Genomic DNA, 72089 nt, shown 5'->3' on the forward strand with positions numbered 1-72089 from the left:
GTATCGATTTCATTTTTAAGCAAGAATTCATCAAAAAAATGAAAAAAACATTTTGAAAAGATGGAGGAGACCTGCCCAATGTTTACGCCGCCATCTTGTTTCCTATTGTTCTTCCCCAACATTTCATATAATAAAACACAAAAGTAATAGTGAGTGAGTGATGTCATCAGTCCCAGGATGTGCATATAACTGTTTTGTGAAAGTAAGCGAAACTTGAAAATGTCATAACATTTTGATGAAATTTTCAGCATTATGCTAGATGGATTTTTCTCTTTTTACTAAATATAACTTTTTGTTAGACATGGACATCTTGGGATATCATTTGTTGAGATGAACTTCCCACTGAGTACATAGAAAATATGTGTAAAGGTGTGGCATGGATGCATAGGTTATGCACAAGTTTGTGCTTTGCTTTTCATTGGTACTCAAAGAAAAATAGCAATTCTGTTAAAGAAGCAGATTTAACAAAATCTGACAAACAATATCATACCTTATGTATTAATATACTTGTATTTAGGTCAAGGTCACTCCACCATATTTCTATGTTACATCAGAAATGGGAATATAAAACAAAAAGGTACAATAATTTCTCCAGGGTTAATGAGATGGGCAGTAAATGCGATTGCTGTAAGCAGCTGTTGGCATCCACAGCCTGGACTTCCACCATTACATGTAGGTAGACTTGAATATAGACTTGTAGTTCTTGTTTGAAAAATTGGCCCCCATTCTAGATTGAAATCAACAAGTAGAATTAATGTGTCATTTAATTACATATGCTTTTATTGAAATTTTAACATTTCTGATTTCTCTACCTATTTTATGATTTTTTAAAAATCTGTTCACATTACAGCTCTTTTACCAGGTGCTTAACTTTGGTATGATAGTGTCATCTGCACTTATGATATGGAAAGGCCTTATGGTTGTCACAGGGAGTGAAAGTCCAATTGTAGTTGTACTCAGGTAAGTACAAGATTTTATGTAGAATAGACATTATGTGCAAATGGATCATCAGAAGTTCATTGAAAGTACCACAGATTTTTATAGTAAAGATGTCCTGTAATTGACAATATTACACTTACATTGATTTTATTTTTGAATTGAGGAAGTAGTACAGCATGGAATTAATTACCTTTTAACAATATTCAAAACCTATACTTAACACTGCAAGTAGGGTAAATAATATACAATAGTTGAAAAAGAATGTCAGTATTGCTGACATACTCTCTTACCATGACATTAGATATCACAGGTGTGTTGAAAAGGAACGAGAGATGTAATACGACGTTGCTTGTATAGCGCATATCACTACCCATGGGCATCTCTATGTGCTTAATAGGAAAATAGACAAAGAAGAGAGAGGATTAAAGCTATTATGTAGACTGTCTCAATCATAAAACCGCTTAAACAAATAAGTTTTGAGACGACTTTTGAATGCAGAGCATGTGGATGCCTCCTTAATGGAAGAAGGGATCGTATTCCGAAGTTTAGGGGCAGCATGACAAAAAGATCTCTCTCCATAGAACTTGGTCTGAACAACAGAACACTTAAGCAAATATCTCTGTGAAGATCTTAGATTACGTGAAGGGACATATCTTATTAATTTCTCACTGAGATATTCAGGGGCCAAGGAATTAAGACATTGATAGGTAAGTAACAGTAGCTTAAAGTTTATGCGTGATTTGATCGGAAGCCAGTGTAACTGCTTCAGGACAGGTGTTATGTGAGAATACTTATGTATATTTATCTCAAAGTTGAACTATGTGCATACTGCAATTACTTTTTTTTATTTCTCGAGCCAGAAAAAAAACTTTAATTTGAAAAAATAATGATTACCCTTGAACCATGAACACTTTATTTTCAGTTCATTGCCATTTCTTTGTTGCTTTTATTACCTTTGCAGTGGGAGCATGGAGCCAGCTTTTCACAGAGGAGATCTTTTGTTTTTAACAAATTATCAAGAAGATCCAATTCGGGTTGGAGAGATAGTTGTTTTCAAGATTGAAGGCAGAGACATTCCAATAGTTCACAGAGTCCTGAGACTACATGAAAAGTATGTGTTCTTTCATCATATTTACATCTTTTTTATTACCCATTCAAATATATCTCACTTCCCTTTTTATCAAAGTTTTAGTCATCTTTGATTTCTTAAAAAAAGAAAATAATTTATAGTTGTTTTCTTTTCACATATACGTTGCAAATCAAACAGACTCTTCTTAAAATTATTTTATTATCCAATGAAATTTATGTTTTTGCTATGGATTATTATTCAATATCTTAGCTGTGTGGATGCATACTGTATGCATACATCTTTGAAGTAAAAAAAAAATGGAACAAAAGTCACTTAATTGGTTCATGATGATTTGGCTATACTTGTATCATTATCTTCCAAGAATACTTCATCTAGGAATATAGCGTAACAGTGTAGATAAAATGTCCAGCTGTGAATTATACAATTGTAATAAGTGATTGTGATGATAGTTGATGTTTGTGTTTGTGATTATTTTTTTTCCACATGGAAGATTGAAGTGAATGTGATGTAAGTTTGTCATAATTATTTTTTCCACAGGGAAGATGGAACGGTGAAGTTTTTAACCAAAGGAGACAATAACATGGTTGATGATAGGGGACTATATGCCAAAGGTCAACTATGGCTTGAAAGAAAAGATGTTGTTGGTAGAGCAAGAGGTTTTGTACCCTACATAGGCAACGTCACAATAATGATGAATGATTATCCAAAATTAAAGGTAACGTTATTTCATAGATACATAAGTTGGATTTAAAAGATATTCTCCTGTAATTTTATTTTTAACATGAAATACTGTTTTTCTGTAGTGAATTTGTTTTTGTGTACAAGTGTACATACAATTATTTATTTTCTCATCACAAGAGTACTTATATTTCATTTTCTGTTTTCATCAAGTTTAATGCCATGAATATAAATCCAGGCTGCGATATATTAGGCATTTAATATACCAAGCTTAATGTGATCCGCAATCTCATTTTAGTTGCATATCTAAAGATTTAGATGAAAGACCTTTCTATTCATAGACATTTTCTAACAGAAAGCAGTGTGTATTCTTCCATAATGTATCAGAAATTTATGTTGTCAGACAGAAACTTTGGACATCCCATTAGGCAATCATATTGAAGTTCTTCCTAATGACATGCAGTTTGAGTGTTATAAAACACCCCTTGTTCAGGGAAGTGGGAGTTCATTCATCACTTTGATGTACCATTTTACCATCCTGTTGGAAGAAAATATGGATTTGTAAGGTGAAAACTCTGCTTCTGACTAAGATGCCATGATATTAATTGGGTTTATAGTTATATTCTTCTTTCTCTCTTTGCAGTATATAATTCTAGCTGGCCTTGGCATATTTGTGTTGATACATCGAGAATGACATCATTCCCAGGAACTCTTGCCAATCATAGCTTATCCTCATCTTTGAGACAACTTTCTTCATGGATTTCATCATTTGTAGAGTACTGTCTGGATTGTAGTACACCTCCTTAGTATTTTCCATCTAGCTTTTATTTATGTGCATCATCTTCATGTCTTCTGATTGTAACAGTTTTACTGCTTGCTTGGTGCTTGAAACACTTGTAACTAGTCTTCAACTGTACCAATATCCTGAAAGACTACTTTGTATAGTGCTAAAGTTCAAAGCCTGTCTGGTCCGTTATATTTTAGTATATATCTAAAGATAAGTTATTTTCAAAGATTGAATTCATTGTCAGAGAAAATGAAAGTAAAACAAATGTTTGAAAGACACAATCTAAGATCTAACATTTGTTGCTAAAATTTGCAATCCAAATATCAGAAGTTGAAAGTCCAGTCCTCAATTACATGGCATTGATTGTCACCAAGGTTTAGTTTTTGAAATGTCATTACAACCTTAAAAGTTAAGGAAAAATATAATGAAACATGGAGATAGGGATAATCAAGTATCAGTGATTATGTAGCATGGGTTTTACGTCATATAATCAAGGTCAAAGGTCATTTAGGGTCAATGATTGTTGACCATTTTGTGGTTAAAAAATCTAAACTTAACCAAGGTTAGGATTTTCAAGGTAATTCTGAAAATATAAGTCAATATTCCATGGAACTTATATGATGATTATCAAGATTTAAAATAGATCAACATAGTTTTAGGTCACTAGGCCAAAGTCAAAGGTCATTTATGGTCAATATACCTGTATCAACTTCAAAAAAAGAAGTAACCAAATTTTAATGTTATCAAAATAATTTTGAAATCACATGTCTTTATTTTGTTTGACTTTGATGTTCCCACAACTACATCAGTTTATTTTACGTCACTTAAAGTCAAAGGTCAGTTTGAGCTCAATATCTTTGATGATATATATTCATAAAACAGAAGTTTGAAATGGGCCAACGTTAAGTCTATGCAAATTTCTTGCAGGAATTTACGTAGGAGATTTTAATTAGAATAAGCCATTTGGTATTAATAACATTAATTTCTATTTCATAAAGTTCTTTCTCCTTAATTGTACTACTGAAAATATGTTAAGAATTTATTCTTTGTGTGAATAAAGCCTTGGGTGAAAAAATGAATTCAATGTTGTCTCGCCATTAAATAAAGTGGCAATCTATCCAACCAATTTTGATTTGCCTATTTTGATTATTTCAATTTTTAACTTTTCCACTTTTTGAGTCAGATATTTCAATATTTGCTTTTCTTTGATTTCAAAGATTGGTTTCCTGTAAATGGTATTAGACCGAGTAAGTTTTGAAATATTCGTAGTATTATGGGCTTGTTTTAATTTTTATCATGGGAAAAGATTCATCACTAATGCTTTACCTTTTTATCATCTTGTTCAAGTTTGGGTAAATGTACATTTGTTTCATTATCTGTTGTAAATATTATGTACACACATAATTGAGCATTATTTCTTGCTGTCACTATCACAATATTGAACATGTAATGTTTTTTTTCTTGTACTACATAATTAGCAGGTTTAGATGTTATGTATCTGTTACCTGCTATTTTACTCGTTATGGAATGCATACTCTATCCCCACGTTCGAAGTGGCTAGAACTCAGAAAATACAACTTTTAATCCTTTGTGACATCACATTTCAAGCAAAGCATCAACATATGTGTATGGACCGTAAATTGACCCTGAAGTGATGTGAATAATTAAAGCAAGCTAAGAGTGGGAGTTCTGTAAAGGCCACCGCACACCTTACGACTGTTCGCGATCCGATTTTGGAACAAATCGCATTTTGCACATTTCCTAAAAATGTGAATGGAACATATTATTTTCTTTGAGGTTTAAATTAATTGAAATAATACTAATATAACCATTTTGAAAGATTGCAAGCCTTTATTTCGGAGTAAAGGCCAAATTAGTTTCAAATCGTGGCCAATCGTACGACTGCTATGACGTCATTACGACTAGATATTAAATTCGCTTTTATTCTAAGAAGGATGATAGCATAGTCACAAATTTGAACATAGGTATTCGTACGATGATTTAGAACATTACACAGTAAGATATTCCAAGTCTGAATGTTAGCATCAAAGTCTACTACATTTTATTCTGAAATCGGGTCGCAGACCAATCGTAAGGTGTGCGGTCGCCTTAAGAGTACTGTGAGCAGTTCCCTCCATCATGTGCATAGCAACAATATTTTGCCAAATAAGTGTTTCGCAAATTTATAATTGTCTAATACCACTTTGCCTGAATAGGGTAATTACTCATATACAAGTAATGTTTAAACCAGGAGTTTCAGTGTTTGATGCATCTTATTTCACATTGATAAGTTTTCATGCTGTTTGTCTGTTGATATTTTGTTGGTAGATACATGTACAAAATAAATCAAATACTGACAAAACAAATATTTAATTTGATAATCAGGTCATGAGTGGTGAAGTATACCATCAAAGTTCTCTTATTGATATTAAGTTTTGCATACGGCTATAGTCAGTTTGAAATGTGATATTCAGATACCTTTTGTACAAAGAGATGTGGGAATAATTATGACATACTGTTTAACTCAATGAATAGTATAGACTGCCCAGTGTACGCATATACACATTCACACAGAATAGGATATCCTTTATAATAGAATTTCTTACTTCCCCCCCCCCCCTTGACATGAGGTCCCGAAATACAGTGTCTTACTCTATTCTTTATTTTCTTTAGAATATTTCTTAACTTTTCACCTGTATTACTATTTGGGGTTACACATTTGCTACTGAAAAGGCACTTTTAATTTAAACTAAAATATTGATAAACATGTTAAATACATATTTAAATTTCTTATGAAGTTTGGGTATTTCATTTCATCAGGTTATATGAATTAATTGTAAAAAAAGACTAGTTTGTATAAAAGCAAGATTGACCTGTAAATAACAAGATGAGATCATTATACATTTAGCTATTGTTTTTAATTTAATAATTACAAAATATGTCTGTTCCGTCTATTTATTTGTTTTCTTCTTCAAACATTATTATTGTTACAAAACTAATTTGTAGAAATTGTCTTAAACAATATCTGCCTTTCTAGACACCTTGCAGAAATGTTTGAAATAATGCAAGAAAGTTTAGATATGTGTATTAAAACTAACCACAAGTTCTTTATGAAAGAAAGACTTTGCTCTTGGTAGATTCCGTGGGCTGGAGCATGTCTTAATGCATATACCTCTTGATATAACAATTAAGAGTGCATTTTGCAATGGCCTTCTAATCTGATTTATTTGAAAACACAATATTTCAAAAGTAAGATTTATCATGCTATTGTGGTCTGAATGTTGCAAATAGATTTTATTTATTTGATGGACCTTTAATATTAAGATCAAAATGGGGAATATTGTCTTCAATGGATGATATCTGCTGTAGCCAATACACAAAGTCAGATTATGAAAGTGAATTTGAAAATCGTTTTTTTTTTTTTTTGCGTTTATATGCCAATTGCTGTTTTAAGTCATGTGGATTTTAATCCAATCTCTTTGTTTCCTGTTTTGTTTGGAAAGTGTATGTAATTTTGTCACTCGGTATTAAAGACCTTTTCTCTATACATTTTCTAACTCCATTCTCTGTTTTATTATATTTTTGTCAACAAACATGGGAAGATGTAAAAGCGATGCTCTAGATAGAGTCAGTCGGCAAACCCTCAAAAAGTGGCTTCTTTTATCCAAGTGATATTCATGACTAGAGTGTTTTTGCAATGTTAATGAGCTTATTAACCAAATTTCATGTTTTTGGTATCTTTATAAAGAAGAAAAATCATTCTTTCAGGTCATGTGTTTGGATTATAAAAAAGATGTTGTAATATAGGGGAAACTTTTGATCTAAAACATGAAACAAAATCATTATTTTCATGCAACAAAAGTTGTTGTTTTTACCCTTAATTTCTGTTTGAGCACAAATGATTTTTAGATTATGATAAAGCTGAAGATCTAAGCTTTAATATGATATAATCTTCATAAGAAGAGGTATTTTAGATGGATCAGCAGCCAGCTTTTCATAGGCCAAGTACATTAAGCAGCTCAAAAAACAAGAATACTGCGCTCTGATTGGTCATAGAGACCACACGCCCACGCAAATTCCAATGTCCCCCACACTGGGCCTCTGAAGGTCACACTCATCATGTGGTAATCTCTTCAAATTACCCGCGCCTGTTGTTTTGAAAACCTTATTCAGCCAATCAGAACTCACTCAGAAATTTTGTCTTGCATCTTGCTGGAAAAGGCTAGCTGCTGACCCATCTAAAAGGTGTCATATCAAGAGTGACATTGTATGAAAGTAGAGTTTGAGCTTTCTGATGATATAAATGTTTGTGCCTAAAACACAAAATTTTGCACAATTTGCAAGAGAAAACAGAGGAAGAAAACTCTGTTTAAGGCCTCTTTTCAGGCCTGGAAATTCACCTATTTATCAAAATATTTTATTCAGAAAAAATAACCAATATAAAAGAGTAACGTTTACCCTTTCGTATGGTAAAAAAATAATCAATTTTACTCATGGAGAAAATGGTTAAATTCTTTGAGAAAAAAGTCTCACAATTCACGAGATTTTGTAGGGATATGAATTCAGCCACGAGAGGACTTGAATAAATCTTGCTCATTAACATAGGGGCTTGCAGACTGACTGGATAGAGCAAAGTAAAACTTTTGCAATGACAATTTATTGAATAGTTCATTAATCTACACAGTTTTTAATATGCAGTGGGTGGTTATTCATTATACTTCAACCTTAAACATTGCTGTTATTTTTACAGTTTAAAGTAGGAATTAATTTTAAATGAAATAATATCATAATAAAGTCAAGGATCTCCGCAGAAGACTGCTTTAGAATGTTAAATTAAAAATGGATAGAAACAGAATGTAACATTTGACAAAATACACTAAACACATGGTATTAACAAACACCAGCCAATTTAATTTTCAGCAATCTTCCAAAAGTATAATTGATGTAAACTTAGCAGTTGAAATTATATCATTCATAAATTTGACCAGAGTGTTTGTATTAATTATAAACACAACATTTATCATGTGCCATCTATCTAGTAGACTATTCCGAGACGCAATGTTTTATTTGTTACAAGTCGTTTGCTAACTATGGTAAGATGAGAACATACAACCTTCACAAGAATTTTTTTTTTTCAAATATGACTCTGTATTATCTTAGAGTATTATAGATTCATAAATTCATAACATATACTTTTTGCATATATTTTGATTGTGGTTTTAGATGAAGTAAGAGGAAAAAACATCTAGTACATTTAATCTCATTCATCACTCACAATACATCTACTTGATTACATATTTGCATATAATACTTGAAAGCACTTGGGTAATAATCAATGGGTATTTGGTTTCTAAGGACGGTATGTTTCTATGGTTGAATATATAACCACATTGAGGCACTGTAATAACATGCAGAATAGAATAGAACAGTCATGGAATATGATATAGAATGTATCTCATATAATATTTAGAAAAATGTTTTCACACACTTTACAGTCAATGTTGAGAATGGAATTCACATTGATAAAAAATCAAGGTATTACAGTACTTCAAATACTAAGAAATGATTGGTGTGCATTTTCTTGAAGAGTCTATGACACAGTCTTAACACTTTCATTTTATCAATAATTATCACAACTTTTTACAGAGAAAACAACAAAATTATATAGAAAATAAAAATGATGAGAAAAGTGGGATAGAGGAAGGTAAGAATGAAGAAAATGATGGGGGAAATATTAACTAACAAGTGGAACGCCTCTGGCAGTCTCGCCTGCATTACGCAATTTAATATAGCAGCAGTGCTAACTTTTAAAAACTACTATAAAATAATCATTCACAAAAACATTCATATAATGACATAATACCATGTTCATTGACCATAAATGACATTTGAACGGAGACTTAAGACTGTCAACTACACCCATGTCCACATTTCATTCACTCTATCCATTAACTTTCAAAGTTATGATGGCACTTCGACAATTACCCCAACATGGCCTAAGTTTATTGACCTTAACTGACCTTTGACTTGGTTTTGTGACCTGAAACTCACAGGGGATGTTCAGTGATGCTTGATTACTCTTATATCCCAAGTTTTATGAACTAGATCCATAAACTTTCAGAGTTAGGATGGTAATTCAACAAATGCCCCCAACACGGCCAAAGATCATTGACCTTTAATGACCTTTGACCATGGTCATGTGACCTGAAACTCGTACAGGATGTTCAGTGATACTTGATTACTCTTATGTCCAAGTTTTATGAACTAGATCCATAAACTTTCAGAGTTAGGATGGTAATTTAACAAATACCCCCAACACGGCCAAAGTTCATTGACCTTAAATGACCATTGACCATGGTCATGTGACCTGAAACTCACACAGGATATTCAGTGGTACTTGATTAACCTAATGTCCAAGTTTCATAAACTAGATCCATAAATTTTCAAAGTTATGATGGTAATTCAACAAATACCCCCAACTTGGCCAAAGTTCATTGACCCTAAATGACCTTTGACCTTAGTCATGTGACCTGAAACTCAAGCAGGATGTTCACTAATACTTGATTAACCTTATGTCCAAGTTTCATGGACTAGATCCATATATTTTCAAAGTTATGATAGTAATTCAACAAATACCCCCAACTTGACCAAAGTTCATTGACCCTAAATGACCTTTGACCTTGGTCACGTGACCTGAAACTCGAGCAGAATGTTCACTAATACTTGATTAACCTTATGCCCAAGTTTCATGAACTAGGTCCATATACTTTCTAAGTTATGATGTCATTTCAAAAACTTAACCTTAGGTTAAGATTTGATGTTGACGCCGCCGTCGGAAAAGCGGCGCCTATAGTCTCGCTCTGCTATGCAGGCGAGACAAAAATGAAACAATGACAATAACTAATGGCAAAAATTGGTTGATCAATTGCCAGTGCAATACACAGCTACCATGTCAAACAAGATAACAAGATTTCTATCAACACTGAAAATATCGGATTGAAATATGATATCGATATTAAAAATACTGATAAATGTACTGTACAAATGAAATGTTCTTAACCAATTCATATGGAAAACAATAGTTCAGTCCAGCCATGCAGTAGTCCTGTTCTGTATGAATTCATAAATCATTTACTTTGCAAGCTTTCAGAGGTCATAAAAATGTCATACTACCAGGCCCGGGGGGGGGGGCACTTCCATTGACGAGTGGATACCATTCGTGACATTGGGGTTTCGAAAAGCACTCTAATACTAAAAGTATTTTCCATGTTCTAAAAATGCACCAATTAACCAAGTATTGGCATGTGAAACCCTACCCTTAACAAGTATTAAAAACAAAACGGTACTCTTGACAAGCATTCCCTTAATTTGACCCCTTTAACAAGTACAGCGATGGTTAAACAGCCCAGCAATCCTTCAACATTTGAGTTACAATTACATCAGACAAGCAAATTAACAAATTAATGGAGTGATGAGTAAGTTTGCAATAAACTTTGTATTTGATTTTATTCCATGAAGATGGTATGAAATATTAAGTTGATCACTTCCAGAGATTTCATGACTAATTTACTTGCAGGTAAAAAATCAAATCATGGACGTTGCGTCGCAGGCAGACGCGACCGGACATACGTCGGCTTAATTACCTTTTTACATTGGGTTTTAGTAAGGTCTATGGCCGACCTCCCAAACCTCGTTCAAATCAGACCCTAACACGTTGTTTTAGAGCACATAGTACATCCTTTATATACCATTTCAGTGTTTTCATACCCTTGCAAATTGGACCGTAATCCCGTAGCTTTCCTATATATAAACTCTTTTTTTCAGTATTATAGTGTTTTTGACACCCTATATTATTACGTAACGTGCCCTATCTTGGAAAAAGATACCCCTTTTACGTGTTTCTTTGGTCGCAAATAGTATCCACTTGTCAATGGAAGTGCCCCCCCCGGGCTACCAAGGCAACCATCAAATCTGTAAACATCCGATGGCTTTATCGTTAAATTAGACACATACTTACTATGTACGGAAGGGTATTCCAAAATTGAACAATTACACAAACAATTCAAAGTATTATAGCTGTATAGCCTAATATACATATTAAAGATGTACATGGTTTTAAATGTCACCTGAGATTAAATGAATATATCTGAAAATAGAATATAACGCAAAATATGCATCTACATGTAATTAAATTAGATATGGTTCTTAACAGCAAGTCAAAAACCTGTTTTGAATGCAATAGTGTTCACCAGTAAATGCTATAATGATAATATAAATGATGTATGAAGCAGTAGAAAGTCTTGGTAACATTCCTTAGTATTCAGACACAGTGAACCACTTGACAAATTTCTTTCATATAGATCTTCTATATTTACAAATCAGAAAGAAAGGGGAGGAAAAATGAGGAATATATAATAATTTGTTATCAAGTCAACAATGAACAGCCAATGAGCAAACCCCATTTTGATAAACAAACTCAATACATCACACAAAGCTGAAACTAGTGGTCATATTGACATTGGAAACATTTGATTTCAACTTTCACACTTGCATAGAATAAAGAAATTATAACCTTTCTGGTAAAACACAAATTCAAGTAACGATATAATATTGCACTTTTCTTATTTTGAGCTTCTTTTATGACTTGACATGATAACTTTGCTTCAAAGTCATCATTTCAGAGTATTTGTGATGAACTTATCATACCTATCGCATCTCAGGATATTGGATCTTAAAAGAGTATACTAGAGACCAAGAATAGACTTATACTATTTTTGTTTTAAACCAATAATGCACTTACAGCTTTATGAGAGAGACAAAAATATAAGTGAACTCACATTTGTACAAACTCATTTATAACCATGAATATTATAACACACAATTGACAATGACAAACAGACGGCACAAAATCTCCACTGATCATCAAACTAACAAAAATATTCTTATACCATCAAATTAACAAATGTTCTTATAAATACTCCTTGTTTTCAATATTTTTCTACAGTGAACACTTTGCATTCATAATGTTGATAATATTGCACTTCTCTTTAAACTAACAACATTGTTAATCATGTTGCAAGAACATCAGTCTGTTTCAAAATATGCATTTGCTTCTACTATTCACAATATTCTAAGCCTGAAATCACACCTAGAACTTTCAGGTTTGATTTGAATTAGGCTGGCAAAGAACTTCAAATATTTAATGATAGTGGAAGGCATTCACATGGATACTATTAATATTTATAAATTGATTATTTCAAAATATTTTACAATAGAAAGTATTAAAAAGTATGACACAAAGAACATGATCATTCAATAAGTCTACAAGAAGATGCAGGTGGGGATTACTGCAGAAAAACTCACCATCTCCTGTATTGATTCAAACTACACATAAACATCTTGATAGCCTAGCTAATACAACAAGCTGTAGCATGTATTACAGTGTACTAAGGCTATTTGTGATATCAAAAGTAGTTAAGATTCATTTACCATATCACTGTTGGAAGGATATTAAAGAAGTACAATATCTAGTGCAAGCTTGGAATACGCAGGCACCCTTGCTGACTGAGCTACAATGCCTCCTATGGACCAATGACTGCAATGGACTTACAAAATTATTGTAACCTCTAAAATCCTACACCTAAACAATAACAAACTGTATTACCAACATATGTCATGTATTGTAATGAGTTATGTTATATTCTAAGCATTATATATTATATCTGTTTAATTTCATTTTAAATATTGATTGTTCCATGCAACTATAAAATAAACGTATACAATTAATTTGTTGTCACATCAGCCAAGAAAAAAAATTGATCATGTCTGTTAGGTCTACATACGTTATTACTCACCCAATGACTCACAATGTGATGTCATGTCTACATACGTTATTACTCACCCAATGACTCACAATGTGATGTCAGGTCTACATACGTTATTACTCACCCAATGACTCACAATGTGATGTCAGGTCTACATACGTCATTACTCACCCAATGACTCACAATGTGATGTCAGGTCTACATACGTTATTACTCACCCAATGACTCACAATGTGATGTCATGTCTACATACGTTATTACTCACCCAATGACTCACAATGTGATGTCATGTCTACATACGTTATTACTCACCCAATGACTCACAATGTGATGTCAGGTCTACATACGTTATTACTCACCCAATGACTCACAATGTGATGTCAGGTCTACATACGTTATTACTCACCCAATGACTCACAATGTGATGTCATGTCTACATATGTTATTACTCACCCAATGACTCACAATGTGATGTCAGGTCTACATACGTTATTACTCACCCAATGACTCACAATGTGATGTCAGGTCTACATACGTTATTACTCACCCAATGACTCACAATGTGATAAAAACAACATACGTCCTGTAATTCATACATATTTTCCTAATGTAAGCAACTGAAAAAGAGAATTGCCAAAGCTCTTAGCCCCCTGGAACATCATCTTCTGATTCTGAGCAGAGAAGACTGGAATAAATTGGTGAGCAAATTGAAGAGTCACTGCTTGGTAAATGAAATTTTCCATTGGCAGACAGTATAGTCTTTGGATCCAGCTGATAAGAGATATTGTTGAGAAGACCTTGTGAACCTTACACACACTGCACAATGAGGGTGGGCAGCAAACTGCTTGAACTGAGCCTATATTAATAATATGAAGAAAAAAAAATCTACCAGTTAAGAATACATATATTAACACGAATATTTCAGGTAAAGCAATGTAAATGTTAATATTTTCAACATCTGTTTACATATCATGCTCTTAAAGGGGTACTCTGGGCTGAAAATATCTATACATGTATATAAATTGAGTAAAATTCAGAGAGCAAAATGCAGAAAATTTCATCAAAATCTAATAATGAAGTTATTGAATTTTTAAATTGACCACTATTTTGTAAAACCAGTCATATTTGCATCATCATGAATATTCATTAGGCGGGCAGATGATGTCACATCCCCACTTTCCTTTTTATGTTATTACATAAAATATTAATTGTGTCATTTTTTCATACATGTGTGAATGATATGTCTTCCTTACAATGAAATAAGTTGCAGCAATGAATATCTAATGCACTAAATAAGTTGCTAATCCAATTTTTTAGTTTTTGGAGGAAAAAAATTGAATGAACCTGATTTCATATAATAAAATATAAAAGAACAAGTGGGGATGTAACATCAGTTTGCTCATTGAATATTCATGAAGACATGCCATGCCTAGAACTGTTTACAGTAATAATGCTAATCTTGGAAATGCCAGAACTTTGTTACTCCTTGTCTGATTTTGATCAAATTTTCAGTATTTTCCTTGTCCGATATGATCTGTTCAAATCATATTATTTTCAGCCTGGAGTACCCCTTTAATAAGATGTAATGTTTCCTGAATATTATAAATGAAAAGAAAATACCATATCCATTTTTTTAATACAAATATGAGCAGAATACATGCTATAATACTATTTCATTATCATGGCAATATTTATATGACTCATCTCAACATTTTCATGAAGCATTGACAAATTGAGGGCTTTAAAGTATTCTTGTTTATGCAGAGCATTGACTCACCTCAGAATGAGTAGAAGGATACATGTAAAGACGAATATAACCATCATAGCCCCCTGCAACAACCAATGGACAATCATCATGACAGACATCTACTGAGGCTTGTTCAAGTCCTTCTTCTTTTCCAAAAATACCTTTCAAAGGAAACCATTAACATCACCAAAATAATAAACACTTTATATTTTACAGAGAGGACTGCATTAAAAAAAAAAAAAATATGAGGACTGCATTTAAAAAAAAAAAAATACTTTAAAAAAAAAATCATATATTAAAGAATGGTCCAAATTTATCAGAATCGATTAGCTGATGCATTTATTATTAGGTCAAAGATCATTTGGGGTAAATGAACTTATGATTTTGTTAACAAATTAATGGGTTTTTACTCTTGTTTAAAAAAAAAAACTTCATCTTTACTGTATGTAGTTGTTTTCAAAGTCACTACTGCTGCTATATTGAATTACGAATTGTGAGAGTGCCAGAGTATGTAAATTCATCAGTTCAAAACTGAATATTAAACTTTGCTGACCTACCTGCTACTGGATACCCCATGAGACATTGCTGTGATGACCAGTCAACACTATGGACTTCATCCAGGTTCTCAACAGTTTCATACGTCTTACTATTCCCTGTAAAACATTGAAACAATATCAAACTTTGCTCACATTACCATGTAGGAAAATGAAATTGAATGTAATCCCATTTTGCAAGAAAAGTTGGTCTTGCACACAATAATTTAATTTCATAATTCCTACAGTAATTGGAGCAGTAATTTTACCATGCACTTTATCCACAAATTATCTAAATTTTACAATTGAAAAATCTTTTCTATCTATTTATTCTACACACACACAAATACAAAAGTTGTAATACTCACATATCAGATATTCTATCTGGTCTGAACTACTTTGAACCAGATAGCTAGGCTCCACCTCTCCAGTCTTGTCTTTTGACCAGTCTAGCCCTGTGATTGGTCCACTGTGACCTGTGAATTTGCCAATCATTTCCAGAGTGCTGCCTTTGTTGTGAGCTTGGAGTATAAGGATTTGATTGTCTTGGCAACCAACAGCAATCATTTTACCATCTGAACAAAAGAAATAATTCTGAAGTAAGCATCCACTGTGACAGTCCAACTGATTCTTTATTAATTACCAGCAATAGAATTCAATTGACGGTTAGTCATTTCTACAGAAGCATTAAAGTGCCATCGACTTGTCAAGATGGCAAGATAAATCATTGTGCCAAGTCGACATAAACGTAAATGGTATCTCGTCAAGTCAACATACAAAAAGTTGGAATGTCAAAATGGCGAGTTACGTTATCTCGCCAAGTTGACTGACTTGAGATTAAACCCTAAATAGACTGGGCTATTTCGACGCCTAAGAAGACTGGGTCGATCGTTAGGAAAAATGGCACGCGCGTTACCCATTGCATAATATACAAAACCATAATATCAAATTCTGCAAAAAATCTCATTGCTAATTAATTATGCTAATTTATGCATAAAATCAAAAGTTTGCTCTAATTAATTAAATAATGCCCCTAAAATGCTAATTTTGGTTCACAGACTCTTTATAGGAATGTGATCAAATGTACTTGAAAAAATTTAAACATTACATTTATTTTCTTATGTACTTAATGTTTTCTAAATTTCTTATATATTTCTTTATTTTTTTATTTTTTTGTTTTTTCAATGGAAATTGTCGGGGACTTTATTTTGACCATAATCAAGATGAAATTAAAAAGGAAAAATAATGATACCTTTATGAATTTTGGCTAAAAACACTACTTGTATTGGATCTGTACACAAATTCACATTTTTGATCAATTTTGGGTCTGCATGCACTTACGAAATGTTGTGTAATTTTGGAACCCTTACCCGGGGGTCGCGATTTTTGCCTCAAAAGTTGTGCGAGACTTGAAAGTAAAAAGTCAGCGAGCGACGCAGTAAAAAAAAATTTGCACAGCGGATTTATCACAAAAAATATTGAGGGGGGCTGAATCAGCCCCCCCCCTCCCTGTCTTATTAGGGTTAATTTTATATCCATAACTTGCACGCACCACATCCAGTTCGAAATGAATCCAGGTTGCGGCTTGGCTGGCTGAGTACAGAACAACATCTACGTGAATAAACTTTAATCTCTCTACTTACTTTTTATTTGCCAACATGGCTAGATAAGGTATCTCGCCATGTTGACATACAATGTTATGTATGTCCAATTGACAAGATAACGTTTCTTGCCATCTAATGTATCTTGCCATCTTTACACGTCGATGGCACTTGAACACTCTCATATATTTCTTTCTTATTATACAAAACAGTACACAATCAATTTAAATTACCTGGTGATATTTTGAGGCAACATGCTGCTCCTTTACCTAGCTTAAAACGATTCACCTCAGCATCTTCTGTTGTTTGACCAAGCATCAAAATGACGACACTGGAAATAAAGAGAGTTATATAGTATAATTGTATCATATTGACTGAGGGGAATATATGATAGAGTATGTGACCAGCCACCCCAAAAATAAGTCACCCAAAATGAATTTTGAGATTTTTATTGAGCTCGAGAGAAGGAACATCCTAAGCTTTTCAATAATCTATAACTTGTCATAATTGATCATCACTTGATTGAATGCAGAAAAAATTCATTGAGAGCTTAAAAAAATAAGGAGAAAACAAGGTTTGAAGCTAAAAGTCCACTGGAGCATTCGGTTGGACACTCTGCAATCCTGCAAAACTTCCATGCAGTCTGCAAAAAAATTGTAAAAAATCTCTATCTTGTCTTTTATTTGACTTTACAACTTCAAATTTTAGTAGTATGGAGAAGTACTCTTTCAGATAAGCTAATTTTCTAATATTTATTGTTTGAACACCGAATTGCTATTTATTATTTACAGAAAACCCTCTCTAGCCGCTTTCTGTTGGTTTTGGGGTGGTTGGTCACATTAGTTCACTTCAATACAATTATATTGTCCTAGAGTCTTTAGATAAGGATAATATGGCCCTTTTATGCCAAAATTTGTCAATGTTCCCTGATGTGGAGCCAGTCATAGTTTTAATAATATATTCTGCTGCATATAATAATGATTCAAACTTATAGCTTGTAGGAATTGTTTTGACTGCATGTAAACCTGTCATTTCCTCTGATTTCAGATTATCCACAGAGCTATCAATTAATCTTGGTCAGGCTATTGTTATGTATTGTTAAATGTGCATGTATTTTTCACATCTACTCTGGAACTGTTTCTTTGCACTGTTATAAAAGCACATAGTGGAATATGGACAATGCTCTCATTTTTAAAGTGAAAGCTGGAAAGAGGGCAATATTGCAGATATTGCTCGTTTGAATTCGGGATAGGTGCAAAATTTGAGATTTTATTATAGAAGCTACTTCTTGAAAGGCATAGGTTAATATTGATTGACTTTAACAAGGCATAAGCAATGATGTGTCTCGCCCACTTGTGAAAGTAACCAGAAATATCCTGATTTGCAAGGACTGTATAAAAAAATATAAATAACTGGGATGGAATAACATTTGTCACAAGAGTCTTGTAGGTAAACTTTAATGTTGACCTTAAAATTACCTTTGACCTTACCATGTGATCTCTGAACACAAAAACATGCAGGTCTCCTAAGTACAGCTACAACCTAAGTAGTGACCTAAAAAGTGACTTACAGTTGAGGAGTTATGTCTTAACAATTACCTCAAAATTACCTTTGACCTTACCATGTGACCTCTGACTGCGCCAAGATACGCAGGTCTCCTAAAAACATCTACAACCCAAGTTTGGTTGAAAAGTGACTTATGGTTGCGGAGTTATGTGTCATAAGAGAGTCTTGCGCGTAAACTTCAACGTTGACCTGAAAATGACCTTTGACCTTAATTACCATGTGACCTCCAACTGCAGCATAACATGCAGGTCCCCTAGTACATCTACCATCTCAGTTTGGTTGAAAAGTGATTAACGCTTGCGGAGTTATGTGTCATAATGTTTGTGATGGACGGACGGATGGACGACATTTGGATTCCCTAGTCTTGCCTTCACATCTGGTGGGTGAGACAATAATCTGAGCTGCAAGGTCCCACTTGTTATGCGTCTCTGTAATATGTTGCACAAATGAAGCCCAGAAAAAAGTGTACCCACAATCATTATTTAGTGTGAAATATAAAGTAACCGGAAACACCATCTTAATTTCATTCTATAAACTAACATGCATCTTCCAAAGAGATTTAGTATAGATGATTTTTCAGTCACAGATATCTCTTAAAGTGTCTGGAAGAATTTGACCTCTCTTTCTTTTTTTTTCATCCATATGAACAATATTAAATACAACATGAATTTAGACCTTTGTAATGTTGGCCTATGCATTAAAGCTTGTTAATGAAAAATACACATCATAGTATTAGAATTAATTTAAATAGTTTAATTAATTAGTTTGATTAATTAGTGTAACTAACAAAAGGTGATTATCAGATCAGATATAAATGCCATAATTAAACATGCCTTTCCCATTGTACATCTTGGATGCATCATTTTGCTCTACATATTATACATACTGTATATATATTATAGACGCAAAATGTGCAATAATAGGCAAGTTGAATTATGAATCAAGCGAAGTCATAATGCATACATACAATGTCTTCAAGAACTATTTGTACACTATATACAGCAATTCAAAATGAGAAGATGAACTATGTTGGAACCAAAAAAATCCTTAGTTGACCATCATAAAGTATAATGAATTATATATCATATGAAAGAAGGAAGTTTAGCAATTGTTTTGCAACAAGTTGGAAATTGTGAATGGTCATGCATGAACAATTATGAATTATGAAATGCAATAATACATATTTTCAGATCTTGCTGTGATTATTGAAGTGTATCGTGCAACGCTTCATTGATCATGACTGGTTTCCTATTTTTCAGAGAGATGAGGTGATATGCTTTCATTTGATATACAATTCTTAATATTTCAGTCGCTTGTACGAATTTCGTTAACGATTTTAAACAATGTGGAGAAGGTTTACGGTTCACCATGTGTAATATGAAGAAGGGAAGGTAATCCAGGCAGGAAGAATGAAATGGAAAGACGAGAAAGGGGGAAAAGGGGAAATTAGAAAGTGAGTGAAGTCCTGAAAAGGACTGTAAACCAGATGAAATGAGCTGAATATGGCTTGAGTAGCGATAGTTTGAGTAGTAGCAGGATGAAGTGAAGAGAGGTTACTTGACGTTTCGGGCAGGTTGACTGTCCGTCTTCAGGAGTGAAGGATGCTAAACGAGCGCGGGGTACTTATGGCAAGAATGCAGACGTCGGAGGAATCGGTGACCGGTCGGGTCGGCAGACATTAGTCAGCGGTGGCGCTGTGACTTCATGGAGTTGTGTGGGCAGGAGTGCGGACGTCAGAGGAATTGGTGGCGGGCCGGGTCGGCAGCAAGGCTGTCAGTGGTGTCGTTGTGATTCCGAGAAGTTGCTTGGGCGTGAGTGCGGATGTCGCTACTCAAGCCATATTCAGCTCATCTCATCTGGTTTACAGTCCTTTTCAGGACTTCACTCACTTTCAAGAAAAGAATACTTCTAATTTCCTCTTTTCATAATTTCTCGTCTTTCCATTTCAATCTTTCTGCCTGTATTTCCTTCCCTTCTTCACATTACAAACTCCACCATGCAAACCTACAAAGATCATCTGATTTCAAACAAATTGATGCCTGACTGTTGTTGCCTCATTGACTTTTGTAAATGGGTGTAATTAGATTAATTTTTCATATTTCATTTCCTGTCAAAATGAATATAAAAATGGAAAAGAAAGTATGGCCTTTGTTTTGTGTCTACTTCCAAATAGTCATCAGTCATGCATGAATGACTATGAATTGTTATATGCAATAATGCATATTTTCAGACCTTGCTGTGATTACTGAAACGTAGCACGCAATGCTTCATTCAGGGATCATGACTTATTTCCCATTTTCCCGACAGATGAGATGATATGCTTTCATTTGATATACAGTTCTTAATATTTCAGTCGGTATTACAGATGTCATAAACAATTTTAAATGAATTGATGCCTGACTGCTTTTGCCCCATTGACTTTTGTACAGGGGTGTAATTAGATTCATTTTTAATATTTCATTTCCTGTCAAAATAAATAAAACAGATGTAAAGGATCTGAATTTTATATGAAATCAAAGCATCTCATCTCTCAGAAAAAATAAGAAATAAGTCATGATCATTGAAGCATTACAAGTTACGCTTCAATGATCACAAAAAATATGAAATTATGCATCATTACACTTAAAGTTGAATTAAGAAGACGATTCCAAATATTGAGATATTTACATTAATAGCAACCTTACAACCCCCCAAACACTAATAGGTGATTTGACCCCCCATTTTCTTTTTTCAAAATAGTGAATTTGAACGATTTATCCCTACCCATTTTCCCTGAGTTCGCTCCTGCAATGCCTACCGAGACGGGTGTTCTTTGAGTGTGACGTCACCGGGGGGTATTCGGTCCCGGTGTAGTAAACAAGGCAGTGCCGTTTTGTGTACTATGCACGTACTCCTTCATATGGAATAACTGCAGTTGAAGTTGTATCTGCGAGCCATAGAACTTGCAAAGAGGAAATGATTAAAATATTTGTGGCCATACTATTATTCCAAATATGTGAATTCCCTCAGAATGATACCATAGACCCTAAAGGAATAATTTCAAGGTGAATAATATGAAATTTGATCGATAACGTAGCAGACGTGTTATTATGACATATTTATCCGCGTGTGACGCGGCTCTTGCAAAAAAACACAGTTGGTTGCGGAATTGCTTTGTGCCGACCGGCCGCCCGCTCCGGCGCAGTTAGCTGTCGAGCTACCGTACCGTTCTTGTTGTCTTCAACCATAGAGATGTATACTAATTACTATATATCTTTCTGTCTTCAACTCACTTCCGAATTGCGTTTGTATGTGTGACGGTGACCCCTAGCGTAATTAAATATAGAAAACAACTCAGAAGGCCGAGAAAGAATACTATACGTTTGGTTCAAGATTGTTCTGTGGAATGAGCTATGAGTGGAAATGATCCAGAGGATATAAAAGTGGAGTCAAAGACAAAAGAAAAGAAGAAAAAACGCCAGGGGATCGCTGCACGGCCATGAACTAAGTCGACATACCAGACCATAACAGTACACTCAATGCCTGGGTGTTGTGTGTACTAGTATTATGCGTTCAGCGCGCGCTGAGCTAGCCGCCGGAATTACTTTCCAGCTACTCACTTGATTGAACATCGTGATAAAATAAAAGAGAAATAGTGAAAATATCATTCAATAACTCACTGTTTGCTATCTTACATCATGATTGAAGAGTTCATGGTGGTTATTCATACTGTTTTTTATACAGGGAAAGTAAAGATTTGTACATATCAGTCCTATTTGTTTGATTTGAGTTGCTTTGAAAAAAAATTGTAAAATATCTTTCTCTCTCTGCATAGCATTTCTGTATGACATTCAGGCACCTCTTATACTAAATTCCCCCCGGTGACGTCACACTCCGAGTGACTTTTCTGTACACTCGTCTCTCGGGCTCTGACAGGTGGCTAATTTCATAGACTTTCAAAGCAAAATATCGAGAAGGCAGAGGATTATTGTGACATGCTATGTGTTTGAACAACTTATATATACTATATATTGTATGTAAAACCTATATTTATGGAAACTCACCCCCTTCTTAATTCAACTTTAATGAATTATAATCATTCATGTGTGACCTTTAACAATTTGCAACTAGATGTAAAACAAAGACTATTCCTTTTCTCTTTCATATGTAATTCATTAGAGTTTATGAAAGCCAGGTTACAAATTTTTTACTTTTATCATAGTCCATCCACTCATTTTTCAGTATTTTAATGCACAGTGTACAAATAATTCTTGTAGACACTGTATACAATAGCAATATTGGACTTCACCTAAAGCTGTTTTTAGGGAAGCAATGTCAGACATTTTGCTCAACTTTTGTCACTTATGTATATAGAATAAAGTGCAGTAAAATCTGTTATTGGGCAAATTCAAAATAGACAAATATTCTCCTAGGCCCAAATTAAAAAAGGTGGTTTTCAAAACTATCGGTTGAAACAAATATCCAATGCGCGCTTTTGCCACATATTTTTTAATATACACGGTAAATAAGCGTAATTTATACAGGAAATCTGCATAAACCATGGGTTCAACTGATGGTTTAAAAAAACCACCTTTGTGAATTAGTGTTTGTTTCAAAGTGAAACATAGCAGACATATGGATATTATTGTATTCAAGTTAGCTGATACTATTTACCCCTTCTTCATAAATTTGTGTAACTATTACTATCAAACAAAGAAATCTGCTTTCAATCTGAAGGATCTATACTCATTCATTATTTACTTAGTCTTTTCACCTAAGCCAGAATATAACAGGGTGGACATTGTCTATCATATTTGCATTTGGCTACATGTAAACCCAGTTGTTGTGTGCCCGGAAAATCAATTATAAACAGCCAAAGTCTCATCAATCTTTAGTACAAAATGTTAAGCAATATTATATAGAACAAAAAGATTACAACTAGTGAATTCCTATTTTGGGATAATGCAAACACAAAAAAGAAGGCTTCAAAATTGTTAAGTGTGCAGACACCCCATCCCAATATAAGTTGAATGGTGAATGGCATCAGGGTGTCAAATTTAATAAGCAATTATGAGGTGAGCTGAAAAAATGCTTACTAATAATAACCTTTGAGAATATAATCAAAATGAAGACAGAGGGGCGGGGGATATTTATGATTATTCATAAGCAAAGATAAAAGGAAATTGAACACTACTAATACGGCAGGGAAGAAGATAGAGATAAAGGAGAATAGGAGGGTTATGTTTTAGTTACACCAACAAAATGGACAGATTGTATGTCATTGGATATAAGGTATAAAGGGCTTTGGTCAGTATGAAGTTGGTTTCACAAGCATGATTGTAGTAGCATAAGATTAAAGAAGAAGGATGCAGCATGGTATGACAATAGTAGATGGAGGCAAAGGTACAATCCATTTCTGTGAGTGCAAGATATTCTTAGCCATCCCCATATGAAGCAAAGCAGGTTATTAAAATGGATAGAAATCCTGATTACTACTTCTTCAACTATCAAACCTATATCACTACTACTACTTCTACTATATTTACCTTCTATCATAACTGTTAAATGATACATGGGAAGCATGCAATGACATGACAAGCAATAATGATCACATGAAAAGCTATTGATGGAAGAAGATTGAATGTATGCAATAAATAATAATACGAGACATGTCCTGAACAACAACATAAACCAGAGATTAAGACCAAAGTTTTATATTAGTATTAGAGAAATACACACAAACAGAATGACTGTATGGAGCAATGAATGAGATCAATTAGAAAATGACATCTATGGATAAATGATTTCATGAACAAAGTGTACACAAGACGATAGTGAATTAAGGAGTACCACGATGATACAGTAAATCATTACCTGTTACCCATTCTGATAAGCAGCGGGTTGAAAGATGAAATGCATGAACAAAATTAATCAATCACAGTTTTAAGGCATTAGTGTTAATCTTTTATACATTTGCATGCTGCACATGACAAACAAAATGGTGCATATGTCATTTGTACATACACAATTTTCTTCATACATCAAACTAGTCAATTAGAGGCCTTTCAAATATACTCATTTGATAATGTGCATGTATTTGATAAAAAAACAAGCAGAATACATAAAATGAGCCATTACAAACATCTTTTTTAAATTACCATAATGAAATCATTACATAATTTCCATGTGATTAAAACAAATCAATTTCATCATTATTTGTTTATCCTAACCAAATGTATAGAAAAATATTGAAAATGAAAAAGGGTATGTAGTTCCACTCAATGTAGAAAATATAAAGAAAAATATAATGAGGCAGAAACAAATAGCAAGAGACACAATGGGGGAGATATGATGATAAAACAGAAGGAATATACAGACACAACATATATAGAAATACAGACACAATAATGGAAACTATAACATATAACAGAAGGGCTCCGAAAGAAAAGGAGAAATAGAGATAAAAACTAGACTTAGAAAAGGACATCACACATACATTAATACAATATAAACAAAAAATAGACAAAAAGACAGAGACAGAGACAAATAGATCAAAGAAAGGCATTGTTATATCAGAGAAGCTTACTTTGCATCCTTAGTTCCCAAGGCAACCAGACCTGTATCAAGATGGACATCCATACAATGGATATTAGTCCCTTTGACCATGTATCTCCAGAGTGGACGATGGTCAGTGAAGTTGTAGAGAGACACTGTACCATCATAGCTTCCGGTCAAAAACTGGTCATCAGATAGAACAGACATACAGTGAACCTCTTCATAGTGAGCCTGTATGAAAGATGTCAAAGAAATATTGAAGTATAACACAATGTATAAAAAGACCATCCAAAGTAGACAAAATACACAGCTTTTATGAGCAAGTGGTCTTTATGGATGAGTCCAATGATGTATTTTTCAATTGGAAAATTACACAAGGGAAACAAAATTTGTGATCTATAGTGACAAGTGGTTGCTAAATCATATTTGACTCTATTTGTCTGAAATCAGAGCTTATATTAATAATTGTAACCATGAAAGCTCTTTGAAGGGTGATTGAATGTCATTAGTGGATAACACACTGGCTCTGTACTGTGCTGAATTAAGTGACCTTGATGTAGAATTGAGACATTGTGGTAATGCGGTATATTCACTTTCCTCAAGATAGGTTTAACTTGAGCCAAATGGTAAATTATCTACAGTACCATCTCCACACACTTCTATGAAATGCTTAAGTAAATATCTTATGAGCTAAAATTATATTGGTTTTTGGATGGGCCAATATTTGTATCAATTTTTCCAGGAAAGATCATGTCAATACCTACTAGGGCATTGCAATTAAGAGTTTTCTACTTTCAATGATATGGCTTCAAATGTACTAGCTTCACATGTATGGTAGGTAGTTTGGTAGGTAGGTGGAGGAACTACTAGTATTCAGCTCATTTGCAGTTGGCAAAATATTTAGTTTTAGAATTCTGTAACTTGTTTCTGATAGATACACACTAATAATAAACAAAACTCACTTGTGTCACACAATTAGTAGTTTCCTCTCCAGTCACAATGAATGTACTATCCTTCAAATCAATAGATAAGAGTGAGTTGATGGTTGTACCGATGTAAACTTTATTTCCAGTATGAAGTACTGTACGAATACCACCTTCTTGCTTAGGTATCTGGGGGGTTAAAAAAAATACAAAAGAAAAAGAATAGTTAAAATAGTAAGCTTTATATCTTTAACTAATCATATTTTGTTGATGATACTTAATATCAGCAAATAAGAATACATTAGATTAGGGTACCTGGTATATTCTTCAGCTTTGTTCTGGAAATTAAAAACAAGATGATGCATGAAATAATTTTTCACTAGAAAATATTTTCCTGCACGCACAAAAATGATAGCAAACCGTAATTAAGCATTCTTTCATATATAAACATACAAATGAAGTCCCATCATGAAATTGTTGTCATAATGTTTAAGGTCATTATATTTATCACATGTCTAATCACTCACCAGTAGTTTACCATTAGAGTCTGCACCTTTGCCTGCTAATGATCAACACCGAATGAAATGAATTAATCACATGACTGATCATGTGACCCTCACTCACCTGTAGTTTACCATTAGAGTCCGCACCTTTGCCTGCTAGTGACCAACATTTAATGAATCCATCTCGACCACCTGAAACCAAAGTCTTACCTATCATCTGTAAGGTGAACACTGGACCCTGTTAGGAAGAGGTAAAATAAGTATTGAATTTCATTACCACAATGAAATATAAATTTACTGAAAAAGCCATACAGAATAATGTACAGAAAAATATCATATTGAGAATGGTGCAAATATAAAAGTGAATTTTTTATTGGTTCAGAGTATGACATAATTTTACAACATCAGAGTGCCCAGGTCTTCAAAAGCTACAAAACCTACTTTCATAAAACAATTGTATAAAACATTCCTTATTATATAGATATCCATATCAAATGTAATTTGCAGGGCAAAACAGGTCAGAGAACACTTTTTTATCATTTCATAGCCTATATCAAGTAGCTACTACTGTAAACAAGCATTCACTTTGCCACAATTAAAAATTAAAATAGAAGTAATTGTATTTCACACATATTTCACAATTCAATTTTACTCTACACGTATTTTATCATGGCATTGCACTTATATGATTAGAATTAGAAACTAGATTTTAATTCGTCATGCGGACGAATTAGGTGGTCTGTCCTTATTCTCGCCATCATGATCACTATTACCATGTTCATGCACATCAATATGATCTTCATGATGACAACGGAATATTCATTATGGCTGGAATACTTGTGAAAGAGGGAGATGATAAAGCACTGTTAAAAGGGTCTCTTTGATATATGAAAATACATGTGATATGAAAAAAGTAATTATAATCTGTTTTATCTTGCTAAATTTTAACTTTCATACCTTTTAATTATCATAAAGGATCATGTACAAGGTGGTAAAAAGAAAAAAAAAGAAAAAAAAATCATCTTGTTCACCCCAGGACTCGAACCTGCGCCCCCAAGGACGCTAGTTAAGTGCGTTATCCATTGAGCCACGATATTCTCCATAGGAATTATACGTTCCTATAGAGATTACACGTAAGGAAATTTGAGAATTACAAATCCAATTTTGCAAGTGAAAAACGAGCATGATCTCGGCATCTGATCGAAAAATGAAGCCACCACTTCCAAAAGCTAAGAATCTCAGCTACAACATACTAAAAGCTCAGGGATAACTAACAAGAAAAAATGGAGATATAGCTCACGAAATAGAGGAATGTAGAATCTAGTTTTGAGAAAAAGTCATGTCCCATAGAGATTACACGCAAAATGAGGAAAAATGACATGCCTCTTTTCATCGCTGTTTTACGCCATGATGCGTTTTTCAAAATGAAAATTCATGACAACTAAGGAGAAAGAGTACATTCTAAACTACAACATATCGAAATCTGGACGAAAAACAATTAATATTTACGGAGTTATGATCAAATTTGCATAAATTTGATGACGTCATTTTTGAAAAAAAATGAAATTTTCAGTTTAGGCGCAATTTTGATGACGTCATGATCAAATTGAGGGACAATGGTGACATGAAATCAAATCTACAACTCATACTCTATCGATATATGAAAAAAAAAATTGGTGTCAACGGACTATTTAAAGAGCTACAGTGAATTTTCAATAGACATGTTTTTGCCCATATATGGCCTGTAGTGAGAGCTCGCGCGCACACGTGCTGCAAACTTTAACGGGTGTTAATTTCGTTATTAATGGTCGTAGGAGGTTGATCAAGGTATCAAATTGCTCAGAATTATATCTTCAATGCAATGATCTTTAAAAAAACTGTGTTTCTGCGTTGCGTTATGGCGTTACGCGCGGAAACGCGCGCGCGCAAATTTTTGAAATGCTCAAAATGACTTGAAACATACCCAAAAATTTTTATAGGCCATTTGGAGAATTTTTTTGGCTTTGACGCGCGCGTCATGACCTTTACATGATCGTTGATGACATTGACAGATGACCTTTAACCTAAAGTTTAAGTGATGTAAATATGGTTGATTATTGATGATCCGTTATGTTGATATGATCAAATTGAGAAATTTACAAAATGGCACGTAGATGACGTCGTCGTAATCAGATGACCTTGAAAAGCTTAGTATGCCATCTCTATGATAGACTCTATATATGACAGAAAAATAAGCCAAATTGATTCAGCCAATTCGGAGAAAAGTTGGCGACAAACATAGGTGCTAAAAATAAATAATAAAGAAATAATAAAGAAAATTCTGACGAAATTAAGAGGTGATCTGTCATAGACAGACCACCTAATAATATTTGTTTTAGGTCAGGTTTAGATATTCATAAACCACTGTTGATACAAAAATCACTTCTCCATGCAAGCAATGGCTTCAAAAAACAGTACACAGGGGCTTAAATGTGTTTGAATATTAATACAAACCTCATGAGCATGATTGATGGTGTGCGAGATAGTATTACCACCAGATGGCCACACATAGATAGTCCCATTAGAATCACCAGTTATTAGATCACCATTACCACGGAATGACATACTGATAACATACTTAGCCTTCATGTTGTTCTGTAACAAGTAGTGATAAAATAATGAGTAATTGAAGACAACACAAATAATCACAGTGCAATTATTTCATTTCACTAACTTCTCAATCAATTCAAATTGATAGTTCATATAGAATAATACAAATTCTTTCAGAGGTTTTTTTTATTGATTTGAACTATACTCAACCCAATTTTACTTTATATTAATTTCACTTCACATTTACATTCCATTCAACATATAAACAATTATTTTGATGAAGAAATTTCCTCTGATGGACTGAAATACCACATCATAATATATCTCATACAATACATAATTCATTTCTGATGTAATCATTTTCCGGAAAACGGTATACCAAACTGCTGTCACAAGTCAAAACATTGGCAGGCACGGATCCAGCCGCATTAGATAAAATACAATTTCAGGGGTCATGTTTTTTTTTTCTTTGCACAATAGTCAACCTCTCCAGACTATTTTGTCTAATCCAGCTGGATCATTGCCTACCCTACATTGTGTTGTGTAATAGATCAATATTTGGACTAACCTCAAAATTAGCTGCCATAGTCTGTTCTACATGTGTCTCAGCTTCATCCTCCCCGTCAGATTTTAGCTCCCAGAAAACTAGATGCTCTCTACCAATGCTAATTATCTTACCAGAATCCTTGGGGTGAAAGCTTGCCTGACATACCACTGTTGTGTTCAACTACAAATGCAAACAACACTCTAGATTATCATCATTTGAAAGTAAAATGGTCTGTTGCTCTGAATTATTGATGATCAAGATGCAAGCATCCCAATACTAATCATAATGAAACACTACAGTATTTAGACGTACACAAAATTATTAATGGCTAATTCACTAAGAATTTACATAATTGGCTATACACTAGATCTGTATATTTAGATGAAAACTTTCTGCTATATTTCACAGCTTGAATAATTAGACAGGACACCTGATTTTCCAAATAATATAGACCAGATAAACAAATTTCAGATTACCATGTTGAATAAATTGTATTACTCTTATTATCAAGTAGATGAACAGAAGTAACAAAAAATCCATTTCATTCAATTACAATTATCCTTTCAGACAAACTGTGATTGATGAATATACCATATATTAACTTACCGTAGTTGATGTCATCTTATCACCTGTCTTGAAATTCCAAACTGATAAGGTGTTTATATTGCTCTGATCAACTGCCAAAAGGTAGTCCTGATTGAAAAAAAATCACAAGGATATAGGGCAGTTTATTTTCAATTGGTCTGCCAATTCATCCTGTTACCAACTCGTCTATCATTTGGTCTACCATCAGTTTGTCCACTATCCACATGGTCTAATTGCCATTTAGTCCATTCACCATTTCGTCTGATAACCAGTTGGTCCAATAGCCATTTAGTCCATGTACCATTTGGTCTAATTGGATTTAGTGTTAATTAAGCAAAATTAATTAATATAAAATGGATATTATACCAACTGGTTATGAGACGAAATGGTTATAGACGAACTGGTGATTAGACGAAGTGATGATCAGACCAAATGATTAATGGACAAAATGGTTGTTAGACGAAATGCTGATTGACGGAATGGCATTAGACTATAGACCATGTGTTGAGTGGACGAGTTGGCAGTAGACGAATTGGCAATTTACATAAAGGGCTAGATCTAATATAAAGCTACTGTAGGCAAATGCCTGACAATCCTCTTTATTAACAGGTATAGACCAGATTGGTTCCAGCTCTGTTTTTTAAAGAAATTTTAAACTGAGAGACTTCAGCATACTTTACAAAGGTACAAAGGACAAATAATGCACTGATATAGCAATGCAACTGGCTAAGTGTATAACCCAATGAACATGCTTTTGTTCTTTGGATACCAACAGTTATGGTCACCTCAAGTTACTATTGTTTGAAGTTGGTTTATCTACAGTAGAAGTTAAATTTCAAAAACTTGGTTTAATATCTATCAGATAATCCTGGACACAACGCCAAATGCAAGGCTCAAACTTTCAAAGGTTTCCTGATGAGAAACTATTACTTGTCAATCTTTTGGTCAGGAGTGATTACTTTTGTCCATGACATTGAAGTATTAATGCATCTGTCAAATATGTGCACAAAGCAATTAAAGGAGAATGAAACTCTTGGAGCAAGTTAGCTTTTGTGAAAGCAGAAAAATCAAAGAATAAGATCAACAAAAGTTTGAGTAAAATAGGACTAGCAATAGAAGTGTTATGAGCATTTGAATGTCGAGATCACTAATGCTATGGAGATCCTCCCATTGGCAATGCGACCAAGATCTATGATGTCACAGATGAACAACTCTCCCCTTTTGGACACTGAAAATATACCCCAAAACATATCTTTTTGCTCATTCTAATCATATGACAAACGATTCATCAATGATATAATGTTGTGAAACCTCTGTACTTGTCCTCTCATAAAGAGAACACCTTACCTTGTGATAGACTCTATAAAAGTGAGAATATAAGTGAAATAAGTACTAAAGTAATGAGGGAGTTGTACGTGTGTGACATCACAGATCTTGGTCGCATTGCCAATGGGAGGATCTACATGGCATTAGTGATCTAAATATTCCAAATGCTCATAACTTTTTTATTATTCATTCAATCTTCCTCAAACTTTCAACAATATGTTTCTTTGATTTTTCTCTTTGATATGGATTCAGCTGGTTTCAAGGGTTTCATTTTCCTTTAAGAAAAAGGCTCTTATTTTCATCATTATACAACACTATTGACCATACCTGGAGATGTGAAAAGGCCAAGCATATGATGGCATTCTCAAAGTCATCTTCAAAAACCAACAGAGTTTCCAGAGTATTCACCTTCCATAAATGAACCATAGGCTGCAATAATTTAAGATGACAGATTATCATTTTTTATAAAACATTTGATGATGATAAGAACAATGCTAGCTACATTCCCTTTCAATAACTGAAGGCCTATTATTTCCAAAGATTTAACTGACAAAGACTGGTTAAAATTGATAAAGTGAAAAACAAAATCTTATCTAATTCATTCATTCATTTATTAACTTTAATTTATTTATTCATAATAAGCCATATTGTTTCCACGTCTATTCTGGGCAACATCAGATAATATAAATGACTAATTATTTGCAATCATGAAATAAAAGTTATGATAATTACATGGAAATTACACTACCAAGAAAACGAAGATATAATACAAAGTGATTGTATGAAAACATGAGCTATGATGTACAAATTAGGGAGAGAAGAAAATCATTTGACTACCAAGTCTACTAAAAATAATGACTAGGATCATTATAACTGCAATAAAGTAAAATTGATTTTTATAAAATCAAAAACTTATTTTCATATTACCTCAAATTATCTGAAAATGTAAAAGGAAATGCCTGCCAATACAATTTTGTCTATGTTCTAAACCAGTGCTTTCACTGGCTTTTGTGTGATAAAAATATAGTAGAAGCAAATTTATTTCAGTAATCCATGCAATGAAGAAAATAATATACCTTAACCTCTGACCCTGCTGGTCCCTTTGCTTGCCCAGTTGCCACGGTGATGTTATCTGAATGAACATTCATGCTAAAGAAAATGTACACAGTTACTCTGAGTAACAGCATGAAATTTAATGATTTATATAATTTGCTTTCTATTATGTCATGACAGAATGAATTATATGCACTGAAGGTAACCTGAATTATGTCAGGTTACTGTTGTCAATTTTTTATTTTTGTCTTCTTTTTCTTTTGTCAAAGTTGCCAAGTTGAGCATTATCATGCTATAATGACCGATTACACAAAATCAAGATCTTAATATAACAACAATTCCTTGATGAGATAGGATATAGATTAAGCACAAAAGGTTATTAAACAGTCTACATAGTTGTGAGCATAGATCAATTAATGCAAAACACTTCCAAATCTTGAAGGTTTCTTCTAAGAAATAATCAACAAGATTGCATTTAATTTTACAGTTGGTATTTGGTAAATACTGTTTTGCAAAACAGTGAAGCACCCACCTTCGAATCTCAGCTGTATGCTTTGTATAATGCCTTTGGGTATTAAGTGTTGGGTTATAAATAATAGCAATATTAGACATGAAGTATAGAATCTCTCCACCATCAGATACTTCAAAAAGATTGCCTCTACAGTCATTCCCACGATAGCCATACCTAGTAACAAGAAAGCATGATAATCACAATCATTGTACTTTGATTAGTAAGTTCTGCATTCAAAGTGATAAAGTATTGATTATCACATTCGTCATTTTCCCTAGATTGCATTTTACTTGTGTGAGGAAAGATCTTTCCAAGCATTAACCATTCAATGTTATATGTGAAATAATTGCAATTATAAACAATTCTATGAAAGGGATCAACGTAATTATCTTCTTATCCCTTATTCCACTTGACTTCAATCATGTAAAACCACTGTGGAGGCGCGTTAGCTCAGTCGGTAGAGCGAGGGACTCATATTCTGGTGACCCGGGTTCGATTCCCACTTGGTGCGCTAGTGCCCTTTGGTAAGGCATTAATCCTCAGTACCAGGTCCTTCGGAGAGGACCTTAAGCCGTCGGTCCTCTGGTTGCTTGCTTACAAGCATTCATGCTTTCTTAGCAATCAGGTAAAAAATCACCACCAATACCAATACTGTCTTACCATAGAGCCAAAGAATTGCAAGTAACACCAGAATGTTCTCAAATATCTTATCAATCACTCTACCATTGTTCTGCTGACATTGAATAATAGAATTATATTGTATATAGATTGTATCAAGATATGAAATCACAGATACTGAACAATCAAAGTTTACAGCATATCAAATCAACTTACACCCAGTCAAGTTGTAACTCAGCATTTGGTGGATCAGGAAGACTCGGCATCTCTGAATATTTGTCTGGTATATAATATGAGATCTGCTTTCCTTGAACTATGACTTCTAATTTATTGACCTCAGGCTTAGGGTCATCAGTAACTGCCTCCTCTTTTTCTGTTTCTTCCTCAGGCTCTTTCTCCACTTCAGTCTTACTTTGTACTCCCACATCTTCTATTTCTGTTTTAAATCAAAAATTGCACTACTCACTGACTAGAGGTCTACTTTAATTAATTTCTCCATGGAGTAAAAATGAAAAAAAACAAATAAATGTACAGTCCAACCTCTCTTATCCGGCCTCCCCTTAGCCGGATCTCTCTATTATCCGGACACACACTTGCCGATCAAGATTTTTTTTTTCCAAATCAATCTAGTATGTGAGGAAATGAGATTTCAATCTAAACTCAATCCTAAGCAAACTCACTTTGATTACATTTACATATATTTCCCAATCTACCTACCCACATTATTTTTCACGAAAATACCTCACCCACATCACCGAAAGAACTTAGACAGGATAATTTTCCAGTAAATCAGGGCGCAGCACAAATATTTCATCACATTCTCTTTTTATTTCCCGGGGAAAAAACACATGTCTCGCTAGCTAGCGCAAGGCCTCAATAATACGGGCAGCGCCATCTATCATGTTTGAGCCTACAGTCAGTATAACAATGGCCGACATTGCAAAGCTGCGATACCCGCCACGATGATCCAATCGAAAAACTTAGTTTCATCGAGTCACTTCCTCGATGTAGCCTAAACCTCAATCATTAATAGCATGTAAATTATCCAAGAGTTTTGGCCATCGATTGATTTCATTTCCGTAAAATTACCGTCTATAATTTGCACTGACACTGCAGTGAATACTGTCTGTATGCCCACTACAATAGATTATGTGTAGCTACCGCCGTTGGGGATGCAGCTGCGTGTATTTGATATTGGGTCTCCCAGATCCGGATAAATTCCTTATCCGGATTGGTGCTGGTCCCGGCGTGTCCGGATAAGAGAGGTCGGACTGTATATATAAATTATTTTTGCTAAATATCACTTGCCACATAATATAATGGATGGTTTCAAATACTAGCTACATTGAAAGCTGTATTTTGCTCTGCATGTTTTGCTCATATATAGTTTCTCATTGGGAGAAGGGGGGCATGAACTAAACAGAAATTGACCAGTTTTTATACCTCCCTTAAATAGTCTCTTTTACACAGTTTCCCATCTAATGATAAAAAATAAACATGCAATCACTGCCTGCTTTTTCATATTAGTATTGAAATAACATTACACATTTCAATAAATAATTGCTTGAATCATGCGATTAACAAAGTACATTTGAATATTCCATTTCAAGCAAAATTTGCATCTAAGCAATAGATTGTTAGTTGCCATTGCTATCAGTACTGAATTCAAAGCATTCCCCCCATAAATGTAATATCTTTGTTCAATAAATTCCAGGGCCAGGTGATTTAAAGCTAAGCAATTTATTGTGCAACAGATTTTTACATTTGAGCGTGCACAATAATCAATGCAATTGTTCATAGGTATTAGCCCCAAGATCAATCGTTAAGCTTTGTTATGGGATCCAGCAGATTAGAACTATCTTACCACTGTCCAATTCATCAAACTTCTCATCATCATAATCATCCTCTCCTTCTAACATCAGTAGCTCTTCTTCTTCCCCTCCATCCATCTCTTCATCTCCATCTTCTTCTCCTCCTTTCTTGCCTCTCTTAATAAGACTTTTGAAAGACTGCATGAGAGATGATCCCACACTCTTCTTCTTATCCTCCCCCATGCTGCTAGCAAAGGAGCGGACAGAGCGAGAATCTGAAGCTGGCTTTTTGGATGAAATAAGAGGCTGGTCAGAGGCTGTGGATGTGTGGAAAGGGGATATAGCAGGCAAGGCATTCAAGCAAAGATAAAGGCACAAATGGTGAATGAATGACAGATGGACAGACAGACATGCATGGAGAAAGTGATAGAGAGGAGGCCATACAAAAACAGTAAAGAAACCAAGAAAGTTTTATAGATAAGGGATAGTATAAGCATAAAGACATATAGAAGCATACACAAATATGAACCATGACAGAAAATAGATCCGTATTATTCAATGACAGAAAGAGTGCGAATAGACCCAAAGTAATAGATGCACATTCCAACATGTAATATGATATCAGGAATGGAGGAAAATAATCAAATAATATTAAGAGAGCATAGGACATTCAGAAAATCAGATTACAAAAAAAATAGAGAATAGAAGGGAGAGAAGGGGAGAGAGAGATCAAATTGTTAATATTTTTATATCAAGCATTAAAAAAATAAAGCATGGGCAGTGAAATTATTGTTAGTCTCCATTAAAGCAACAAGCCATTGCATTGTTAGTGTATATCATCATTTCTTACCCAAAGTAAAAAAACACCAAGCTCATATAACATTCTTTTTTTTGCAAAGCATGAAGCAAAATCTCCTTTAAAATGTGACCATGATAAGCTGAATGCAAGGCAGCAGCTTAGCCTGAAGACAAGATAAGCTGACAAGATAAGCTGTACCTGGTATGGACTGAAGTGAACTCAAATCTTGAGAAACCTGGCTTGCTATTCCAGACTCAACACTTTGATCTAATACAGAATACATGTACTGATTATAACTCTATTAAATGTTTATCAATGAAAATCAACAGTATAGCAATCAAACTACTCCTAACTTGTACAATAAATGTCAACAAAGTTATGTTAGATCTACTAACAGAAAATATAATGATCTCATATTTTATGAACCTGTTATGCAAGACCAATTACAGACACCTTAGGCTTATAAAATCCAAACTAGAAAAGAGATTAATATTATATATCAATATAATGAAATCAATTATTTCTGATACCACAATGAGATTCCTACAGGATGACCGAATTTTATTAAATAAAATATTGTTACAATCATACCAGGTCTTTGACCAGAGACCAGTTTGATTAGTCTTTTAATAATCTTTGTATTGGTCTTGAGCTCTCAAGTCTTGGGTTTGATATTGGTCTAAAATTTTCCGGTCTCAGATTGTTCAACCATGACCAGCACAGAACTAGCAACTACAGCAACTATCAACTATATGATTTTACTGACACACATACACTAGTATGTAAGTTTTTGTAAATAAGTATTTTATCATCTATAAATTGTAAATTGTAAAAAAACAAGTGGAATGCCTCTGGCGGTCTCACCTGCATCACGTGATTCAATATAGCAGCTGTGCTGACTTTGAAAACTACTATCAAATAATTATTCACAAAAAACACCATTCATATAATGAAACAATACTATGTTCATTGACATTTGACCTTGATCATGTGACCTAAAACTTGTCAGTGAAACTTGATTACCCCTATATCCACATTTTATACACTATATCTATAAAATTTGAGAGTAATGACAGCAATCTAATAATTACCTCTAAAATGGCCAAAGTTCAATGACCTTACATGACCTTTGACCTTGATCATGTGACGGGAAACTTGCACAGGACGTTCAGTGATACTTGATTACTCTTATGTCCAAGTTTCATGAATCAGATCCATAAACTTTCAAAGTTATGATGGTAATTCAACAGATACCCCCAATTTGGCCAAAGTTCATTGACCCTAAATGACCTTTCTAAGTTATGATGACATTTCAAAAACTTAACCTTCGGTTAAGATTTTGATGTTGATTCCCCCAACATGGTCTAAGTTCATTGACCCTAAATGACCTTTCACCTTGGTCATGTGACCTGAAACTCAGGCAGGATGTTCAGTAATACTTGATTTACCTTATGGCCAAGTTTCATGAACTAGGTCCATATACTTTCTAAGTTATGCTGTCATTTCAAAAACTTAACCTTAGGTTAAGATTTGGTGTTGACGCCGCCACCGCCGCCATCGGAAAAGCGGCGCCTATAGTCTCACTCTGCTATGCAGGTGAGACAAAAAATTAAATTTTGATTTACATCAAAATATTCATTTAGTTTCAATTTAATCTTTCAAATATTTCATTGGAAACAGACTGCAATGTTAAAAATGATATAGTCTGTACTCCACACTGAATAACATTATCCTTAAAGCATGACTATTGAAGGGCCTTGTGTTAATTAAGTAACATGGTATAGGTTATAGATATTGAAGGTTTTGGTCAGTGCCTTCTGTGCTTTTGTCTTGGACTTGATCTCATGGTATATGGTCTTGGTCTTGGTTGGTATGGTTTTATTTTAATAAAAACACTGATCCTACCTTGTGATGAAGTATGTGAATCTTGTGAATCATGTGAGACATTACTGATTTGTGTGGATGCTATACTGGGGCTTGAAGCACTCTTTTGAAGGGTAGAACTAGATGATGTATCTTCTATGGTCTGTGCTGGTTCTTCCTTAGTCACACCATCATCCTCAGTATTCTCTGGGATCTCAGCTTGCTTCTCACAAGTCATAATTTCAGAATCTGAATCATTATATTAGACAGGAATGTAAACAATTTCAACTGAAAGATCACCCTGAACTGTATACTTTGCTATATACCTTACAGCAGTCTCTCAACAGGGCCTTGAGCACAATAAACCTGATAGATAAATTCTATATTTGTATTTGTATTCTATGGCATAGAGGTGGAAGCAGAAAAAAAAATTAATGTCGGAAAGACAATGAACTCACATATCTTTTTCTTTAATACATCCAATGCCTAATGAATAGCTGAGATGGAGTTTTCAAGAGCATTTAAATCAAAGCTGTCATACACTTCAGAGATATCATTTCATTTTTAGTCAATGAAATGATACAAATTAACTTAGTGCTCACTTGGCAATCAATGAACTTACCAACAGTGATGCCCCCTTTGCCAGCTGTTGTCGTAGTAGAAACAGCAGAAGAAGCGGAATTGTTGGACTGATTCAAAGAAATTGCCTCATCTATTTGAACACAAAAACAAAAAAGAAAGTGGAGTTATGTTATACTGCATGAACTATGGAATTAGATTGCTCATACAGTGTACTAATATATCTCATAATTAAGCCCTTCAAAGATACCTTATGATAAAATCACAATTGTTGATACATCATTCTTTATAACAACAATAAAGGAAAAGAGTTTGGCATAAGAATGAATATCGTATCAAAATAACAGATTATAAAAAGTGACTCAAGCATAGAAAGGATAAAGAAAATCTTTTTATAGAACACTATAAAGCTTATACTCCATGCCCATGAACTAAGAATTTAATGAATCAGGTTTATATGGCACAAGAAAGTAATTAAAATAAGGAACATATGTATATGAATAATGGAGATTCTGGAAATTCACTTGAATGAAATGCATGGCAAAACAAACCTCACCAGATTCTTTGAGAAACAAAAAACAATGTCATTCCATTTCAAATAATCTCCACATGTTTTCCCAACAAAGACAATTGAAAGTGAAAGTACCTTTTGCTTCTTCTTCTTGAGACTTATTTTCTTTAAATGTTTCTGGACTAGAAACCTTCTCAGCTAGTGCTTTCTTCTCCTTGCTCTTTGCGCTAGACACAGATGCTCCTCTTGGAGAAGCTAAAGAGAGAAATGTAATTGAATCAATGGTGATATATAATTCAAATTCTAAAAACAATGTGGACTTACCCATTTCATTAAGGACTTTAACTGGTGTATCTTTGCCCTTATAGCAACCAATGTGGTAACATAGCTCAGCACAATCAAGCTTTCCATGGTAGTTGCCATTAATGGTAAAGTTGCCATAGTCGTAACTCTTTATGAAAAGCAGGGACAATTTCATAAACAGTTTCCAAATCATGAACAGTCATAAACAGAATTCCTAATCAATAACTGAATTGATAAAATAAACAAACCTTTTCCCACTCCTTCTGCTACTTTGACCTTCTTAGCACTCCGTGCAGCTGACCTACTAGCTGGTCTATTATTGGTTGGTTTAGGTTTAGCTGATTGCACTCTACTCGTAGATGGTCTGCTCTGCTTCTTAGTGACACCAGGTAAATGTGTAGGAGGTGATGGGAGAGTAGTAGAAAGATCAACCTTAGTTTTCTTTTCCTGTGTAGCCTTGATCTTGGTATCCTCTGAAATATTCAGAGATGTTTCTTGATGAAGATCTGAAGGCATAGAATCATTTGATGGACCACTGATCCGTCTTTGTTCAGAACGCAAGAATTCATTCTCCATATCATCATCCCCCATCATCTCAACACTCTGGCCCACTGTAAGAGATACCCCACTGTCTACAGAAGGAATAGCTGGTTTGGAATCAAAGGTTACACTCTTCTGCTTCTTCAAGGGAGCTCGTTCTTTCTTAACAGGTTCTGTCAGAAAGAACAATATCATATTCTCATTAGTGTAATTAAAGATTATTAATACTTTCACCCTATACTTCATTTGTTTTTTACCCATTCAAATTGATTTAATTACAAAACAAGTGGATCGCCTCTGGCAGTCTCGCCTACTGTTATTACGCGATTCGATATATAAGCAGTTCGTTGACCCTAAGTGACCTATGACCTTGGTCATGTGACCTAAAACTCAGGCAGGATCTTCAGTGATACACTATTACCCTTATGGCCAAGTTTCATGAACTAGGTCCATATACTTTCTAAGTCATGATGACATTTCAAAAACTTAACCTTGGTTAAGATTTCAATGTTGACGACGCTGCGGCCTTTAAAAAAGCGGCGCCTATAGTCTTGCTCTGCTATGCAGGCGAGACAAAAAAAAAATTTCCAACCAAGAGTGTTGCTGAGGCAAGCACATAATACGCCCGCCTGTAACACGGTAAATAGAGTTATTGGTCAAGCAAGAAAAGTGGAAGGTGGCGACTTCACCTATTACCTCCTGACCTCAAAATCAATAGGCTTCCTGGGATCTATGCTAGTATCATACACACCAAATTATGTGAGCCTTGGTTAAATTAAACTAAAGTTATCGCGTTAACAAAGACTTCAGAAGGGTAAGTTTTGACCTCGAAATTAATAGGCTTCCTGGGATCCTTGTTTGTATCATACACACAAGGTTATATGAGCCTAGGTGAAGTTAAACTGAAGTTATTGCATTTACAAGGACTATAGAAGGGTAAGATGAAAACATAAACACGTTTACAAGGACTGCAGAAGAGTAAGATGAAAATAAGTCACTGTGACCTTGACCTTTTGACCTAAAAATCAATAGGCTTTCTGGGATCTATACTAGTTTCATACACACCAAATTATATGAGCCTAGGTTTAAGTTAAACTGAAGTTATTGCATTTACAAGGACTATAGAAGGGTAAGATGAAAACATAAACGCGTTTACAAGGACTGCAGAAGAGTAAGATGAAAACAAGTCACTGTGACCGTGACCTTTTGACCTAAAAATCAATAAGCTTTCTGGGATCTATACTAGTTTCATACACACCAAATTATATGAGCCTAGGTTTAAGTTAAACTGAAGTTATTGCATTTACAAGGACTATAGAAGGGTAAGATGAAAACATGTCACTGTGACCTTGATCTTTTGCCCTCAAAATCAATAGGCTTCCTGGGATCCATGCTAGTATCATACAAACCAAATTATATGAGCTTAGATAAGTTAAACTGAATTTATCGCATTTGCAAGGAAAAGTTAACGGACAGACAGACAGACAGACAGACGGATGCCAAGCGTGATACCATAATACGCCCGTAAGGGCGTAAAAAAACTTTAGCCAGAGTTAGCTCATGCATAATGGTTTGTAAAGTTTCACTTTAATATTTCCTTCCTGATCACCTTTTAAAATCAGGTTGATTCCATTGTGTTAATCAAAATAATTCCACTTGCTCCTCTAAGTACTATTTAATTATGAAGAGCTTAAGGCATTTTGGATAACTTCCTGCTTAAAGACATACATACCCACAACACTGTGAGCCCATATCTTTTTTATCAAAGGCAAAAAGTGTATCTCAATAGCTTCACATTTATTTAAAAGATCTCAAACCAACAAGATATGAATTAAATTAGTTTAACTAGTAAGTTACAGCACAGCAACTTTGACAATGAAAAACAGCCATTAGAAATATCAATTGTCTGACATCAATCATATTTGAAACAGTTTTAACATTTTAAAATTTCAATGTTGACAACTACCATCAGAAAAGAGGCGCCTATAGTCTGCCTCTGCTATGCAGGCAAGACAAAAACAAAGAGGTATTATTCTTATTTTATGATTTATCAAATCTATGTAGAGGATATGATAACTCAAACTAAGCTTTGTTACATTAGTATTCATGGAGTCCTACCTGATTTGCCCATGTTCGCCTTATTATTGACCATACTATTAGAATTATCATTTGCACTTGCTGAGAGAGATGTGAATTTCTGTGATGATGCCACTGATTTAGGTCTTCCAGTCGGGGCATTGTTGGTAAAATGAACTGCTTTCTCTAACATTGATAAGAACTCTGGCCAGCTAAAACACAATGAATTAAAAAAAAATAACATTAAAAAATACAGTGAACCAACTTCATTTTAAATGAATCTTTGTAGTTCTATAAGCCAAGCAATCATGAGCCAACACAGAGCTCCAAAAGGAGAACTGCTTATCAACATCAATTACATCAAAGAGTGAGTAAGGTAATCATTTAAGAACTGGCTGATAATGCTATATTCACCAGCCAATATGCAAGTTATGTCTCCAATGGGTAAATCAGGCCTTGATTATTATTTGGAGGAGGAATCCTGGGATGATTAACCTGTATGTACTTCTTATGTACAACATGATCCAATATTGTTGATGATCAGGAGCAGGTTAAGGGCTAAATTATGAAAGTACATTCTCAATAAAAATTTAAAATATCAATAAAAGACAATACATGAATAAAATACCTTATGTTTCCATTCTTTTCATCATCACATCTGGTCATGAGAGTAGATAACAGTGGACCAACTACAGGAAGATGATATTCACTGCAGATTAAACGAAGCTAAAAGAAAACCAAATCATATCATAAAACATAATCAAATGAAATCTTATGTTGGCATATAAAGGGTCTTTTCATGTACACATTCCATTACATGTTAACAGTTTCAAACAGACAAATAAAGAAGAAAAATCTAACTCATTAATACATCAATGTCCTGTCTTATTGATTACCATAGGATCAATATTTGCTATCAATCATATATCAACGGGAAACCATGTACTGAAGAGCTACATGTACAAATGATTAAAAGATTGATTGCATACCTGCTACAGGAAAGGGGGGGGGGGGTAATTCACTAGCTGGTAGTTATAACATTCCTAAGAAAAATTTCTAAGCTTGATTCATCCAAGGCTAATGGTTTTAATCTAGACCACAATCAATGTTATAATAGCTCATGTGAATATTCATAGGCACACATCTTTACCATAGGGAATAAAATGTTAACATAATTTCATAAGAAAGAAAAATAAAATTCCTGAGAACTTAAATACCCAAATAAATTATATACTTTTTGGAGGAATGAAACATGTGTTTTTCTTTGGAATGAAATATACCTTTTTTTCTAAAACATACTCTTTTCTTTGAAATGAAACATACCTTTTTCTTTGGAATGAGACCATGTTGTGTAACATCAATGGTTTTACATTTAGCTCTCATCTCCTGTAGATCAAAGCCATCACTGGTCTGTAAGACCTTATGAAGCTTAGTTAGTAGTTCCTTGTCTTGAGCATCACTAATTACACTATTAAGATGACTACCTGATGTGCCTTGACCATCTCGGTTACCATGCATTGCAAGTACGCTGTCTCGACCTAGAGTTAAATTAAGCAATGATAGTGGGAATGATGCATTATATGTGGTTAGGAGATAATACTTCACACCTACATTCATTCAGAAATCATACATTGACAACTAACTGCTGTGTACATTTCATTAAATTTTATCACCACGAAAAAGAGAAGCCATATAATAGCATAGATTTATAAACCTCTCTTTGAGAATGTCGAATAATCCGTTCCTCTGATTGGTCAAAACTGAGGTCATGTAAACGACCATGCCTGCAAAACAACAAACTAAGGGGGTAACCAAGGGCAACAGGCATAGTTAACAAGATTTCTGCCCGTTGCCCCCTGTCCCGCCCCTTAACGACGGGCATAGCAAAATTTGGCTGAGATCCCCATTTGATTGCATGCAAAATGTTGCTTTCTGCGGTGATTGCGGATACCATAAATATCCGCGCGATTCGATCGAAAGTTTTAGACAATTCGCGCATTTACGCGCTTATTGCGCAAGTGCGCGCAACGGATATGACATATCGATGGAACGATGCCGATCTTTGACTTTTGATTGTTCATTCCTGTTAAAATATATGGCATGAATGAAAAGAAGACTAACTTATTAAGGACATAACGGACGTATCAATCATCAAGTCTTGTTGCAGAATTCGTTCAAATGCATGCTCGCACGGTCACTGCACTTTCTAAAGTTAGATTTATAAGTAACGTTCATGACCCGGGTTCGATTCCCAAGTGGTGCGCTAGTGCCCTTTGGTAAGGCATTTATCCTCATTACCAGGTCCCTCGAAGAGGACTTTAAGCCGTTGGTCCCCTGGTTGCTTGCTCACAGGCATTCGTGCTTTCTTAGCAGTCAGGTAAAAACCTCGGTATAACATAACATAACATAACATGACGTTAGAATCTAGATCTAGACTAGTTAGGACTTTATAGGTAGGACAAACGACAACGTTAGGTAATGTTGTCGTGAGATCTAACGTTAGCTTATTAGGAGTTAAGTCTAAGAGTAGTCTCAAGATCTAAGTTAGATCTAACTAGACCTAGGCCTAATGCTCCGTTTAATCTTAGATCTGACGTAGCCGAGATCTTACGTTAGATCTCGTAGAGTCTAACATGTCTAATGGAGATTTAAGACTGTTAACGTAACTTAAAAGTTAGAGGTCTAGTTCAGACCCTAATTTGGTTCCTAAAAATATCTAGGCCCAGTAATTGATATGGACTGCTTTGATATTCGACTTCGAGACCTGACTAAGTTAGGGCCTATAACGTTAGGCCTAACGACAACGTTAGCCTGGGCCCTAGGGCTTTTAGGCCTAATTTGTTTAAGATCTAGATCTAGACTAGGCCCAGGGCCTAGATCTAACGTTTAATTCGGTTCATAAAATATATATGGACTGCTTTTATATTAGGGACACGGTTGTTTCTTTCGGCTCGCGGGTACCTCATCGGCCAGACCATGCCCTCGGGCATAGTCGCATTGCTATCCCCTTGAGCCTCTAGAAACAACCATGCCTCTCAAAGCAGTCCATATATCTTTAAAATGTCACTATAAAGTAATATTGGCAAACAAAGGAAAATGTGAAAAAGATAAAGAAATATAGAGGATTGAAGGTGAATTTACATGATTCACAGTTTTTATCCGTGTTCATGAGGTCTACTGCAATAGCAGGCTGTTAAAACTGACAAGTCAAACAAAATGGATGGATGCTATAACAATAGAGATACAACATTTGAATAAAAAACAGTATACCAAAAATAATGAAATTGATCAAAGTAATGATATGGCTTTATTCATTACCCATCAAACAAGTTCACAAATTATCTGGTTGTATTTACGCAATAAAAAGTAGTACAATCTTCCACAGGACATCTGTAACATGTCTTGTATAAATATCTCAAAAATGCACTAAAAACCTAGTTATTCAGACAACCTTTCCATATTTCTATTATTATCATTATTTTCTTGTCATGTCTTACTGAAAGTTTAAACTCTCAGACCTATATTTACATCAAGGTAACGCACAAAGTACAGTAAACAATATTTATTCTAATTCAAATGTAAGAGATCCTTACCTGTTTTAGACTGTGCTTCTACCATAAGTTTCCATAACGCCTCATAATCCAACCCATGCTTCTTATTAAACTTTATTTGAAGAAGTTTTGTAGTACGACTTCTTAACTTGACCTTGATAAAAGACAAAAGTAGAAATGCAATCTCCGGATTATTGTTTTAATGTCTAAATGTACATCAATGAGTATATTCATCAATATTAATGAAATATTATACAGTACAAAAATGTGATCATCACAGCAATTTATCCTCATACAAACTGATTCTAAACAATTATAAACATTCAATTTTTGATAATGGTTAAAGTTTCAACCTTCAACAACTGATTAATGGCTGGTGCAAAACCATGTATGTATGTCTTCTTTGGAACCAAGTGTTAATAACACAAGGATCATATCACTCTGCTATCCTTTAACAGGAAGCTCATCCCAGCACTGTCTATTGCAGAAAATTACAGATGATTATTCTCATTGTGACTCTACAGATGTATAAAACTTAATCTACAAACACAGAACACAGTGTTGTAAACGAACAAAACTGCAATTTATCACGATTCAATTTCATCAATCAGACAGCAACATTCTTATTATGCTAACTATCAATAATTCATGCGGTTCATATGCCACCAATGTTCATTATTATAAGAGGCTTACTCAGTGGACAACTTTTTCCTAGCTCTTAAATTACTAAGCTTTAAAATTCCAATAATGCCATTTGTTATCCGATTTTTATAAAATTTTCAGCAACTTGCTCTGTGAATTTTACTCTATATAAAATCTATTTTCAGCTCGGACACCCCTTAAGCAGGGCCTGTTGGGAGAAGAATTTTCTGAACTGAAGTGGCTACTCTGGGTAAATATGACATTATTATTAATAGATAAGAGCCCACAATTAACAAGTAACTGACTGCTAACCTTGTTCTCATTAAGTATACTGACAAGATCTTTGAGGGCCAGACAATTTTCCTGATTGGCTTGACGACGGAACAAGATGAGGATAGAGCGTAGTCTTTGCCTGCTGACTTCTTGTAAACACTGACAAAGAGCTTCAACGAGCTCATCATTGACTGCATCATCATGTACATCAGGTAATAAATTGTAGCTTAGTCTCATAGTTAAACCTACATGTAAAAAGGGAAAAAGTGAAATATTATGGCTTTTACACATTTGACTCACTACTTTCTACAATATTGGGTCTATCTATGTGTGGAACAGTAATTTAATTTTTTTTAAGTTACAAAAATTACATGCTAAAAGTACTTAGAAATGCAGTATTCAGTGATATAAATCATTTTGATCATATTCATCATTATGTTTGTTGAGACTTGTGAAATCATGACTTTGCAGATGTTTAACCATATTATTTGAATATTTTATCAAATCTTCATTTGTAAATTCTCATAGCATCTGACAATTAATTTTCATACTGCATTCAAATCCAGATATTCTTCCTTGACATATTCTGTCAAGATATTGAACATATGATCTGAACTCACCAAGCTCTGATGTAGAAGCTGGTGTATTTTTCTTCCCACTGTACATCTTGTCAGCTCTCACTTCCTTGTATCTTTCCTGCTAAAACAGAGATTGCTTCACAATAATTTCAACAATATGGATACAATGTCAATATCTACCTCAGATGTTATTTGATTTTACTGTGTGCACTGTAGTTCAAACTTACAGATCAATACAACTCCAATGATATGACAGGTGCACTTTGTTAATGAAAAATGATTTTTAAGTAAAAACAGTTTTTCAATAATATCTAAATGTTCCAACCCCCCCCCCTTTAAAAAAAAAGGTTCCAAGATCAAGAAAAATAGAGAAAAGAAAGAAAGTATTAAAGGGAAAGGGAGTTCATGCCAAAATCTATTACAATAATAGATTTTCATTCATTTTGAATAGTTCATCATTTTTGCTAGCTCACTCTGCTCACTCTTGACTTTTATTTTCAAGACATTTTGCCACACATATCATGCCATGCCCCCCTCCAATCTTTTGGATTTTTTTTTGTAAAACATCACTCGTAGTATACACTTGAGATGAAACAGCTTGTAACAAACAAGAAAACCTCATACCTGTAATTATTTTTCAATCGAGTGTTACATCCAAAGTATCAGAAATATTTTAATATAAAGCAAACACAAAGCCAATATATTCTTGCCCAAGGGTAAATCTTTGCTTTGGTCTATTTGTAGTTTGCCATTATTCACACACCACTGAACTCCTTCATACAGAAATATTTTGTTACAAGACACTCTGCAAATGAAAATAAAAGCACTTTTCATTGGGAAACACTGCAATCGGCATTTTCTCTTTCATAAATCATAAGAAACCTCCAGTTATTTAGAGAAAATAACCGTTGTTGTTAATTGTGTTTATACATGTTGCTAAGAGTATCACAATACCTACACAAAGCATACATTTCAACATTACAAGATGAGCTAAGAGAGAGCTCAGAGAAAGAGAGCTTTAAAAATGGAATGGAACCCTTAGAACAAGTTAGGTTACAGAAAAATCAAAGAATAAGATCAATGAAAGTTTGATAACTACTGGACAAACAAGGAGAAAGTAATGAGCATTCAAATTTGAAATTAATCATTCTTACTATGGAGATCCTCCAATTGGCATTGCAACCAAGATTTGTGATGTCACACAAGTTCAATTCTTTCCTCTGTACACTGAAAATCAACCTCAAAACATCTATTTCCCTCACTCTACTGATAAGTAAAAACTCCTTGTCCATGATCATTCTGTGAAAAGAACCCTTGGCTGGTTTCCAAAACACAATTTTGAGATAATCACGTTCAAAGTCTGGATGTTTTTCAGCCACTCATAAATTCACCCTATGAGAGAAACCAGAAAAATTATGTATACAAATTTAAAGCATACATTCTATCCTTTTTAATATGCAACATTTTGTTCGCAATTTGAATTTATTTTTTCAATACTGAAAAGATGCACAGGTATGCAATGCATTTCAGAAACTGTTTATTTTTCAAAAAACAGACGGTTAACGCCATTTAATAAAAATCATGCGCATGGTTTTTACTGAATTTTTAGCAGCATATAAATATCTAGGTTGGCTTTTTACCTACATGTATGTGCGCCTTTCTGGAGACTGCTATAGGACAGAAACAATGGTTTAGTTCTCTTCATAAAATCGAAGGAGGGGGATGTGCCAGTTCATGCGAAATTTAAAAATCCTCTTATCCTTAATTTTGATCTAAAAATTGGTAATTTGGGATTTCAAAAATTTTGGATTTCAAAAATTTGACCAAAAAATTAGGTTTGTGCCAGTTTGTTAATCACTGACGACATATTGGATGTATTGCCAATGGGAGCATACAGAGCAGTAGGCCTACACATCCTTATAATGATCTTAACAATAAAATGCTAATAACTTTCTTATTACTTTTTCATTTTTTTAAAACTATCATTAATTTGATTTTTCTGTTCCCAACATAAGCTAACTTGTTCCGAGTGTTTCATTTAATCTGCTTCATGAGATTATGATCTACAGCAGAAGTCAGAGGGCCGTATTCTGAAGTCCAGCTAAACTTAGACCATGGTCTAACTCTATGGGAAGCCCATAAATGACAAAACTTTATTAACAAAATATGTTTCTAATGTTTGCTGTGGTCTTTCCTCATTCTTTAATGGCAAAGACAACTCTCTTTTTTCTTATTCACATACAAATATATGAAAGACTTGGGTGTCAAATGAGTTGATAATTTGAGCCTCTAATGTTAGAGATTTGTCTCAAAATTGTCTGTCTTTACAATTTTAGACCAGATTTCAAATTAAATAAGAGCTCAGAATATGGGGCTTTTTTTAAAAAAAAAGGCTATGAAGCAAAATTATTAAAATAAAATAAAAGCACAGAATATAGAGTGTACCTATTCTAATTCAACCACAATCCATAGGTTCAATTTAATTCATTCAGTTCTATGCACGAGGTCGATCTAGGCAGCACATTGCATTTTTCACACTGCATGCACAAATCATAGTGATTGCCAAGATGGCTTTATAGTTCTGATAGACCTGCAGACAAGAGAATGAATACATCTAATAAAATTGAAATGATAGAGCAGTGACAAAAAAGAATGATATGGGCATATGCATTGAACAGCTTGATCACTTAATTGAGTCACATGGCACTTAAGGACGTTCCACAGTTATGTTTGTGCGCATTATGATCTGCGCATATTTAACACTGCGCGCTGACGTCACAATGGATGAACAGGTGATTAATTAGCTGTGGGTATGAGCTGATTTTTCTCATCATCTGCACCCTAACTGCAGATCCGATGCGTTATTTCATGAAGCTAAAAAACTGGAATTATTCCATGGATCATTTAAACAAATATTTCTACTATTTCAAAATACTTTACTCTGCAGTACTGCCAAGAATCACGAATATGACCCCGAGTTTGAATAAATGGTAGAGTGGTTTTGATTTTTCTTCACATAGATACCGCATTTGGCGCATTTTTGGTGTTTTAAAAAGCACATTTGCTCTAATAAAAATGCTGATAGTTTGAAAACAAGCACATGAACCCCTATTTTTTAATGTTTGTACCTCTTAGGTATAGCTTCCTCAACAACTTTGCAAATTTTGGTGAAAATGACATGGATTTTGAATAAAGTGCAGCATTTATTGTACTTTTGTAGTCTGTTATTGAAATTTCACATTTTTGAGATGGTTTTTTTTAATCTTTTACGCCATTTTTAAGAACTGACTGTGCTGTTAGACTTAAAGTTGCAAACAAATAGCACTATAAATAGACTCTTCATTCTAACGATACAATTATTAACTCTCTTGCGAAATTTGATGACTTTTTCATGTATTTTGACTGAGTAATAGAGGTTTAAACTCATTGTAGTATTCTTGCGAGGTCTAAAAATGCCAAATTCTTTTGAATGCGCAATTCTTAAGAACATCAATTTGGGTGAACTTTGAAGCTCTATAGCAAAAAATCAAGCACATGGACCTATGTTAATTTTTGTATATTTCGAATATTAAGGTTCTAAAGTATCTATGTGCAAAGTTTGGTGTAAATGACATGGATTTCACTTTAACTGTGGAACGTCCTTAAAGGGGTACTCCGGGCTGATAGTATTTATATCTGAATAAATAGAGTTAGATTCACAGAGCAACATTCTGAAAGTTTCATCAAAATTTGATTACAAATAGTGGAGTAATTGAATATTAAAGTTTAGCAATATATTGTGAAAACAGTTGCACATTGTCTTCATATTTATTAGATGGGCTGATGATGTCACATCCCCACAGACCCCACTTTCCTTTTTCATATATGTTATTACATGAAATCATAATTGTTTCATTTTTTTCATAAACGCGTGAATGATATGTCTCCCTTATGAAATAAGTTGCAGCAATGTATATCTAATGCACTAAATCAGATGTCAATCCATTTTATAAATAGTTCTTGCGAGGGGAAAAAATGAATAAACCTAATATCATATTATAATAAAATACAAAAGAACAAGTGGGGATGTATTATCAGTTTGCTCATTGAATATTCATGAAGACATGCCTAGAACTATTTCACCAGAATAATGCAAATTTTGAAATGCCATTTACCTAGTTATTCTTTGTCTGATTTTGATCAAATTTTCAGTGTTTTGGTTATCTAATTTTTCTTTATAGATTGTTCGAATCATATTATTCACAGCCTGGAGTACCCCTTTAAAGACAGAAAGATGAAGAAAGGGGGATGGAGCTTGATGAGAGGGTCAGAGCATTACCCAAATTTCAAAGAAAAGTATGAAGTTTTCAATATTGGTCAATTTTAGTAAAACTATATAGTTATGGCAATTGTGTAGAAATAGTACAATATGCTAATTTTGTAATTGCCTTGAAAATTTGAAGTTTATTATTACAAATTATGATCTTTTAAATGTTTGAGTTCAAAGCATGTCTAAAGCTTTGGTAAAGGGACAGTAATGTGAATTACTCAAGTATCATATAACAAAAGTGTAGTGTTCATTGGAGGTCATAGAAGCCATTACATTATAATTGAAATGCTGCATAATCTGGTACCCTCTCTCAGTAATGTTTAAATATATATATTTAAAAAAATTAAAGAGATGCTCCGGGCTGAAAACATTTACATCTAGATAAATAGAGTAAAATTCACAGAGCAAAATGATGAAAATTTCATCAAAATCTGATAGCAAATAGTGAAGTTATTGAATTTTAAAGTTTAGCAATATATTGTGAAAACAGTTATGCATGCATCATGAATATTCAATAGATGGGCTCATGATGTCACACCCCGCTTTCCTTTTTTCTTATGTTATTACATAAAATCATAATTATTTCATTTTTCCATACATTTGTGAATGACATGACTCCCTAATGACATAAATTGCAACAATTAATATCTAATGCACTTAATCAGTTGTTATTCCAGTATGTTTGGTTCTTGAAGAAAAAAATCTGAATTAACCTAATTTCATAAAATACAAATCAAGTGGGGATTTTAAATCATCAGTTTGCTTATTGAATATTCATGAAGTCATGCCTAGAACTGTTTCACCGGAATAATGCAAATATTTAAAATGCCATAACTTTATTCTTTGTCTGATTTTAATCAAATTTCAGTGTTTTGTTTGTCTGATTTTTCTTAATCTGTTCAAATCATATTATTTTCAGCTCTGAGTACCCCTTTAAGCACTCACTATACAAATTCAGTCATTGGATATACATGTAGAGAGAACTATTTTTTAAATTAACAGCCCACATGCTTGAGAAAGAAAGGATTTATAGATAGGTTTGTCAAGTTATAAATAAACAAAACAAGAATAGACAGATATTTTCTTTTGATGTAAAATCTGTAGAAATTTTCCAAAAAAAATATTCCATATATCATGGACATCATTTAGGGCATATATTCTAATAATGAATAGTGTGCAACACTTTCTGGAGATTACCAAAACTAGAGATAGGCTTTTACAGGGCTCACATCTTCTGTATTCAATGAAAGGCTGTCATATTCTACATGTTTTACTCTATTGAAAATAAATAAAATTTAAAACACAAAACATGTCAAGAGCAATTCAAGCAAACTTCTACTTGGTAACATATTGATTTAAAACTGGGTCTGTCTCAAGTTGGCGATTGATACAACATGGATAATTTCAAATTGGACTTCAGTTTCAAATACACGTGCCTATGATCTCAGTCAAAGTTTCAAATAACTTATGACCTAAGAAACATCAAGTACAATACATTTCTGGTCAGGATATTCATCCAGTAAAGTCGATAGAGTTCAAACCCATTCAAGCTCAAAGAGAATCCTCACAGCCCTCCTTTCATAAATCCTCAAGTAACAATATATCCCATATAGATTTCAATATCTATGTCCTTGCACACTTAGGGTGTCAATGACATCATGTCAAACTGAACACAACAAAAGAAACCTTGTTCCTTTGTTGGCCTTTGTGATGTGTAAGTTGATCATCAATATCGGTACTTTAAATAAGTATATCAAGTAACACCACCATCAAGGCATCAACTTAAAAGAATTTAGATTTTTATTGATGAAAAACATAATCATGTTCATAGATTAATGGGATAGCCAATCAAAAGATTTAACTATTCAATTTCATTCAAAACTGACACTTTGTAGATCTATCTGCTGGCATGCATGCACAAAATTTTATCAATCGATCAGTCAAGCTAAAGACATGAAGAAGTACATGGACATCAAAATCAATTTTAATGCAAAATCAAAATGACTTCAAAAATAATCAATCACTATATTATACATAGGCCTAAGGAATATAAATAAGGATTTTACAGTTGGTCATTTTCAAACGTGAGTGACACGACAATCGGAGAGGGTTAAGGGCTCATATCTTTAAACTTAAAGGTTATGAATCAATCATGACTACTATATTATATACAATGTAGGACTGGCATGGGCCACTACCAGTTTGATTTGAATTCTACAATTTGTTTAGTAGATATGATTGAAAAATGATGCGTGAGTGACACGACAAATTTCGGACGTGGGTTTCTGACCATTATCACTTATGATTGGATTCGTGCCCAAGTAGCTGTCCAGGAGTACTGTAAGTACCCATACATGTACGTAAATAGTGTACCTATCTAGCACATATAGTCAGAATCAATCAAACCTTCTCTATGGAAAATGGTGCCCTCCTATATACCGTGAGTGACACGACATCCAAAACGTGAGTGACACGACAAGTGCAAAAATACAACATTTATCTCAACAACGAAAGTATTTTTGGCATGATGTACAAGAGTGAAATCCCATCAACCAAAAACCAAGCTTAATTACATAACAACTGCCTTCTTCAAAGTTGATAATGTGTCATCCTAATGATTTATTCTTGGTTTATGGTCATATTTGCCCATCAACTCACATTCCTTATACCAGGCATACCGCATTATTGTCACACTCGGGCTTCTACCACTCTCCTCTTTGGAGGAGGAGGCACTTGAAGGAGGTGTTATGTGGTCTTGGCATTGACATCAACTCAAACATTCTTTTTGTGGCCTGATTTCATTCAAAACTTTAACTCTTTCTCCCTATCTGTACATGACAGTTTACGGGTTTACAATTCAGCATCCACAACTGATGGAATAACTTTTCCTTGTAAGAAAGGTATTCTCAATAGTCACTCGCATCATCTGGCATGGTCTGGTAGCCAATGATGTCATGTATGACTCCTTTTTCTTGAAATATTGGATTACAATATTATCCTCCTTAAATATTTTAGGCATTGTCCAAATAGGACTTGGCAGCTTTAATGCCTTTTTTTTGTACACTGTACCAAACCACAGTTACTTGGCTGCACACTTCAGATGGACTATTAGCAAATCCTTGAGAAACTTTGATAGGGATCAAGTTCAACTCATCAAGCATTGGTTTTCTCCTGAACACTGCTTGTAAGTGGACCCCTCCAAAGGCACTGTACCAAAATTCAGAGCTATGATTTTCAGCAGGAATCTTGCAAGCTGCTTTTCATTGCTAATTATCATATTTGATAATATATCAAACCATGGGTAATACATGGAAAGCCACTAGGTGAAAGACGCATAGTCAGTACCTGATTCTTGCAAAAAGCCACAACACAGTCTGTTGGTATTACCTATAACTACAAGTCATTAGCCTTTCCTTTGATGAGCCCTTGGATGTTACACTGAAATTTAATTCAGCATCCCCAACCATCAAATACTCCCCCTATACCTCCATATGGCATAGCTTTTTCCACACGAGGTCCAGCTCAGTTTTAACCAGGGTACACCCCTAAGAAAAATTGATCTACATGAAAACACGGCAACTCACCAAAGTTTTTCAAATGCAAATTCGGTCTTGGTTGGGACTTGTTGGGACCTACATATACATAATTTACTCTATCAATTTGATGTGTGTAATGCAAATCTGCTCTGAACCCACATCGGCCTGCTCACGGTAGTTTGCTGTGCAGACCATAGTTAATCACTAGTGGTATGAATGGTGGCCGAACAAAGTATGATTTTGAACCAGGCATGTAGCTACTTCAAGCAATATCCAAAATGCTCTTTTAAATCTCAGAATATTCTCACCTGAGATGTTCTTGCAAAAAAAAAATTATTTCATGTCATCAAATACAAGCTTTGTGGCAAAAAAGGCTAATTTAATTAATCAGAAGGGAAAGAGTTTTTTCTGATTTTGAAAGAATGTTTGGTGTTCACTGAGATCTCTTTATACACTTTTCTACCTTTAGAATATTTTACCTACATGTATTTCTGCAAATTTCAAAATAAGATCCCTGACCTTGCTAGCTTTAAACCTTTCTTAATTAGTAAGACAAAGAAATAACATTCCTAAAAAGATAGGTGAACGTTCTGCTCATTTCCGTAAATGGAGACAGAGACTAACTTGAACCATCATGAAATCTTTATGCACTGTATCAAATATGTTAATTACTATGTACATGTATAGTGGTTTTTCTCTTGATATATTCATAATTTTGTGTTGATTGATTATGTTATTATATTCTTTTATCTCAGTACATCATTAAAATATGAATTAGGATCTGAGTCTTCACACGAATGGAAAGTTGTCAGGATTTTTGAAACTCAGGAAACCATGGAGAGGAAGAAAATAGATGAACTCAACGTCAAATTCAATATTTCTATTGATAGGGGTGAAGTTGGGAAAACAGAAAAAAAATATTAGCCTTACAAAGGCTTGAATGATGTCAGGAACAACATTTTGACTCCATCCCTGAATTTATCTCGTAAAATTCTTTAAAAATTATTCGATGTCCTTTTTTATACACAATATGAGACTGTGAGTGACACGACATTTCGTGAGTGACACGACATTGTGAGTGACACGACACAACTTTAACAGTTAATTTTAGCTTAACCTTAACACATTGGACCAAGTTACTTTATATACAATAAGGTATGGGAAAAATGTATTTGCTCCTGTACTGGGATAAATTAATTTTCAGAATACACCGCTCTAGAAAACTTTTTGTCTTTAAAACGTGAGTGACACGACAACCAGTTTTGAAAACTTTAAAGATATACTTTTTTCAGAAATACACTTCAGATAATTTTTTTTTTTTAATTAGGAGTTAGATACAATACAGAGCTTGCATCTTGCCAACAAATATGCTTCTAATACAAATTTTATATTGTGATAGGCAATATGTGAATTTTAATGCCAAAATCAGCACTTTGTAACATTAAATTTCCCTTGCACTAAATTCACTGTATTTCCAGACCTAATGAATAATTTTATGTAACTGAAATGGAAAAACATACTTTGAGATGTCTAGTTTCAAAAACCATTGAAGCCTACTGATTTCTAGCAAGTTTTAATTTTCACCCCCATGTCCACTTATGTTTGAAAATGACCAGTTATGTTTTTAGATTTTTCTGTGATTGTTCAATTATTCAATCAATTGGCATGGTAATCTGAGCTTCTTTTTCCAAGCATAAGTACACATATTTGTAGATAGCATCATCAGTTAGTGAATTTGTATGAGAAAATTCCAGAGAACTGAAGGTAAAATGCATTGATGAATGGCATATCAGGGATGGATTGATTCCCAGACTTTTGTATCTCTCATCAGGTTCCTTAGACCACTGAATCAGAAAGAGTTCCCTATCTCATCCTTGGAACCCTCCACTACATCAATCATACCAAGAATAATCAGAATAACGTTTACATACATCCTCAGAACATGTTCACAATTCATGTGTTTGATATTGGACATACGTACATACGCCATCATCATCCATTATCATCATGAAAGATGTACTTTTTCATGTGGGTTGACCATTTTTTTCCTTGATAGCACGCATCTTAAAATAGAATTTAAAAATTAAAGAAATTTGTAACTAATTAATACATGCAAGATCCCAGGAAAGCTCTAGTGTATATCACTTTCAAAGAGGAGCACATTAATACATGTATGTACATGATGCCCGGGGGGGGGGGGCCACTTCCATTCACGAGTGGATACCATGCGCGACCATGAGGTCTGAAAAAGCACCCTAAACACGTATTTTCCATATTCTGAAAATGCACCCCTTAACAAGTATTGGCGTGTGAAACCCTACCCTTAACAAGTATTGGAAACAAAACGATACTATTGGCAAGTATTCCCTGAATTGAACCCCTAAACAAGTACAGCGATATTTCAATGTTATGTCACGGACGTCGGTCGTCGGTTTTACCTTTACCTATATGGTACATAATTGGGTTTAGTACAACCCATGATCCCATCTCGCGCAAATCATACTCTAAATAAGTAATGTTGACTCCTGGGGCAAAAAGTGCATCCTTTTTTAGTCTTGATTTTTATACCTTCGCAAATTTGACCCTAAACACGTAGCTTTCCTAGCGAAATAGATACCCTTTTTTCATTATTTTAGTGTTTTTGACACCCTTATTACGTTACGTACGTAACGTGCCCTATCGTGAAAAAGACATCCTTTTACGTGTTTTTTTGGTCGCACATGGTATCCACTCGTCAATGTAAGTGGCCCCCCCGGGACATGATGTTGAGCACTGATTTAAATAAAGGAGTCCTGTCGCAAAGATGATGATGATGAACAACATTTGTACAGTGCCGTTTATCTGTAAAAAAACAACAAACATTCAAGGGCACGGGCTCCCCAATATGTCACACATTATTCATAAAGTTGCAATATGGAGGCACATTGCACACAAAATTATCAAACCCCAAATATTTATTATTTTAAAGCGATTGATCACCTTTCTCACTTTTGACTTCATGAATTGAGCAAAGAAAAAGGACAAACTAAAATGAGGAAGAAATCAAAAAAGCTAAGCATTCACTCATGTTTAATGATTCAAGCAAGTCTATCAAATAAGCAATTCACATCTGAATACCTGTGAGAGCGTGTTGGAGTCATATGAAGTACTGGGACTAAATGAGTCCTCAGTGTTCAAATATCTTGATATTGAAGCCATTTTAACTATTATTATCAAGGTTTCTGCAAAATGAACTATGAGAGAACAATGTCATTAATTAGTTAGTGTGGTTCAAAATTATAATTCCAATAACATGGGATTAAGTGATGAATTTCCTTTAAAAGAATTGCCATTTTACAGCATATTCATAATTACTCATATCAGCCTCATAAATGCACGTTTCGCTAGTATGAGTAGTTTGATTGATCAGTACTGTGCACGTAAAATGAAAATGAAGAAAAAAGGTTGAAAAACATGTGCCCCTGGATCTGCCACTGGTTTAAGTTGTACATTAATTTTCTTATTTTCTTCTTTTAAAAAATGTGAACCCAACATTTTGTGTCCAATTAATTTGCCCTATTTTCCCCCTGGGCGCCGACATGCAGTAAGATATTCCCATGATAAGGAGACTCGTAAGCAGCACCTTGATAATGGGGGCAATTCCATAAGATGATTTTTGTACGTCCCGACCCCCATTTTTCTCAAGTCTTACTTCATAAACTGACCAAGTATGATGGTGGTCCCCAAGTCTGCGCACCTAACTATTTGAGTTAAGATTTAACATGAATTTCTTTTTATTTCACAAAATCTTTCAGTTAATAATGTTCCTTAGGCTTATATTATTATGAGTAGGTGTACCAAATATCTCATAAAAATTTGAAAGAAATATAGAATTTTCTTGGAAAAAACCCCGGGCAGTCATTTTCAGATTGAAAAAAAATGGTACCCCATGTCTGCGCACCCATTCACTTTCCATACGATTCAGGGATTTTGATGAGAAAGGCTGCATTTGAGACCGTCACATGAAATGCCCCAAATTCATTATTTTTCCACCATTTTGATTTTTGAATGAATATATCTGTTTATGACAAATGCATGTGTAAAGTTTGTGTTCGTTGCGTATCTTCTTTTACCAGAATCGCGCAGATACGCGTGTGCGCAGACAAGGGGGACTGCGCAGACTTGGGGGAACTTGCCATACAATTCACTGTCAGTGTCATGCCTCATGGTCATTTAAAAGCATCACAGGCTGTCATAAGAACAAGAAATCAGAGACAGAAAATGTTAAGGTCCCACATACAGAGGGGGTTGGACTAACATAAATTATGGAATTGCCCATGGGGAAATAAGAAATATTACAATGACGTGTAACAAGGCTGTAGGATGGGGGATCGGGTGTCCGGACAGTTTATCTTTTTGAAGCCTTCTTTTTTGTCTTTGGATTACACTATAAATATGAATTCAATACTTGTAATCATCTTCTATTTTGTTCTGTATAATATTTCCTAACTAAAAATTGATGAAACTTCGCTTGTAATTTTTTCCAAATGACTTTCTAAAATTGATCGTCCGGACACACAACCTGTCCGGTCACACAACAACTGGGTATGGTAAGACTACCACATATCGACCACCTCTTTTGAAACCGACCACCTTGCGCGCGTTAAAATTATTGCGTATTACAAACGATACGCGCGGGAGAGTAGGCACAGTGTCCATAGAAACGGTATGAATCGATTTTACGAGAAAAAAAAGAAGCAACAAAAAGTAAAAAATTAGTAGAATTAATCAAAATTGTATTGACCAAACCCAAACCCCGCTGAAAAACCAAGAAATCCGATAGGAAACGGCTTTAGAACAAATACCCGTCGTCAATCGTCGAATCATGTGCCGGAGCATGCAGTGGAAGTAGTGAGACGATCATTTAGCATGTTGACATCATAGAACTGATTTGGAAGAGTAAAAATATTTCGCCACCGGGACAAGAATCGGCCGTAAACTTAGTGTATCGTGGGTGGTCGGTTTCAAAAGACGGGTGAAAATGAGCAAGTGTAAAATCGTCGTATTCGTTGTTCGTCGATATATATGCGGATTGAATCGGAGTCGCCGAGCGAAACATGGGAATCTGATCTGCTCAATTTTCTGCACAAATGAGACGAAAACTGGGTAAAATTGATGAATATTTTCGCAGATACGATGCTTAGAAGATTAGGTGGTCGTTAAGGGGTACTTCCAACCATATACTGTACAGATCGAGCTAGAACTAGTAGAAGTAGAAGTAGAACTTCGGTCTCTGTATTATAATTTGGTGAGTGGAGCCAACGGAGTTCAGTGACAGTGGATCATGGAACAACCAACATAAACAGAGACCGAAGCTTGCCTTTAGTTTTGTCTCTAACTTTTAGAGCCTATGCTAATTCGATCTCTTTAGTTTTTTAGTCTACTCACCAGCTCACGTTTGTCATTGGATTCCTTCAAGTTCAAACTTTGAATTTTGATCCTGGTTCAACACCAACAGCCGGTACTCTCACTCATGATCACTTCATCACATAGATCTACGACTACGCGGTACGCCAGCGCCCATTTGCAAATGTACGAATCAAAGCCAAAACCATATCTCTATGGCCAAAACCTATATAAACCTATTAAAGATTAAGAGTGAGAGTATTAAATGCTGATATCGCTGCATATGCGCATATGCTGGCAACATCATCCGGATATATCGGATTTTGCTGACGGCGTCCCGTTGTCAGGATGCTGCTCGCACGTACAGTTATACGGTACATACCGGTACGGCCGTAATATGGCAAGCCGTATTCATTTCTCGATATCAAGTATTCATTTCTCGATGTCAAGAATTCATTTCTTGATATCAAGAATTTCCATTGATTGATTGATAACGAATTTATTTCATTCCAAAATTTCAACAAGGTTACAAAGTAAAGCAAAATATAATATAACATTATGAAATGAAATAGAAACCTTCTGAAAAGCAAAGCTTGTTATATAGGTTTCCTTCAATAAATATAAGACAAATTAATGCAAAATACAAAGTTCAATATATATATAAAATATACAATGTATATACAACATACAATAAAATATACATTTATTAACCACATAAAATCATTTTTTGATATCAAGAATTCAATTCTTGATATCACAACAGATGGATCATACGGGGCGTCAATTCACTTTTTTCTTCAAAATATGAGGAGTTTGGTTGCATGGATATGGGGTTTTTGGACCATTCCGAGAAAAATCATGTTTGTTTATTCTCACTAATATTGTTATGATGTACTACCACTAGCGTACCTACGGGGGGGGGGAAGAGGGGGCAGTCTGCCCCCCCCCCCCTGACGAGCCACAACCCATCCCAGGACCAAAATCCAGTTAAAACCAATTAGGGCAAAACCAATTGAAACCAGTTGGCCAACTGGTTTCAATAGGGAAATTGGAACAACTGGTTCCAATTGAAAACCAGTTGCCAATTGGTTCCAGTTAAAACCAATTGGTTCCAATTGAAAACCAGTTGCCAATTGGTTCCAGTTAAAACCAATTGGGCAACTGGAACCAGTTGGCAATTGGTTCCAGTTGTTCCAATTTCCCTATTAAAACCAATTGAATCCAATTGGAGGCAACTGGTTTCAATTGGTTCCAGTTGAAACCAATTGGAGGCAACTGGTTTCAACTGGAACCAGTTGAAACCAATTGGTTTCCAACTGGATCCAATTGGAACTTCCAGTTGGAATGAACTTAATTAGTTACAAATTAATTAGCATTTGCACTAACTATTGCTCATGCCAACACAGAAGCAGTGTTTTTATGTCTATTAATACCAATGTAAAGGGCATTGATAAAATACAGACTTTCATATGTATATATTTATATGGAAGATCTTCAAATATATGTATTTTTATTTGATGTAATTTGGTAACAGTTAATAGTGGTGTACTAATTATCCTTTAATCTGTTTTAATTATAATCTATAACATTTATGAACATGGTTTTCACTGCTAAGTATTCTAAATACTTATCTTTAAAAAGTGTGGTACTTGAAATTGAAAAGAATTAAATAGATACATTGTTAATGATGATGAATCTCATAAAACATTAATCTGTGCACACTGGCAGATAATATGCAAATTAACTGGTTTCAATTGGATCCAGTTGGGTAACTGGAAAATTTCCAATTGGAAACCAATTGGAAATAATTTCCAGTTACCCAACTGGTTCCAGTTTTATTTCCAGTTACCCAACTGGTTCCAATTAGAATTCATTTCCAGTTACCCATCTTTCCAGTTAGAAGTCATCTCCAGTTACCCAATTGGTACCAGTTAGGATTTCCAGTTACACAACTGCATGGTTCAAGTTGGAAATCATTTCCAGTTGGAAGTCATTTCCAGTTACCCAACTGGTTCCAGTTAGGATTTACAGTTGCCCAACTGGTTCCAGTTGGGATTTCCAGTTAGAAATCATTTCCAGTTGGAAGTCATGTCCAGTTACCCAACTGGTTCCAGTTAGGATTTCCAGTTGCCCAACTGGTTCCAGTTGGGATTTCCAGTTAGAAATCATTTCCAGTTGGAAGTCATTTCCAGTTACCCAACTGGTTCCAGTTAGGATTTCCAGTTGCCCAACTGGTTCCAGTTGGGATTTCCAGTTAGAAATCATTTCCAGTTGGAAGTCATTTCCAGTTACCCAACTGGTTCCAGTTAGGATTTCCAGTTGCCCAACTGGTTCCAGTTGGGATTTCCAGTTAGAAATCATTTCCAGTTGGAAGTCATTTCCAGTTACCCAACTGGTTCCAGTTAGGATTTCCAGTTGCCCAACTGGTTCCAGTTGGGATTTCCAGTAACTCAACTGGTTCCAGTTAGAAATCATTTCCAATTGGAAGTCATTTCCAGTTACCCAACTGGTTCCAGTTAGGATTTCCAGTTGCCCAACTGGTTTCAATTGGTTTCAACTGGAAATTGTTAAATTCCAGTTGAAACCAATTGAAACCAGTTGAAACCAATTGAAACCAATGGAAACCAGTTGGAAATCCAACTGGTTTCAATTGGATTTTGGTCCTGGGATGCAAAGGACGTATCCCTGCCCCCCTGACGAGCTTGAAGACCTTCATTTTTTTTTGCTTGTCAAATTTTTTTCTGGTACGAAATCCTTCATTTGTGATTGAATACCTTTTTTTTTGGGGGGGGGGGGGCTTGTCAAATTTTTTGGCGGACGGTATTGCCCCCCCCCCCTGTGAAAAATCCCAGGTACGCCACTGTGTACTACCCTATCATGTGAACATAAAATTGGGTATAAAAGAAATCTACCTCTGTCTTCAGAAAAAAATATATATATATATTTTAATGTAAATTTCATTTGTCTTTGGTATCATCAGATCTATCTATAGGTTTGAGACAATGACTTTATAAAAATGGACCTATAACCCCTTTTGACAAATGAGCTCTAGAAGAGTTTGGTTGCAAAAGAGGTTAGGTGGCACTCCAAGAATTTTTTTTATTTTATTCTCCCATATTGCAATATTCTTATGCGAAACTAAATTTTCATGATACCCTGTTCTGCATGTGAACATAAAATTGTGTATAAAAATAATATACCTGTCTTTATATTCTTTTAGTTTTATTGTTGACCTAACCCCTTTTGCAACAAAACTGAAATGGACCTAATCCCTTTTTTGAAAAATGTGATTTTTTTTTTCTTTGCCATTTCAACTGTTCTTTGGTATCATCTTATAGAGCTACTAAAAATCAATACATTGAGACAAAAAACAAAATTTGATGAAAAATGGACCTAACCGCTTTTGCAACTGTGCTCTAATCAGTACACCACTAACTGTTACCAATTACATCAAATACTAAGACATATGATTCGAAGCTCCTCCACATAAATATATACGTATGAGAATCTAAAGTTTATCAATGCCCTTTACAATGGTATTATTTAAACAATGTTTCTGATGTGTTGGCATGAGTAATAGTACAAATGCTAATTAATTTGTAACTTATTAATTCCATTCCAACTGGAACCAGTTGCCTCCAATTGGTTTTAACTGGAACCAATTGAAACCAGTTTGCCTCTATATAATTGGATTCAACTGGTTTTAGGGAAATTGGAACAACTGGAACCAACTGAGATGCGGTTCTCTAATAATTGGTTTCAACTGGTTCCAGTTGCCCAATTGGTTATAATGGAACCAGTTGTTCCGCGAATTTCCCTATCAAAACCAGTTGGCCAACTGTATGGTTTCAACTGGTTTTGCTCTAATATTATTGGTTTCAACTGGATTTTTTTTTCTCCTGGGCTGTATATACACAGAAAAGAATTACTTGGTTCTGATTTTTGAAAAAAAAATTTATTAAACTTGCTGTCATTTGTCATCGTTGTAGAATAATTTAGTTTCTCTGATTTGTAATCAGTTGAAAAAGAAATTGAAATAATTTTTTAAAAATAGTATATATAGCGATTAATTCTTTCTTTATTTTCCACCTTTTCCTTTTCTTAAACCTAAAGGCGTTAGATTGCTAGGGGAGAATTAGGGGCACCCCCCCCCAAAAAAAAAGGGGGGCTGTGTATATAGTCTTGTTTGAGAAAAAGAGGATGTCAAAAAAGTTTGAATGCTACAAAGGCCTCAATAAATATCACACGTAATTCTCTTGATTCCTCTTAATTATGTGAAGAGACTTGTAACAGAAAGAATGAAAAGAAATGAATAGCTGTAATAATAGTTGTAATGTTTTTTGACAGAATCATGAACAGGTTACAGATGATGATGGCACAGTGTTGAAAACTGTTTGATGGAGATGGCGCATCGTTGGATTTGTTTAAAATTAGACCAACAAAGAATCAACGTTACAACAACATTTATACATTATTAGACAAACATTGAATCAACGTTTACGCCAACGTTGGACTAACATTGGACTAAAGTTGAATCAACTCTCCATCAACATTGGACCAACACCAACGTTGGATCAACGTCACCCAACGTTGGACCAACATTGGACCATAGAGCTATTAATAGCTCCATGATTGGACCAACGCTGCCATACCTGCCTCATCTGGACATAATGATTATGCACTCATAGATATTCATTACATCAGTAAATTACAAAAAATTTAGGTAATATTGCTATAATAATTAGAGTATTTATGTTTATTCAATATTTCCACCATGAAAAGTTTCAGAAAAGTATGTGGCTCCACAGGGACCTGGGAACGATTTTTTCAGTGGGGGTGCTGAAATCTCTCCTCAAAGGTGGGGGGAAGGGGACACAATTGAGTTTTCCATAATTACACACACGCACACACACACACACACACCCTCCCGCGCACACACACACAGCTCTATGGGCACCACACACACACACCCGCCCATCCACACACACACATATATATATATACACTTATATGACAGTCACTTCTTAGCTTTCTTCTTATAAAAGAACGTTGATATATAATTAGATAACTCGAGCGCGAAGCGCGAGCAATTTTTTTTTTTTTGGGGGGGGGGATTTCATGTATTTTGTCCTGAAAATTTTGAGCAATGTTTGTGGTCCTGAACAAGATGCGTATGTAACAAATAACTGCGAACGCGATCAGATATTTGTTATATACGCTCTGGTCTGATCGAAAGGGAAGTGTTATAAGGACTGTTTGCTGTTAACCATTAAGACGATACATATATCAACCATCAAATAATGCGAGCGCGAAGCGCGAGCTGAAAAATTTGACATTCCGACCTAAATACTGGACATTCCAAGCACTTTTTGTATTCATGAACAGGATAGGTATATAACTATACAATTGATGCGAGCGCGAAGCGCGAGCAGAAATAAAAACGAGATTTCAGACCTAAAAACGGGACATCTTAAGCACTTTTCTAATCATGAACAGGATAGGTAAATAACTATCCAATTGATGGAAGCGCAAAGCGCGAGCGGAAACAAAATTGAAATTTCAGACCTATAATCGGGACATTCTATTCATGTTTTGTAAATCAAGAAAATGATGGGTAATTGGATATATTCTTACATTAATAATGTGAGTGCGAAGCGCGAGCATAAAATTTTTTATATTCTGATCTGAAACTCAACACTCAATGTAATATGGTTTAAACAGATAAAGAAATCAGACGAACATAAGAATAAAGATTTGATCAAAATCCGACAACGAATATCAAAGTTATTGCATTTTAAAAATTAGCCTTATTCCGGTAAAACAGTTTTAAGCATGTCTTCATTAATATTCAATGAGCAAACTGATGATGTCATATCCCCACTTGTTATATTGTATTTTATTACATAAAATTAGGTTTATTCAGCATTTTTCTTCAAGAACCAAAAACAGTTGAATTGACAACTGATTTAGTCTATTCATGGACCTATGAAAGCTGGACATTCATCGGTTAGTTAATGATTTCACTAACATCTGACTGTCATTGTCATGTGAATAACATTCTCTTCATATTGATCTCCTGTGATACCATCATGGTCGCCGTCAATTAAACCATGAGTTACAGAAGCTTTCGGTGATTAGACATTTAACATTAGACAAATTGTATGCGCAGAAGGTAATAAATTACCTGAATTCTCGGAAATTAATGTGCAGTTCTGGTTTACAAATGGTTATCTTAGTTCCATGGTTTTTATTTGGAAAAATGTATGAATATTTCAAGATAGAGGCTGAAAAGAAATTGATTGATTGTAATTTATAATCCAGAGAAACATGGTGGGTTTCTTGTAGGGGTCGTCCCCCTCTCGTTGTTAGAAAAGTCATTATGAGTGTGCAGAAGCGTGCAAATCGATAATAATAAATTTGATATCACAAAAATCGTCTGCTTCTCAATTTGCTGTTCCAAATCTGAAACATCTTAATTGAAAGGTATAATCTGCTACAAGACATCAGCCAACAAACGGCAAAAAGAGCAAAACATTCCTTTGTGAAGATCAGATTCGCCTTGGTAGTCGCTATTGTCAAAGCACCTGTATGTTATCATTAATATGCACATAATCAGGAGACGGCGACTATGATTGCATCAAAAGAATGCTCGCGTTAATCGTCCATTTCTTATAGGTCCATGGTCTATTGGATATTCTTAACTGCAACTTATTTCATTATAAGGGAGGCATATCATTCACACTGGTATGAAAAATGAATCAATTTTGATTCCATGTAATAACACAAGAAACATGATAGTGGGGATGTGACATCTTCAACCCACATAGGCGGAAATCCCAGAGGGGACAGGGGGACGTGTCCCCCCTACCAAAAATAGGGGGACACAATATCAAATGTCCCCCTACTATTTTTGGTCTTTCATGGAGAAAAAGACATCACTTCACAATCGAAATAATACATGTATTTTGGACTAAATGACCTTACATTTTGGGTGAAAACCTTTTTTTTTTTTTTTTTTTTTTGGGGGGGGGGCTTGTCAAATTTTGTTAGGGTTAAAATGACCTTACATTTGGGGTGATAACCTTTTTTTTTGCTTGTCAAATATTCCAGTCCCTGGTCCCCCTACCTTTGGGGACAGATTTCTGCCCATGTCAACCCACCTATTAAATATTCATGACGACATGCATATCACCATTTTCATAAAATATTGCTAAACTTTATAATCAAATAACTTAACTATTTGTTATAAGATTTTCATAAAATTGTATTTGATATTAATATTTTCAGCCCGGAGTAGCCCCTAAAGCAAGCTGCGTAACATCTGAATAAACATGCGTGTGCGTGTTTAAAGTTAGACCTAGTATCTGGGCATTGTAAATACATTTTTTATTATAAAAATCAATAATGCGAGCGCGAAGCGCGAGCAGAAAATATTTGATATTCCGATCTGAAAAGGGTGAATTTAAAGGGGAATCCAGCCTTGGCCATAAAATGTTGTGTTGGGAAGGAGAAAAATAAATTAAACAGAATGGTGAAAGTTTGAAAGAAATCGGACAAGCAATAAGAAAGTTATAGCTGCTTTAAAATTGAGATCACTTATACTATGTAGATTTCAAATTGGCAACTGGGTAAGTTAATTATGACAAGGGGCAAGGACTACTTTCCCATAGGCCATGTACTTTATTATCAGGGATTTGTGGTTTTCTCCTTAGTACCCATTCCCCTGGGGCAGTAATCTAAATATAACCCAGGTAGTATATTATTTTATGTCCTCATGAAAGAAAAATATAATTTGAAATAAATGACATTTTAGCCATAATATGTATTGGAGAACATGAAAGAGTAGTCCTTGCCTTACATCACTATGACATCCCATATGCGGCCAATTTGAAGTCTCCATGGGTATAGTGATTACCAATATTTACAACTTTTAAAAATTCATAACTTTCTTGTTGTTTGTCCAATATTATTCAAACTTTTACCTATCAACTTGTCTGATTTTTCTTTTCCTTATAAAAACAAGTTTTTATTTGGGTTGGATTCCCCTTTAAACACTATTTTAAGTACTGTGTCGGAAAAATCTGAAGTGGGGGGGGGGGGTCTACAAAACGTCGTTCATTTTCATTATATTTCTGTCATTTATCAACTTACCACTAGATTTCCAGGAGGTGCTGCCTATGGAAAATAACACATGCAGCACCCCCGCTTCCCAGGACCATGGGGAAGAGCGAAAAAGACTGTGAAATTTGATTTCTATTGTCTGACTTGTAATTGTTTATACAAAACACGGGCGGTCGGGCGCGCGCACACTTGATTCGACATAAGACCTGGAATTTTCAAGTCCAACCACACCCATATCCCAGATGTCCCTCCCTGCTATCGAGTAGTGTGGTGTACACTTTGGTTTGCACCGTCGCACAGTGGGCCAGAATGAGTTGAAAGTGCGCCAAAATTATATTCCGTGTTATATTTTTACTTTAACATGTTGAGTAGGGGTAATTTTTGGCGTAGAATCGACTGAACATAATTTAAAGCCGATATGACGTCACATTTATACCAAATTTTGATTTGCTACTTAAAACCTATCTGTGAAAAGACAAATTATGCTAAACAATGTGTAGTATATAAACTTTGTGTTATGTATTGCTTTACGATTGACCTGAGTGAATGTTGGTTAAGCTTCTCACATGCCTAAAAAGTGTGTATGAGATCCAAAACAAATTTTTATGGCATCAAAATGATCATTAAATTAAAAAAATACTTTAAAATCTGAAAATATTAACCGTGATTGGAATATGTGAAAGACTATGTATATGATTTGCGATTGTCGGATGTGATAATGTACATTATAACATATATGAAAAAAAATACAAACTGAAAGGGAACCTGATTTCGTGGGGGTGCTGCCTATGGAAAATAATACATGCAGCACCCCCAGGAAAATTTCTGAGGGTGCTTCAGCACCCCCAGCACCCCCACTTCCCAGGTCCCTGTGGCTCCATTACCATATCATTTATAATAAAAACATATTATTCTAAGTGAAATTTTCAAGGTTAAGGGTGGAAAATGTATTCTGCCAAGTATAGCAAAGTTGCTCTATAATTATATAGGAGTCAATGACAAGATTCAGTGGATAGGTGTAGGATGCTAGGAATAGGATGTAGGATTAGAATGTAGGATTTTAGGATAGGATAAGACATGATAATAAAGATTAGAGTGTAAAGTTGTAATGGTGGACTTCACCTTGAAACCAATTAATGTTTTGTTAATTACTGCCATACGTTGGAATAATGTTGGAGCAATTTGGAGCAACGTTGTGAAAACGTTTGTAACAATGTTGGAGCAATGTTGCTGGACATCGTTGAACCAACGTTGTAAACATAGTTGGACTGACGATGTATGCACGTGAACGTCCATCGCTGCTTCAACGTTGCAGCAACGCTGTTATTGATGACTCAGCCGACATTATACCAACGTTGGAGCATTGATGGTGGACAACGTTGAACTGACGTTGGAAATGTTGTTGGTCTGACGATGTATGCGCGTGCACTTCTATCGATGATGCAACGTTGATTACCAATGTTGTAGCAATGTTGTATTTGACTATTTTAGCCAACATTGGATCAACGTTGCCAGACAACGTTGGAACATTGTTGCTGGACAACGTTGAACTAACGTTGGAAATGTTGTTGGTCTGACGATGTATGCGCGTGCACTTCTATCGATGATGCAACGTTTGCCTGCCAACGTTGAGGCAACGTTGGGAAAAAATTTCCCAACGTTAATTGATCCAACGTTTGTCCAACGCTGTATTGTTACCTGGGTAGACGTTACTCCCGTAATCACCAAAAGTCCAAAACCAACAAACAACAAGAACAATAATAACAATAGGGCCCCATGCGAGATCGACCAACTTTATGTTGAATGAGCACCCTAGCTGGTAAACTAATATTTGAATAGATAAATATGTATTTCAACAACAACGTTTCTCATAAAAATGAGATCAGTGTATGGGAGCATTTCATGAAAGGGCTGCTTTATCCGACAGATACAGTGCCTCGCACCCAATCAGAATTCCGGGATCAGAATGCAAGGAAAATTGTCAGATCTGACAACTTATCGGACGAAAATTATGTCATGAAACGCTCCCCAGCCTGAGGTTCTAATTTGCTCACAATTCAACCTGGTAGGTGTTTCATAAAGCTGTTCGTATATAAGATTTGAATGACTATGACGCACGACCGTGGTGATTCTTTCTTGTGCTATGTGAGGTTCTAGGACAATTACCCCCCGGATAACTACCCCCGGACAATTACCCCCCGGACAATCCCCCCCAACAATTACCCCCCGGACAATTACCCCCCCGGACAATTATCCCCCGGACAACTACCCCCCCGGACAATTACCCTCCGGACAATTACCCCCCGGACAATTACCCCCCGGACAATTACCCCCCGGACAATTACCCCCGGACAATTACCCCGGACAATTACCCCCGGACAATTACACCCCGGACAATTACCCCCCGAGGACAATTACCCCCCTCCCCCCCCCCCCCCGAGGACAATCACCCCCGGACAATTATCCCCGAGGACAATTACCCCCAGACAATCGCCCCTGGACAGTTAACCCCGAGGACAATTACCACCGGGAACAATTACCCCCCCCCGACAATAACCGGCCCGGACAATTACCCCCAGAAAATCTCCCCTTCTCCCCAGCATTAATGTTAGAATTAAGCGGGACCCATTGAAAGTTTTGGTCGGTGGCACAGGTTTTCGAAATATTTTCTACTTTAGCATACTTTATTAACTTTTTCTTTCTCTTGCTCTTTCTCCTGTTCTCTCACTTTCTTCTTTTTTTTTGTTTAGCGGCACCTTCTGCATCATGAAAAATGGAGTGGGGGTCTTGCATCCGAAACCTCCCGTTTGGCTATGCATAATACATCAGAAAATGTGTAAACTGGCCCTCATACTAAGTTTTCATAGAACAGTTGAACACGATTGGTCATAATAATCACAAATGCTGAATATCTCTGATTCCAACTGATCTGATTTTTTTTTTTGGGGGGGGGTTTAATTTCAGGAAAGAAATCAGGCAAATAGATGAAACGTAAAAAAGACACCTTCATAGGTAGAAATATTGACAGTCGATAACGCAACTATCAACACTGTCAAGTAGGACCTATAAATCTGTTATATTTAAACAATTCAACTAACAAGAAGCTAAGAATTATGAAATAATTGGTGCACATTCCAGATTAAGATGTGGGTTTATAACTTAATACAGTAAGCTAAAAAAAACTTTATGCAAAGAAAATACACACAAGAACACCTTGTAATTTTACCGTTTAGGCCCTAAATGGTAAAATTACAAGGT

At 34.7% G+C, this 72089-nt stretch overlaps 2 protein-coding genes across 4 annotated transcripts in view; one reads left to right on the plus strand and one right to left on the minus strand.

Annotated features, from left to right (window-relative positions):
• Window positions 1-7041, plus strand: part of LOC129256811 (signal peptidase complex catalytic subunit SEC11A) — a 14741-nt gene extending 7700 nt beyond the window's left edge. Inside the window, exons 2-5 of the mRNA XM_054895002.2 lie at window positions 851-960; window positions 1901-2050; window positions 2567-2744; window positions 3351-7041. Coding sequence (XP_054750977.1) covers window positions 851-960; window positions 1901-2050; window positions 2567-2744; window positions 3351-3401 — 489 coding nt within the window. The 3' untranslated portion in view covers window positions 3402-7041. The remainder of the gene's footprint in view (window positions 1-850; window positions 961-1900; window positions 2051-2566; window positions 2745-3350) is intronic.
• A 5118-nt stretch (window positions 7042-12159) lies between these two features.
• LOC129256810 (echinoderm microtubule-associated protein-like 4) lies at window positions 12160-49945 on the minus strand. Of its 3 annotated transcripts, XM_054894996.2 has the most exons (27): window positions 47523-47601; window positions 46942-47147; window positions 46030-46141; window positions 43760-43974; window positions 43065-43162; window positions 42479-42648; window positions 40069-40533; window positions 39653-39772; window positions 39050-39139; window positions 38470-38676; window positions 36763-36831; window positions 35819-36082; window positions 34171-34390; window positions 33358-33510; window positions 32849-32921; window positions 32100-32201; window positions 30468-30554; window positions 29883-30041; window positions 29219-29359; window positions 26847-26963; window positions 26262-26411; window positions 25331-25530; window positions 17433-17530; window positions 15967-16173; window positions 15623-15718; window positions 15096-15226; window positions 12160-14174 (listed from the first exon to the last, which is right to left on the minus strand). In XM_054894996.2, exons 1-27 carry the CDS (start codon window positions 47566-47568, stop codon window positions 14034-14036), a joined length of 4137 nt encoding a protein of 1378 aa, XP_054750971.2. In that variant the 5' UTR covers window positions 47569-47601; the 3' UTR covers window positions 12160-14033. The 3 variants fall into 3 exon arrangements, with proteins under 3 accessions (XP_054750971.2, XP_063953641.1, XP_063953642.1); XM_064097571.1 differs by lacking the exon at window positions 36763-36831; XM_064097572.1 differs by lacking the exons at window positions 12160-14174; window positions 15096-15226; window positions 15623-15718; window positions 15967-16173; window positions 17433-17530 and adding exons at window positions 24540-24630; window positions 49926-49945.
• Between the last annotated feature and the right edge of the window lie 22144 nt (window positions 49946-72089).

Source organism: Lytechinus pictus, chromosome 3, assembly GCF_037042905.1.
Source record: "Lytechinus pictus isolate F3 Inbred chromosome 3, Lp3.0, whole genome shotgun sequence".
Classification (NCBI taxonomy): Eukaryota; Metazoa; Echinodermata; class Echinoidea; order Temnopleuroida; family Toxopneustidae; genus Lytechinus; species Lytechinus pictus.

What these genes read in the sequence shown, in the direction of transcription:
- LOC129256810 (XM_054894996.2), bottom strand. Translation starts at nt 47,568, where the DNA reads ATGTACAGTGGGAAGAAAAATACACCAGCTTCTACATCAGAGCTTG. An exon ending in GAAAAGAATGGAAACATAAG is followed by an intron (nt 42,649 to 43,064) that starts GTATTTTATTCA and finishes ATTGTGTTTTAG; the next exon opens with CTGGCCAGAGTTCTTATCAA. An exon ending in GGCGAACATGGGCAAATCAG is followed by an intron (nt 40,534 to 42,478) that starts GTAGGACTCCAT and finishes TCTTTCTGACAG; the next exon opens with AACCTGTTAAGAAAGAACGA.